Raw genomic sequence first — 72089 nt, 5'->3', positions numbered from 1 at the left:
ATATGATGAATAGCATGCTATTCCTCCCTCCCTTCTATATCTGGCTAACAGGGACCAGTAATCAGAGATGCCTGCCTTTCAGATATTCTGCACTCTAAGCTACTGTGGGGAAATGCCCATTTCCACAATACCAGGGGCTTAAAGTGGTATTTGCTAAGCTTTTAACATGAATGATCTGTGATGGCATCTTTTGTTTGGTTTACAGGGAAGAAATTTTTTTAAGAGTTCCTTACCATCTCCAAACTGGACTACTTGGACTGACAGAGTCACAGTAATAAAAACCCTGAAACAGAAGGAAACAACAGAAACCAAAAGAATAATTCTAGAACAATGCTAGTCTAAATCTGAAAGAAGTTTACAGCCACTATAAATACTAATTGTAATGTGCACAATAATTACAGTCTACAGAACAATATGCCATGCAGCAAAACGAAAGATAAATCAGTCCTAAGAAACAAAAAAATCACTGAATACATGTAAATGCCTCTTTTAGGTACGAGAAACATAATTCTTAAATATTTATCAACAGATGTTAAAAAAGCATGGTTAGATTGTTAGGAGAAAACAGTAAGAACAGTAAACTTCTAACTTTACATGCATATTTCATGTGATGTGTCGTACTACTTTACCTTAAAATCTGCATGCTCTCAGCACTTTGTCCCTACAGATGTACAGCAAATCCACCTGCTGGGAAGCTTTATACTCTACACAACAATAAAGAACTCATAAAGGAGTCAATCAAAGCCTCAGCAAACAAATGAAAGCTAAATGACTGGCTTAATTTATAGAAAGAAACCAGATTATCTCTTCAAACAATCAATACCTTCTTGTTTTCTCCTCCCATTGTGTCAGCTTTCAGGCACACTTCTTTTGGATTTGTATGTAAATGCAGCACCTTTTCTGTGTCTTTTTTCTTGAGGTTAAGATTTTTACAAATATTTTCTACAGTATTTAAATAAATTTCCTGACTCTGCTTGACCAATGGGAAAGAGGAGAGCAAGTGCGTGGGAGGATTGTTTTAAATTATAGTTTCTTCATATTCACATTCTCCCTATTAGCTCTTTTGGAAAATTTCTTCATACTGCCCCTTCCACAGCATCTCAACCTGTACAAACTCAACAGAGACAAATGCAAAGTTCTGAATTTAGGCCTAAATAGATAAATCATATCCATAGGTATAGGATGAGGGATAGCTGACTTGCCAGTAATACATTGCCAGTAATACATTTGTAGTCAATCGCAAGATGAACATATGCTGGTATGGAAAACAAGAGCTATAGGAAAGGTTTCTGAAACTACGTGTGAAGGACGTGATAGCACTTTTCAAATACCTGAAGGGCCATAACTCAGAGGAAGGCAAAGACTTGTTCTCTCCTGTCCCAGAGGCAGGGCCAGTGCCAGGCATGACTGGGCCCTTGGGCCCTTGGGCACTAGTCTGCCCCAGTCCCACAGCACCCTAGCCCAACCCCACATAAGGCTGCGTGGGGCTAATAAGCCTGCCTGAGCATCCCACTTAGTTCTCCTGTCCCTCTGAATGATGTGCATGTTGCGTGCACATGTCTGCCATCAACCAAGATGGCGGTAAGGGTGTCCGCCCCTTAGGAAAGCCCCCATCACCATCTTAGGTGATGGCAGGCATGCACGCACAGCGCACACGTAATATACAGGGACAGGAGAGGTAGGTGGGGCATGTGTGTGGTTTATTGAAGCCTGCACTGACTATATTGGAGATATACCTGGGAGCTACTTCTCCATGGCAGTGTCAGGAGCTGATGCTGCCACAGATAATGGAACAGGAGGGCTACCCTCCTACCTTAAGGAAGGGCCCTTCGGGGTCCCCTCTGGGCTGCAGGGCCCTCAGCCAGGGACCAACCTGGCCGCTCTCTGGCACCGGCTCTGCCCAGAGGAAACATTTTGACTGTAAGAGCTGTTTGACAGTGGAATCAATTGCCTAGGGAAGTAAACTCTCCCACCCTAGGAAGCTGCCTTCTACTGAGTCAGACCACTGGTTCATCTAGCTCAGTATTGTCTACACTGAGGGGTAGTGGGTCTCCAGGGTTTCAGAGAGGGGTCATTCCCAGTCTTATTTGGAGATGCCCGGGACTGAACTTGAAACCTTCTGAATGCAAGGCAGTGAGCTACACCTTGGAGGTCTTCAAGCAAAGGAGGAACAGCTATCTTTTAGGGATGTGCTAGCTCTGGATTTCTTGCATCAAGCAGGTGGTTGGACTAAGTCACACACAACTATGATTCTCTGATGTGTCCTCATGGGAAGTTTCTTTTACTGGTACTTCAGCACAACAGTGGTATATAGAGAGCAATACACCCACCCAAAAGAAGGCTGGTTCCATGTTGCAGGAAATTTGGGGCAACATTCTCTCAATAGATTGTGCCACCTGATTCCATGGTTCCCTTTTTTCTCCCTGTGAGCTCGAGCACCCACCTTGGAGTCACCATAGGGAGGCTGCTTAAATGGAAACATTTAATGTAAACAGCTTAGAAGTTTTTATGATTAAGGGTATGCAAATTTAGTTAAATAAAATGAATAAAAACAGGGATAACCCCAGATCTGGCTGGAACATTGAGATGTTTATCATGTGGAATGCCATCATCATGTTGTCATGCCCCTGAACCATGTTTCAAGTGAGCTTCCCACAAAAGAATTAGGCAATCTACTGTCATTCTGACTAAACAAATAAACTCCACACTATTTTAAAGAACTGTAAGGATAACTATGAAATTGTATGCAAATCCACTGGATATTCTAAAGCTTGGATGGGGAACCTATAGCTCTCCAAAGTTCTTGGACCCCTAACTCCCATTAGCCCCTCCAGTAAGATGATGGGAGTTGTAGTCCGGCAACATCTGGAGGGCCACAGGTTAGCCACAGGTTATATTGCTTTAGAGTGCAATATAAATGTTAAGAAATTTTGCTCATGCTTATCATACCTAAAAAGAACAGGCCTTTCTAATCCCGTTTTCTGCTCCTGAAAAGGCAAGAAAGAAGATTTATGTCTGTGTGGTCTTTACTTTCCTTACTGTTCCTTGCATTTTAATCTCAGTTGCTCATTATAATTATTATTCTTTTAGTTCCAATCCCTTATGGCCAAAATCCAACACTGATCTGGGTATCCTTAATCCTGCCGAAATCATTAAAGGGTCTGTGACTGCATAATGAAATTTGATTAATTGAAACCAATAGCACACAAAAAACTGTGTTGGATTTAGGACTTTATCTTCAGGGTATTAATATTGCATAAACTTTGGGGTTGGGGGAAGGGGAGGGGAATGTAGTGATTAGAGGACTCTGGGGATAGAGAAAAATACATACTACAGAGCAAAGAGGTGCTACCCACTTCCAAAATGCTCTTCTTGAGTAAATGTTTGTGCCTATATCAGTGCTATTTAGGATTTTATATTTGCTCTGGGTGACTCACTTCTGATAAACAAAGGCTCCAATGAAGATAGATTTCCCACTCAAGGTGGATAGAAATGGATGAAAATAAAATTTAAAAGATGGGCTTGGATGCAAAGACAAATTAAATAACTTCATGGAAGGAAAGTTTTCCATCCCCTCCTCAGATATGTGTACCAGAACTGATGGCAGTTCACTTCTGTGTGTGACTGTGATGTGATACAGAACAGTTTGCTTCTTTTAGGTTGCAATCCTATACCCACTTACTTGGGAGTAAACCCCAGTGAACTCTCTGTGTTGATGTCTGAATAGGATCACAGTGTCAACACAGGAAATGGCCCTTGTATGACTGTTTCACCTTATTTCCACTTATTGGTTCAAATGATTTTAAGGGAATTAATTTAAATTTTATTGCGCTCTACTGGAAAAGAGGCCTAATATGTAGAGGCCATCAAAATCTTTGCAAATATAGAGCTAATGGGATGCCTAAAGTGAAATTTGAAATTAGTAATTAATGAGTACTTCTGATGAATTGAAAGAGTTGTTCTATGCATAGATATTGCACCAAATTAATTGTTCTTAACAAAAATGCATGTAGTAATGCTCTTGTTTCCCACCAGAAGCTGTTTGCTGAGATTCATTGGGGCATAGTTCTGTAAGACAAGATTAATTACCTTAGACTAATTGTTTTATAATTGATCCCTAAAAGTACACATTATTGATCATTTGGTTTGGCTTTGTGTTATTTGTGTATAATTATTATCAAACATAAGGAAAAAACCCTAATGGGATCGTTTGTGATTATGTTGTTGATGACTTGAGAAAGAAAGAAAAGAGAGAGAAGAAAGAACCGATTTCTCCTCTTTTCTTTCTCCTCTGAACTAGGAGAAATTTAAATTTAAATAGAGCAAAATGGCAAAAACTGATTCCTTGAGATGCACAATAAAGATTAGCAGCTCATTAAGGACCTAATAGCTCTAAATTGTTCACAAGGATAGGAACATAATTGCCTCTAGAAACTTTTTCCTTTAGCATTGTTGAATTTCTATTGTCAAGTTGCCATTTGCTTGGCAGTTATGAAACCAGCTTGGCCTTTCTGAAGCACAGCTAAAATCTCAAGGCCATTATATCATCACAATCAATCCCTTCATTATTATCTCTTTGCCATCAGGCTGAATGAACAGTTTTATTTAATGCCCTTGATGTTCAAATTAGCTTCTGAGCTCTGAAGTAGGTTCGTTGATGTTTGTTTCTAGAAACTCCCTCCTGCCCTTAACAGGTGCATTCAACATGGGGAGGGATACCTGGCACTGAGATGCAGTGTTTGGAAGGGCTACATCTACTGGATTTTCTCCCTCTCTCATAATCCTAGAATTTGGTTATCCAGTGGAACTGATTGCTCTGCCCTGAATCTGCTGCTAAAGAAAACACTTCTTCATACAACACACAATTTATGGGGAATGTTTGGCCCTCCCAGATGTTGTTGGGCACCAAATCCCATCATTCCTGACTGCTGGCCATGCTGTCTCCACTCCATGTCTACAGGTGTTTGATAGCGCCCTGTGTAAGAAGGTATGGGTTTGCCACCATCACATGCAGTTCTTTCATCAGGGCTGATGAATATTATTATTTCTTCCCATGAACACACTGCCAAATTCGTGATCTTGTGTGGAATTCCACCCCATAGATATATAAGAATGAAAACAGCCAAGGACAGCTCACACATAGTCTCAGTGTGCCTGCTCTACAGAAGGCAAAGTGCAGGTGCAAGGCTTAGGCTCACTTCCCTATCTGTCACAGAAGGGGTCATGAACTGAGGCATCCACATCACTTTCTGTTCAACAGATAGATGGGAATATAGGAAGCTACCTTATACAGAGTCACTCTATTGGTCTATCAGCCTCAGTATAGTCTATAACAGTGGTCTTCATTGTTTTCAGACCTAGAACCCAACTTTAACCTAACATGTATTTGGGAACCCCCTTCTTCTTCTTGTTCCCAGATATTTGTATGGTTGTTGCACTTCTGTTGTTGCAGTCCATCTTAGATTGTATGGCAACAAGCTCAATTAACACAGAAATGAACACGGAACTTCCACAATATTCTGCTAGATTTCCAGAAGTAGCTTTTACTTTGTGTGAAAGGTCAAATAAAATGCAGAAATTATCAGGTAAGGAAACATCAGGAAAATGGAATAAACTGAATGCAGCCTAAATCTGACAATGAGGAATAGGCTTTCCATTGGTCCCAGAGTTCTGAGTCCAGGCTATTTAAGTCCCATAAAGTAGTGTTCTGCATGCTTTCTGTTTTGTTTGCTTGTTTATATATGTATGTATTATCTATCTACAGCTGGTATAGCACAGTGGGGAGGAGAGCCTGGCTGGGAGTCCAGAGTCCCCGCTTGTGTCCCCTGGGTGTCAAGGGCCAGCTAAAGATCACCCCCACAGTGAGTGGCTCAGGGGTTACGTGCCCTGCCACCTCTGCAGACGTGGGCAAGCTGCATAGTCCCAAGGAGCCCAGTTGCCCCCCAGCTGGCAGTTGCAGACAAGGAAGGGGCTGGCTTGTGTAGCTGTGGCAAGCTGAGCAGGCCCTAGCCAGCTGGGGAGGACTAGCCTCAGAGGGAGGCAATGGTAAACCCCCTCTGAATACCGCTTACCATGAAAACCCTATTCATAGGCTCACCTTAAGTCGGGATCAATTTGAAGGCAGTCCATTTCCATGGATAGATAATTTTCATTATCTATCTGCAAATATGCATCTTTCCATTTGTCTGTCTTTCACCAGGCATGACCAGCCATTAGTTGCAGGAAATTTAATGTTTTTCATGGGAGGTTCTCCTTTATTAATTGCCTTGTAAAATAAGTTAGTCATGTGTGACTTGTGCATCATTTGCAATGCGATTAAACAGGATTTTTTGAGAGAGACAGATTATGTCAGAGCATTATTTTGTATTGCCTATCTTATTACTGTACCATCAGAAAGTATAGCCCTAAGTATATAAAAACTTGTAGTTTCACTTTAACAGCATTTAGCTTCTAAAGCAAACTGTAAGACTTAACTAAACTAAACAAATATATTTACATTTTATAAGTGCATGTCATTAAGGACACAATCCTAAACTTGAGATCTGCTGGCTGAGGGACTTTAGGATGTGTCTGAAGCCCTGCTATGCTAGCTGAACACCAGATAAGGATGCTGCAATGACAGATATAACAGTGGAACTTCCAGAGTACACTAGAGGGACACTATGCCAGCAGATCCTTTCTTGCAGGGCAGATATTACAATAGAGCAACCATTATGGGGTGGAGACTTGGACAGAACATGAGTGTTACAAGAGAAGAGCACACTTATGTCACAGTTTATGCTTCTTCAGTCCTCAACCACAGCTCCATCAATGGTGCAACATTGGTGCTCCAGATCTGGCGCAGGAAAGTTTCCTCCCATGGACTTTTCTTCTATTTGCACATCTCTAGGCAAGGACCCCCCCCCAGCTTTTCTTGGGCAAGTGAGAACATTTGGCAATTTGAGAAACTGTTGTGGGCATCACAAAATACCCATTTCACAGAAGAACAACTGGCAATGTAGAATCACCCCCAACAGGAAACTACCTACACCCCTCAAAACAAATAAAACAGACAAAAAAGCAGACAACACCCACAACAACCAACCCCTTCAAAACACTATATCTCACCACAATAGCATAAGACATTGTATTGTTGTTGTTGTTATGTGCCTTCAAGTCGATTATGGCTTATGGCAACCCTATGAATCAGTGACCTCCAATAGCATCTGTCCTGAACCGCCCTGTTCAGATCTTGTAAGTTCAGGTCTGTGGCTTCCTTTATGGAATCAATCCATCTCTTGTTTGGTCTTCCTCTTTTCTACTCCGTTCTGTTTTCCCCAGCATTATTGTCTTTTCTAGTGAAAGACACGGTATAACTCGGTACTTCTTCTTCTTATTATTATTGCACTTGTATACAGCCCCATAGCCGAAGCTCTCTGGGCAGTTTACAGCAATCAAAAACATTAAAACAAATATACAATTTAAAACACATATTTTAAAAACAATTTAAAACACAATTTTAAAATTTAAAACAATATAAAGACAATTTAAAACACATGCTAAAATGCCTGGGAGAAGAGGAAAGTCTTGACCTGGTGCCGAAAAGACAACAGTGTTGGTGCCAGGTGCACCTCATCAGGAAGATCATTCCATAATTCGGGGGCCACCACTGAGAAGACCCTCTCCCTTGTTGCCATCCTCCCAGCTTCCCTTGGAGTAGGCACCCGGACGAGGGTCTTTGATCTTGAACGTAGTGTGCGGGTGGGTTCGTATCGGGAGAGGTGTTCCATCAGGTATTGTGGTCCCAAGCCGTGTAAGGCTTTATAGGTCAAAACCAGCACCTTGAATTGAGCTCGGAAACATACAGGCAGCCAATGCAAGCGGGCCAGAATCGGTTTTATATGTTCGGACAGTCTGGTCCCTGTTACCAATCTGGCCGCTGCATTTTGCACAACTTCAGTTTCCGAACCGTCTTCAAAGGCAGCCCCATGTAGAGTGCATTGCAGTAATCTAATTTGGAGGTTACCAGAGCATGGACAACTGAAGCCAGGTTATCCCTGTCCAGATAGGGACGTAGTACCTTTTCACAGCATACCTCATCACCAATATAAAACCCCCACACAGGGAGACCGTAAGTCAGATGATAGGGCATGCAACTAGATCTCTCTGGTCCCATGCCATGCAGATGTAGAGATTACAGGAGGGAACTAAGGAGAAAGGGCACTTTACACACAAAAGGAAGCACTTTGCACAAAACAGCTTGAGCCTTGCCTCACAATGAACATGGGAACTTGAGTATATTGCTAAGACTTCTCTGCGTAGAACCCTAACCAAGCCAGGACTCCAGACACAAACACCCAACCACACTCCAACAACTGGGTGCCTAGACTGAGCATCCTGCACAGTTAAGAAGCGGGGTGACACCTGCTCTGCTGCAGTAGAACTGCTTTGACTATCTCTAGAAAATGCTCGCATTATTCCTCAGATTGAAAGTATTGATCCTAACAGTTATTTGCAATGGCCACAGTTCAGCCCTAGTGCCAGGTACCAGTTTCATGTAACAACTCTTCACTCTGGATGGGAATGTACAGCGTGGATCAAAGGTGCACCTCTGCCTGGATCAAAAAATGCAGACACTGATGCAGGTTTACTCATTAGCTATGTACACAGAAGGTTGTTTCTGCAGATCTCCTTTGCTGGATCATCTCTCTTGCTGGGATGGGGCATTCTGAGCCTTTTATCAATGCAGTGTTGATTTCAACCTGAATGTAATCACTGCAAATAGGGCCCCATCTACACTACACATTTAAAGCACTCTTATACCACTAACAGTCATGCCTTCCCCCAAAGAATCCTGGACTTTAATTGTGAAGAGTCCTAAGAGACCCCATTCTCCTCACAGAGCCACAGTTTCTAGAGTAGTTTAACAATAAATCCCTCATCTAGATGCAATACAGCGCATCCAGGATAACGGTAAAGTATGCCAAAACATAAATTTGTTTTCTACTCCAGTAATAGTTTTTTAGGATTACATTCTACCAATTGTTTCAATTGTAGCGCTGTGATTGGAAGAGGACTCGCCTAACAACTCTTAGTACCCTTAACAAACTACAGTTCCCAGGATTCTTTGGGGGAAGCCATGCCCATTTAAAGTGGTATAATAATACTGTTTTAAATGTAGAGTGCAGCTGAGGGCTAGGTTAGACAACTCTGAGCATTCAGAGTTTTCCCACTTTTAGTTTCATTCAGTCCAGTTCTCTTCGCTCTCTTGCCTTGCATGTTTGAGGGCCATTACTCCTGAGGTTCGCAGGTCTTTTAAATCTCAAAGGACCTTGTTTTATATAGTGGAAGGCTTTTATTTGAGCTCTCCTGTACTATAGTGTTCTTGAGTTTAATGACGTTAATAAAAAGCGAGTTATGACATTAAAACATGATGTGCTAATTATCATGAAGATCATTTGTGGAATCCATAAACTGTGTATATTAGGATGACTTTTTAGTACCAGAGAGAGAAAGGGGAAGAGGAAAGGGCATTGGGGGAACATGTAAGTAATTTTGGGAATAGGGCGGACTGACAGAAAGAGAATTAATTATACCATACCTTCATTTCTTCAATTAGAACTCTTTTTTGTTTTTCTTTTCGATCACACACTTGAATGCCAAATATATATTATTAAACTTCTAGACCAGAGCTTGGAAAAGTTACTTTTTTGAACTACAACTCCCATCATCCCCAGCCAACATGGCCACTGGATTGGGCTGATGGGAGTTGTAGTTCAAAAAAGTAACTTTTCCAAGCTCTGTTCTAGACACACATCAACAAATTCTCCTTTGTAACAAAACTTCAGTGGCTCCACACTGTCACCAGTGGTATGAATTCTTTAAGGTTGCAACCCTGTACACGCTTTCCTGAAAGTAAGTCCCACTGAACTCTTCTCAATAGACTTACATAGGGGTGTTTTATTTCCAGCAGAAACAAAATATTTTTAAATACCCCATGCTTTCATGTAGTAACAATATTCAATCTATCACACATTTGCAAAATTGCCTTCTATTGCCATAAATTATCTTAAATATCTTCTGGTACAACCCCCCTCCCCCGAGAAACATGGACTGGAATGCCGGCTCTCTATATTCCTTCTAACAGAGGTTCCCACATTGTGGTCCACATGTCTGTAAAAAATTCAATCGCACAGCATGTTACAACTGTTATAACTGTTAACTATAACTGTTATAACAGGCAGGAAAATTATTAAGAGATCTGCCAAGACCCTCAGAGGTCCTCAAGTGGTCTGTGAGGAGAAAAAGTTTTGGAACCACTGCCTTACCTGAAACATGTTGCAGATTTACATATGAAATTCAGAAGAAAATTTATTGCTTTTAGCCCTTTTGTATTAGTTTGGCATTTGTGTTGGTTTGGCAGAGGTGACACTATATGCAAATTCAAAATGGGTGTCAAAACTCAAGATTTTGAGTTGAAATGAAACTCTGATCTTGTTAACTTTTAGTAGGCTTTAAAAAATCTTTTATAATTATTATTTTATTTATTGAAAAATGGGCTGCCTTCAAGTCGATCCCGACTTATGGCGACCCTATGAATAGGGTTTTCATGGTAAGCAGTATTCAGAGGGGGTAAGCGGTATTCTGTGGCTGAGAGGCAGTGACTGGCCCAAGGTCACCCAGTGAGCTTCATGGCTGTGTGGGGATTTGAACCCTGGTCTCCTAGGTTGTAGTCCAACATCTTAACCACTACGCCACACTGGCTCTCATTTTATTTATTGGTAGGTAGTTATTCATATTAGAATATGTGTATCCTGTCCTTTTGAAAGCTAACAACAATAAAAAGAAACAGATATTAAACTAACATGATATGCAGAAAACAGCCATCAAGAATTAATTACTTGATTAAGCAGCAGTAAATAGAAACCAACATCCAGTGGCAAGTCAAAAGCTATTAAGAGCTACTAGGAAAGGAGATCCTTTCAAAGAAACAACCCCAAATGCTTTCTAGAATAACATAGTTTGAGATGATGATGAAAAAATAACAGAAAAACTACAGAGCAAAACTTCCTCAGAAACAGGGTGGCTATGTGTCCTATTTTACAGAGACCAGTCCTCTGAAGAGCTGTCAGACAACAGTCTGTTGAAAGGTGCCCTCTGTTTGAAGGGCAGCCCCACTGAAGTTTACAGGTGCCTTGACATCACTCAGCAACAGTTATGCTGAGCAAGCACACCTGACATCTGGTCAGTTTTCCCCATTATAGGAGATGTACTGTTTTTCTATACAAGTTGTTGTAATTATTTATGAATCTGCACCCATACATCTAGCTTATCATATGCAAATTTTATGCAGATCAGTATCCTCTTTTGTCTTTGTGTGTATGTTGTGATGCATTTCCTCTTTTTTGAGGGTGTGTGTGAATGTTTAAGTGGTAACCTCAGCCAAGCAGAAGTTCTAAAGCTTCAGTGTCATTGTTGAGAATGTACTATTCTGGGTAATCCTACAACATATGAGACCTTCAAGAAAGATCTTATTTGCAGATGAGTTGATGATGTGAAATATTATGAATGAAATATTAAAACATCTCATTCACGGCCCAATTGCTAAGGACACTCCTTGATCATAACATAATAAGGGCCCTGCTGTATCAGGCCAGACCTATCTAGTCTAGCATCCTGTTTCTCACAGTGGCTAATCAGTTGCCTATAAGAAGCCCACAAGCAAGACATAATGGCAGTAGCCCTCTCCTGCTGTTGCTCTTCAGCAACTGGTATTCATTGTATACAAATCTGGTTATCTAGGGATGAACAAGGACATAGGTTCAGTGTGTACCTTCCTTTTCCTGAATCTTTCTGATCCAACTTTTCTAATTGTTATTATGCAACAGGTTTCATTCACATTGCTTAGTGGTGAGACAGTGCCATCTTAGAGGTACATCGAAGTGTTGATCAATGTTCAATATTATGCAAACCTTCTCATTGACTTAGAGCCCCATTCAAATTATTTTTTGCATTCAGTAATTTTTATAAGCCACACTGTTGTCTGTTTGTGGAGAAAGCTAGATCAGCATTTCCAATTCCATTATTAGCCTCTGTTTTAAAAGGGTTTTAAAAACTTTTTCATCAGTATTTCTCCTACAGTGCAATTTGGCATTTAGATCTCCTCCTGTAGTAAATATTTGATCACTGTTTTCTGTTTTTCAAGTACAATGGATGAGATCCAGTGTCATACCAGTTGATGTGACAGGACTGTTTATTTACTTATAAAGATATTTATATACCACTGAGAGCCAGTGTGGTGTAGTGGTTAAGTTGTTGGACTACAACCTGGGAGACCAGGGTTCGAATCCCCACACAGCCATGAAGCTCACTGGGTGACCTTGGGCCAGTCACTGCCTCTCAGCCTCATGAAAACCCTATTCACAGGGTCACCATAAGTCAGAATCAACTTGAAGGCAGTACATTTACATTTACATATAATGCTACTTCATGTAAAAAAAACATCAAAGCAGTTTACAACAAATAAAAACCATACAGTAAAAATCCATTTTAAAATACAGTAAAAACAATGGTCAACTACTTCAAAAAGACATCTTATTGATTGCCTGGATAAGCCTGGCAGAACAGAAAGTTTTTCAGCTGGCGTTTAAAAATTAAAACAGAATGTGCCTGCTGAATTTCTATTGGCAGAGCTCTCTAGAGAACACCAAAGGCTTGATTTCATTTTGATGTTAAATGAGCCTCACCAACTTGGAGGGTGACCAGCGCTGCTCCTGCAGATGATCTCAGTGATCAAGGTGGGATATGTGGGGACCTAAGTTGTTCAGAACTTTGTAAATTAATAGAAGGCCCTCAAACCTGTCTCGGTAGTAGATAGGCAGCCTGTGCAGATTTAACAGTGCTGCACATGTAGTTGGCCATGGGTCCCCACCAGCAGTCTGGCCTCCGCATTTTGCACCAGTTGAAACTTCTGGACCAGATCCAAGGGCAGCCCTATATAGAGCGCATTGCAGTAAACCAGGCTTGAGTTTACCAATGCATAGACTGCAGTGGTCCGGCTATCCCTGTCCAGGAATGGCCGTAGCTAATGAACCTGACAAAGCTGGTAAAAGGCACTCCTAGCCACAGAGGATACTTGGGCCTTTAGTGACAAAGATGAGTCCAGGAGTATCCTTATGCTATGGACCTGCTCCTTCAGCGGGAGTGCGACCCCATCCAGAACAGGTAACTTGCTGATCTCCTGGGCATAGAAATCACCTACCCTCCATCTTCCCAGGATCCAAGCACAGTTTATTTGCCCTCATCTAGTCCACTATAGCATTCAGACACTGATGCAGAGCATTCACAGCCTCTCCTGATTCAGATTTTATGGAGAAATAGAACTATGTGTCATCAGCATACTGCTAACACCTTGCTCCAAAACTCCTTATGACCGCACCCAATGGCTCCATATAGATGTTAAATAGCACTGAGGAGAGATAAGAACCCTACGGAACCGCATAGCACAAGTGCCAGGGGGCTGAGAAACACTCACCCAGTGTTACTTTCTGGACATGGCCTTGAAGGTAAGAGCGGAACCACTGTAATATGGTGCCTCTGAGTTGGTCCAGGAGGATACTATGGTCAATGGTATGAAAGGCCGCTGAGAGATTGTGGAGACTTCCCTTTCCTCTACTCCCCCATCTGCTCTGGAGAGTCCCCCGATCCTCTGGCATAGATTTTGGTGCACATACATGCAGGGAGGAGGGGAGGAGAGAAGGAAGCCCTGCTTATATGCACAAGTTGGCTGACACCATTGGATGCCACCCGATAAGTGTCTGGAAGGAACCAGCTCATGGAATGGTCTATCACCCTAATTAAATATTAAGGTCTCAGAAAGAGGGTGTCATAAAGGGTTCTTCATTAGAACTCACCAATGTCAATCAAAAGAAGCAGGGCAAGTACTTATGCTGAATTGATTGGATGTGTAAGTGAGCTAATTGGAAGTATTGTGTATTTATTATTTATTAATTAGTTGTCTAGATCACCCTTCCAACCAAACTATCCCTGGGCAATGTACAATAAAATATAAAAACACAAAATGCATACCATAATAAGACTTAACAATAACCAAATTAATTTAAAAGATATCTATAAAATTCAGAAACATTAAAACACACCAAAACCTTCTGCTGCTGTTAGGTATTAAAACAACATAACCTTATAAAACAAGCTCAATTTATAAAACACCTGAGTAAACAAAAACACCTTCAACTGATGTCTAAACTTGTAAAATTAAGAGGACAAAGTATCCTCAAGAGAAGGGCATTCCAGAGTCAGGGTGCCAACACAGAGAAGGCCCTGTCCCATGTCCCCATACTGTCAATCCTCAGAGGGACCACAAGCAGAGCCCCGCCCCCTGACTGATCTTGCTGGCTTCTGAAGGATGTGGGATGAATCAGCATAAAATTCAAAACAAAACACGCTCATTGAGATGCAAATTCAAAATTGCAAGGCTGCTTACAATCAAGCAGACTCTAAACTTACAGTTTTATTTATAGCACTGGAGGCTGGTCCATTAAAGCAAATGGGACACTGCCCAACCAGCCTCAGTCTGCCCTCAGATAGCCTCTACCTCTGTACAACCAGCCTAGGGGGTGGCCCTGGCTGCCAGCTTCCTCATCCTTAGTTTCAGTTTTGCCCTTGTAAAACTAGTAGGTGGCTGGGTACAGAATTAGAATTAGTTGGCTCTTCCTGTCATTGGTTCTGGCTCTGGCTCCAGTTATCATTGGCTCTGGCTCCACATACTGTTGGCCTCCTGTGTTCTGCCCTATCAGTCCAAATGGGCATCAGCTACCATCGGTGATGCTCCCAGAAATGTTTTTGCAGAAGTGGTGCAAAATCAAGGTGATCCAATATTAAATTAAAAGTTAAAATCAAAAGGGATCCCAATGTATTGAAAATTCACAGTACTTGAATGCTACAGTATTGTAGAAGAACTGGAAGCTCACAGTTCTGGGCTCAGGCTCTTCATGCTCAAGATAAACTCTCTCACTCTCTTCTTCCTGCGCATTAACTCTCAGCTCACCTTAGTTTATGTTGGCTTCTTCCACCACAGCAAGCAAGACCATGCAGATGGTTTCTGGGGGCCTATATAATATGCTACATTTCTCACTCTTCATTATCAATTAACCTTGATTACAATTACAGTATTTTTTGACTGATCATCCTCCTCTAGCCAATCGTAGGGGAAGCTCTATCACCCTCTGACCCTCTTCCTTTATTTACAGAGCTTTCTCAGCCTGTTGCCTCAGCCCAGAGCAAGACATGGGTAGTACTGTTCTATAGTTCCTGGTTCTTTCCAAGACTCCTTCTGACTCTTTCATATTGCTGCAGAAGTGAAGAACAGGCATACACCCTTATGCCTTCTGAGGAAGTCCTTGGCACCCTTTAATGTCACTATAGAGGCACACCAGAACTTCTGAAACAGCATGGATTTAACAATGTCCTGGTTTGCACATAACACTAAACCATGGTTTATTAAGCTCTGGCTTATGAAAACTATGGTTTATTAAAACATGGTGTGAACCCTGCCCAGCATGTTAACTGTGGTTTGCTTACTCCCAATCACTAGTGACTAGCAGAGGGGTGCCACCTCCCAGCAGTGGAGTCCCTGCAGGGGCAGTGCCAAAGGAGAGGCAAGGATCCCCCAAACCAGGAGCTCACCCCCTATGTAGTATATTTCACCTACCTAGAAATATGCTTTGCCCCTTCTGTGCCCCCCCTAATTTTTTTCCTGGTGTTTTTTCTGGCACCATTTCTAAGTCACTGGCACTTACCAGAAAGGAGGGGGGAGGGTCGAGGCAGCAGGGACATTGGCACTGTGCAGGCACATTGGCAGGAGTGCCAGATTGGCTCCACCAGTGTGCTCACACAATGCCAATGTCCCCACCAGATCACCCCTCTCCTGCCTGATAAGCTGGAGCAACTCCGCTGCCAGGAAGTCACATGTGTGGTGCCACCCTTCTTTACCAGCCACCACTTCTGTCAGAAAACCAGTCAGAAGCTATGGTTCATTGTTGGCTTATCAACATTGTTTTGTTTTGTTTTGAGAGCAAGTGTGGTGTAGTGGTTACAATATTGAACTAGGACCTGGGAGTCCAGGGTTCAAATCCCCACTCAGCCATGAAGCTTACTGGGTGACGTTGGGCCAATCACAGTCCTTCACAGGGTTGTTGTGAAGATAAAATGGAGAGGGAGGAGAACTAAGTATGCCACTTGGAGCTATTTGGAGGAAAGGTGGGATATAAATGTAATTAATTAATTAATTAAGACCAACAAAGCAATCATAATGCCAAAATACAATTTAAATAACATCCCAGAAGCATATAAAGATCAAATAAGGAACAGGTTTGAGGCTTTAAACTTAGTTGACAGAGAACCAGAAGAACTATGAAATGAAGTCAGAGACGTTATCAGAGAAGAATGCAAAAAGACAATACCTCTAGTTAAAAAGAGAGAAAGACCTCAATGGATGACTGAAGAAACTCTTCAAATGGTTAAAGAGAGAAGGAAAGCAAAAGCAAAAGGAGATAGAAACACAGTCAGAACCCTAAATGCAACAATACAGCAACTAGTACGTAGGGACAAAGAGAACTATTACAATAGTTACTGTATAGAAATAGAAGAGGACAACAAAAAGGGTAGAACAAGAGCCCCTATTCCAAAAGATTAGAGAAATGAAAGGGAAATTTAAACCAAGAGTAGGGATGTTGAATAATCAACAGGGGAACACACTGACTGACCGAGATGAAATAAAAGGAAGCAATACACTGAAGAACTCTATAAAAGAGATGCCAGGATGACAGATTCATTCACGGAGGAACCATATGATGAATAACCAGAAATTTTGGAATGTGAGGTGAAAGCTGCTCTTAAAATACTTGGAAGAAACACATCACCGGGAATAGATGGCATACCAATAGAGTTGCTACAAGCTACTGAGACTGAATCAGTCCAAATTTTGACTAAAACCTGTCAAGAAATATGGAAAACTAAACAATGGCCCACAGACTGGAAGCGTTCCATATACATCCCAATTCCAAAGAAAGGGGATCCCAGGGAATGCAGTAATTACCGAACTATTGCCTTAATATCCCATGCAAGTAAAGTCATGCTCAAGATTCTACAACAAAGACTCTTGCCATATATGGAGCAAGAAATGCCAGACGTCCAAGCTGGATTTAGAAAGGGAAGAGGCACCAGAGATCATATCGCAAACATACGTTGGATAATGGAACGGACCAAGGAATTTCAGAAGGAAATCACCCTGTGCTTTATAGATTACAGCAAAGCCTTTGACTGTGTAGATCATGAAAAACTGTGGAATGCTTTAAAAGAAATGGGGGTGCCACAGCATCTGATTGTCCTGATGTGCAACCTGTACTCTGCACAAGAGGCTACTGTAAGGACAGAATATGGAGAAACTGATTGGTTCCCCATCGGAAAGGGTGTGAGACAGGGGTGTATTTTATCACCCTATTTATTTAATCTGTACGCAGAACATATCATATGGAAAGCAGCATTGGACCAAGATGAAGGAGGTGTGAAAATTGGAGGGAGAAATATCAATAATTTAAGACATGCAGACAATACCATACTACCAGCAGAAACCAGTAATGATTTGAAATGAATGCTGATGAAAGTTAAAGAGGAAAGCACAAAAGCAGGACTACAGGTGAACGTCAAAAAGACTAAAGTAATGACAACAGAAGATTTATGTAACTTTAAAGCTGACAATGAGGACATTGACCTTGTCAAGGATTATCAATACAGTCTTTAACCAAAATGGAGACAATAGTCAAGAAATCAGAAGAAGGCTAGGACTGGGGAGGGCAGCTGTGAGAGAACTAGAAAAGGTCCTCAAATGTAAAGATGTATCACTGAACACTAAAGTCAGGATCATTCAGACCATGGTATTCCCGATCTCTATGTATGGATGTGAAAGTTGGACAGTGAAAAAAGTGGATAAGAGAAAAAACTCATTTGAAATGTGATGTTGGAGAAGAGCTTTGCGGATGTCATGGACTGCAAAAAAGACAAATAATTGGGTGTTAGAACAAATTAAACCAGAACTGTCACTAGAAGCTAAGATGATGAAACTGAGGTTATCATAGTTTGGACACCTAATGGGAAGACATGATTCACTAGAGAAGACAATAATGATTGGAAAAACAGAAGGGAGTAGAAAAAGAGGAAGGCCAAACAAGAGATGGATTGATCCCATAAAGGAAGCCACAGACTTGAACTTACAAGATCTGGACAGGGTGGCTCATGACAGATGCTCTTGGAGGTCACTGATTCATAGGGTCGCCATAAGTCGTAGTTGACTTGGAGGCACATAACAACAACAATTAATTAATTAATTAATTAATTAAACTACAGTTTGGCTTTACATGTGAACCCAGACACTTGACAAACTTCAAAAACATGAGGCAAGAGCAGCTGGAAAACAAAACAAACTTTGGAGAAACAGGCCATGGCTTGTTTGATGGTCTCCTGTACAAATTCATGGTTTGTTAAACCATGGCTTAACTAAACCATGGTTTAGCATTATGTGTGAACTAGGCAGAAGGGCCTTGCTATGGTTGTTAGCCAGCTTACTGTAGTTCATAAATCAAAACCAGTATAAAATAAATTGTCATAGGTAAATGATCCTTTAATATTATTACATCTCAGTCCTTTGTACGTTTGAGCCCCATCTGGCCATTCAGTCCCTGTGAGGGGAGAGTGGGGCAACTCACTTTTTTGACATAATCAACCTTGCCTAAATCCAGTGAGACTTAGTTCTAAAGACTGCATTCTTAGGCCACATGCATGCCACACGTTTATTCCACTTTTGGAATTCCCCCAAAGAATTGTGACAAGTGTCATTTGTGAAGGGTGCTGGGAGTTGTTAGGAGACCCCTATTCCTCTCATAGAGCTACAGTCCACAGAGTTCTGTAAGAATAGGGACTGAATGTTAAACAGTCTGGAGACTGTAGCTCTGTGAGGGGAATAGGGATCTCCTTACAACTCTCAGCACCATTCACAACTGATACTTTCCAGGATTCTTTGGGGGAAGCCATGGTTTAGTATCTATCCCCCCTCCCTTTATCCATGAGATGTAGATATTATGGATTCTTGTGGAGAACTTTATTAATCACACCCAGTCACATTTCTTGCTGAGATTAGGCCTTGCTCAGAACAAACTTCTTAAATTCAAACTTACGATTAACAGAATACAACACATTGCTGTTTAATGTGGAATAATAGTGGAATAAATGTATGGTGTGAACGTGGCCTTAGGTGGGGCTTTAGACCAAGCCAAAGGCCTGGCTTCTTCCATGATAAAAAAAAAGCAGAAAATAGTAGTCAAATGTTTATTAGAGGAGACACCAGTTGTGGTTGGTGCCCATGGTAGGGCGGAAGGCAGGGAGCCCAACAGTAAGTTGAGCTAGAGCCAAAGGCAGCCAGAGCCAGAGCCAGTCACAATTGGAGCCAACTAATTCTGCTTTTGTCACTATCCTCTTCCTTGCTGAGTTCCACAAAGCCAACATGGAGACTGAAGAGGAGGAAGATGATAGGCAGAGCCATCCCCTGGACTGAGTGTAAGTAAGAAGGCAGGGCAGGTGGTGGTGGTTGAGGGCAGACTGAGATTGGGTGCGGCAGTGCCCCATTTGCCCTAATGGACCAGCCTCCACTGGGAGGCAGTCTTACTGCTAAATTGCATTGTAAGGGAAATACTGATGGAGAAGTTTTTAAAAACCCTTTGAAAACAGAGGCTAATAACAGAAACAGTGATGTAGCTCTTTCTGCATATCTCAGGGATTCAATCCCTCATGCGATTTGGAGCTGCCGTCCCTGCCCCTGCCCCCTTCTTCACATCCCCATCGCTCTCTACATGTTGGTGGAAGTGGGCACCCAGCTCTACATGTGTAAGCAGCGATGTAGGTTAGAACCCTGCTTTAAACAGAGAACATTTTTAACAAGAGAGTAAAGGAATGCCTTCTGGGCTGCCCTGGGCTCCTTTGAAGAGGTGGGGGAATAAATACATTACAATACATGTATTTATATTACAATACATGTATTACAATAAATACAATACAAATAAATAATTCTGTTTAACATCAGGCAGAAGGAGCTAGAATGCTGAAAATTATGTACATTAATTATAAAACAAACTTGGAAGTCCATTGTAAAATGGTCTCGCACAAGTACATTAGAATATAAATGAGATTCATGTTTTTCATTTGTGTTGCAGAATTCCAAAACAACTGGATCAGCAAGTGTGAACTTATTTATTTATATTAAATTTCTGTCGTGCCCTTCCTTCCAAAGGGGCCTAGTGCTTCACCTGGAACGACCCTTGGCCTGCTCAGTTGCTCTAGGCACTCCTCTGGAAGTAGAATGAAACAAAAGGTTTCTTTGCAAAGATTATGGAGATTCTTAAGGAGATTCTTAGGCATTCTTTCACCATGCTGAAGCCACTGCTATACTTATCTTTTCTGTAAAGAACTGCAAAAAGGAGTTTTACCTTTTGTTGCGCTCTATAGGGTCAACTCCACAGCCTTGCTGTAGAGCATGCAGATATCATTTACTAGCAGAGATCATGACTGGATCTCAATGACTTGTGAACTCAGTGTGAGTTCAGTTACTGTAAACTATATTCTGTAGTGTGCGTAGGGTAAAGGAGTAACTGCGTCATTCACGGAGTCAAAGTTAACATAATGCCGCAGCCGCCCTAAGCAGGTTGAGTCAGAAGTATGTCCCATTTAGTTTAATGCAATGACAAGTCTGGCCTGCCCACTCCTAAAGGAGCAGACGGAATTGTGGGTAGACAGCAGGTGGCCCGAGATGACAGATGATTGTAATACTAATTCTATCATTAATAACAGAACAAAGGTCAGGCTTTTTGATGGAGCACAAGACCCACCCTATCAGGGGAAAAAAGTTACAGATGCTGCCTCCCCCCCTCTGCTTAAAGGTACAAAGAAATGTATAACTGTGGGCAGTGTGCAGGTGATCAGATTTGTTTGCTGCTGGAACAAACAAATGCATTACAGTTCCACAGTTAGCTGCACTTTCTGTGGGCTGCCAGTTTCAAAACACCCACTTTGCTCTGCAAGTAGTGCACATGCTCAGTGAGATGAAAGAAGAAGCAGACAAGAAGCATGGAGAAAGAAGAGGGTTTATGCCTGTACAAAATAGGCACATTCAGCTGTGGATTGCCCACTGAGTATTCTACCCTCACTGCCAGAGACAGTAAATGTAAAGGTCCAACTTATGGCGACCCTATGAATAGGGATTTCATGAGGCCGAGAGGCAGTGACTGGCCCAAGGTCACCCAGTGAGCTTCATGGCTATGTGGGGATTCGAACCCTGATCTCCCTGGTTGTAGTCCAACACCTTAACCAGTACACCACACCGGCTCTGAATAATACCAGTTGCTAGGAATCACAAGTGGGGGGAGTGCTGTTGCCCTCAGGTCTTGCTTGCTGGCTTACCATAGGCGCTGTAGCTGGTCACTGAGAACAGGATGCTGAACTAGATGGGCCATTGGTCTGATCCAGCAGGCTCTTCTTACGTTCTTACAATGGAAAACAGTGGATGTAAGTATATAACATTCAGAATGATGTGGAAGATGCTGTGTTAGCCCTGATTCTGATTAACATGGACTGAGAAGGAAAAAAAGCCAGAACAGTTCCTGTGAGGGATCCCTTACCTCTTAGTTAGAGAGCTTTACATCCTGAAAGTCTGAACTTTTGGCAGAAGTGAAAGCCGGCAGTGGTTAAATAGCAAATGTAATTAAATGGTCAAGGAATTATTTTATTGTTTAACCATCTATCTACAAGAAATTAATAAAAAATAAAAATGCTTCAAAGGGGCCCATTTTGAAGCAGAGAGAAAAAAAAATCAAAAAGTCTAAGGGCGCAATCCAACTGACCTTTCTGCTGGGCTGGGAGGAGTTGGATGCTGTGGCCCCTCTGGCTGCGCCTGCAGACTCCTGTCACCGCTGGGCTCTGCAGGCCTATGCTGGCAGCAGCCTTCCACTGTGGCTGAGCTGTGGTGCCGCCAGGAGCCTGCCAGCGCTGCTGGGGGTCTGCCAGGGACAGTCAGCCTGGCAGATGGAGAACCAGTGGAAGCCCTGAAAATGCAGTAAAAAAATTGTAATGGCTATCAATGGGGAGCACTTACTCCCCGGGAGGCCGATCAGTGGGGAGCCAGCTTTCACTTTCCTACTCGTGTGCGCAGCTCCCATGGTGAGCTGTGCCGGTGGCTCCTGAGTGGGACGTGGATGCTGCGGAGCTTTCCGCTGGTTCCTCCACTGCTGCCACCCCCCTCTGCTGGCTTCCCACTGTTTGGATTGATCTGTTAGAAATGAAATGAAATAAAAATCTCACAAAGACTAAAACGGCGGCCTTCCTAGTCAATGATCTCACCACGCATTAGCCAGCAAGTTGCAGAATAGAAGCTGTATGAGCTTTTTCCCACATGGCACTAAATGGTATTTGTGAACATATGTGAATACTGTTAATGCTGGATAAGAAGCAAAAGAGAATTATTTCTCCAAACTGAATGTACATTCAGTGTAAGAGCATAGGAGGATTTGCATTCATTTTCTAGATGCAGGAAATCAAGGGGAAGATATTCCTGTATGAAAACGTAAGAACATAAGAACATAAGAAGAGCCTGCTGGATCAGGCCAGTGGCCCATCTAGTCCAGCATCCTGTTCTCACAGTGGCCAACCAGGTGCCTGGGGGAAGCCCGCAAGCAGGACCCGAGTGCAAGAACACTCTCCCCTCCTGAGGCTTCCGGCAACTGGTTTTCAGAAGCATGCTGCCTCTGTGTGTGGGGACACCCTATATTAGAAAAAAGTAAAAAAAAAGTGCTAAAAGATACTTTTTTGCAGCAAGAGCTTTCATAGGCAATGGCTTACTTCATTTGATTTGTTTCTTTCTAATTTCTATCTGGCTATTTCTATTTCTATCTGGCTATTTCTCAGTTTCTTTCCTTCTTTTCAAAAACTCTCTGAAACTGCCATCATATCATATGTATGAAGTGGGCAGAGAAGATACTAGGAATATATGTTTTTATATATATTGTATTTTTTCTTTGTTCTGTGAGCCAGCAGGTTTACCAATGAATTGAATTGAGTAAGGGTTGAGTATAGGACTGTAAACACACTAGTCACCAGATCAAAGCATTTTCATTGGCCACACCTGGAGGGAAAACGGTTGATCTGCTGATCAGTTGCAAAATCGCTTTGAAGCTGAATTTTTTAAAAACATGTCCTTGAGCTGCTCCTGCCAGGTTTTACAGTTAAAAGGGGCAAGGTTCATTTGACTAGTGTCCTGTTCCCCCATTTTCAGAAGAGAGGGGTGGAGATGCACTCTGGAACTGGCAGAACAGTGAGTGTGTTTCTAGCCTAGAACTAGTTAGGAAAGTAACAACTAAAGATAATGGGAATTCAGAGAATACAACCTGACAGCCAAAGGGCTAAACAGAAAAACAATACCTGTGTTGAAACATCAATAGAGTAAATAACCAAATAGGAGTCAATTACTTTTCGTAGTGGAACTATCCATAATCCTCACTGAATCCCTAAGAAACAATGCCAGATTTGCTAAAAAAAAGCCAACTCTGCAGCCTTTTGCTCCAGCATTTTTTTTCTAGCAACCCAGAAGTCAAAGATACTGTCCATCTATCTAATCCTAATACATTGCCACTGATTTCTTTATGTTCCTATTTTTATTATCTGATACATGTCCATGCTGAAATGAGTTAACCTATCACATAAACATACTATCTGCTTTGTTTTCTCTTTATAATATTCTGCACTCTTGGGCTGCAACTGAGCAGCTATAGAGGACTGACGAGCAGGAAAAGTGCTGCTGAGCGGAGATAATGAGGCATAACAAGATACAGGTGACATGCAGCACAGTTGTCACATTTTCCCTGCAGGCAAATGGATGTGCTCCAAAGTTTATGCCAATCAATGGATGCTTCTTTTTGGCTTCCATGGGCATTTGGATCTGGCCGTATATGAAGGGAGCTCTTGAATGAGGCCTGGGGATATTTCAGCTTTAAATCATATAAATTCTGCCTGCAAGGTGCAGACAACGGCAGCTGCTTGATAATTGGGCTGAATGCCGCTCCTAGCATACTCATGACCAACATGCTCCAACTAACTTCAGGCCGATTTTGACGCACACATATGCAGTTAGCACAAGGATAGAGGTTCACTCCATTCCCTGTATAGAATCTTGATTGTCAGTTATATTTATTTATTTTATTTATTTCATTTCATTTTTAAACCGCCCATAGCTAGTAGCTCTCTGGGCGGTGTACAAAACAGAGTTAAAATACCATGTCAATAAAATCCAATTCAAATAACAGGAAAATTTAAAACATTAAGATGAACAATTAACATTAAACATTAAAACATTAAAATGCCTGGGAGTATAGCCAGGTCTTAACCTGGCGCCTAAAAGAAAATACCGTAGGTGCCAGGCGTATTTCCTCTGGTAAGCTGTTCCACAATTTGGGGGCCACCACAGAAAAGGCCCTAGATCTAGTAGTAATCCTCCGGGCATCTTGATGAGTTGGTACCTGGAAGAGGGCCTTAGATACTGAACGAAGTGGATGGGTAGGTTCATAGCAGGAGAGGCGTTCCACAAGGTACTGCGGTCCCACACCGTGTAAGGCTTTATAGGTCAAAACCAGCACCTTGAATCTAGCTCGGAAACAAATAGGGAGCCAGTGCAAATGGGCCAGGACAGGTGTTATATGCACGGACCGATTGGTCCTTGTCAACAGCCTGGCTGCCGCGTTTTGCACTAGCTGTAGTTTCCGAACTGTCTTCAAGGGCAGCCCTACGTAGAGCGCATTACAGTAATCCAGTCTAGAGGTTACCAGAGCGTGAACAACTGAGGCGAAATCGTCACTGTCCAGATAGGGGCGTAGTTGGGCGACTAAGTGAAGATGGTAAAACGCATTCCGTGCCACCGAGGCCACTTGAGCCTCCAGTGACAAGGAAGGGTCAAAAACGACACCCAAACTACGAACCTGTTCCTTCGAGGGGAGTGTAACCCCATCTAGAACAGGTCAAACATCCACCATCTGGGCAGAGAAAGAGTTCGCCAACAGTGTCTCGGTCTTGTCTGGATTGAGTTTCAGTTTATTAGCTCTCATCCAGTCCATTATCGTGGTCAGGCAACGGTTTAGCACATCGACAGCCTCACCTGAAGAAGGTGAAAAGGAGAAGTAGAGCTGCGTGTCATCAGCGTACTGATGGCAGCACACTCCAAAACTCCTGATGACCGCACCCAGAGGCTGCATGTAGATGTTAAAAAGCATGGGGGACAGAACCGATCCCTGAGGGACTCCACAATGGAGAGTCCAGGGTGTCGAGCAATGTTCCCCAAGCACTACCTTCTGGCGACGATCCGCTAAGTAGGAGCAGAGCCACTGCCAAGCAGTGCCCCCAACTCCCAACTCTGCAAGCCTCCCCAGAAGGATACCATGGTCGATGGTATCAAACGCCGCTGAGAGATCAAGGAGAATCAACAGGGTCACACTCCCCCTGTCCCTCTCCTGACAGAGGTCATCATACAGGGCGACCAAGGCTGTTTCAGTGCCAAAACCAGACCTAAAACCGGATTGAAACGGATCCAGATAATCGGTTTCATCCAAAAGCGCCTGGAGCTGGGTGGCAACGACCCGCTCCAAAACCTTGCCCAAAAAAGGGACATTCGCCACCGGTCTATAGTTGTTCAAAACATCTGGGTCCAAAGAAGGTTTCTTTAAAAGAGGTCTCACTACTGCTTCCTTGAGACTGCCAGGGACTACTCCCTCTCTCAAGGAAGCATTTATCACCTCTTTGGCCCAGCCGGTGGTTACAGCCCTGCCAGCCTTAACCAGCCAAGATGGGCAAGGGTCCAGAGCAGACGTAGTCGCCCGCACCATTCCAAGTACCTTGTCCACTTCCTCGAGCTGCACCAACTGAAACTCATCCAATAATAAAGGACAAGGCCACGCTCTGGACACTTCAATGGATTCAACTGTCATAACATCAGAGTCCAAGTCCCGACGGATGCATTCAATCTTATCTTGGAAGTGCTCCGCAAATTCGTTGCAGCGGGCTTCCGATGTTTCCTTAGTATCAGGAGGGCCAGAATGTAAAAGCCCTCGTACCACCTTAAATAGCTCCGCTGGGTGGCAAAGAGATGATCTAATAGTGGCAGAAAAATAAGACTTTTTCGCCGCCCTGACCGCTTTTACATACAACTTAGTGGAAGCACTTACCAAAGAATGATTACATCCGTCAGGAGTTCGCCTCCACCTGCACTCTAGCCTCCTTCTCTCTTGCTTCATCACTCTCAGCTCCGGGGTATACCACGGTGCTGCATGAGTTCTGCACCGAAGGGGGCGCGCGGGAGCGATCATGTCAATGGCCCGAGTCATCTCCGTATTCCACAGATCGACCAGGGCCTCGACAGGCACGCCAGTACTATCAGCCGGAAAACCTCCCAGAGCCCTCTGGAAAACTACAGGATCCATAAGCCTCTGGGAGCGGACCAACTTAATAGGTCCCCCACCTCTGCGGAGGGAAAGGGCTGTTGTGAGTCTAAAACTCAACAAGCGGTGATCTATCCATGACAATGGAGTAGATGAAAAGTACCCCACCCTCAGATCACCATCTCCGTGACCAGTGGCGAAGATCAAATCAAGAGTATGTCCTGATACATGCGTCGGGCCAGTAACAATTTGAGACAGCCCCATGGTTGTCATGGAGGCCATGAAGTCCTGAGCCGCCCCAAACAAGACAGTCTCAGCATGAATGTTGAAATCCCCCAGTACCACAAGTCTAGGGGACCTCAACAATACCTCCGAGACTATCTCTGTCAGCTCAGCTAGGGAAGCCATTGGGCAGCAAGGTGGGCGGTACACCAACAGTATTCCCAGTCTGTCTCCTTGGCCCAGCACAATATGAAGACATTCCAGACCAGTCGCCATCTGGACAGGGTGCTTGGTGAGAGAGAAAGAACTCCTATATGTGTTGTTATATGGACAGGGTGTCTCTGTATGTGGACTGGTAAACTGCTAAGACATTTGTGGTTGGCAATTTTTTAATTAAGTGTGGTCTGCTCCTGTGCTCTGCTGAGTCATGACCAGAGCTTGGAAAAGTTACTTTTTTTAAACTACAACTCCCATCAGCCCCAGCCAGCATGGCCACTGGATTGGGCTGATGGGAGTTGTAGTTCAAAAAAGTAACTTTTCCAAGCTCTGGCTCATGACACATAGGATATGGTTCTAGGGGCTCGGCTTTGTCCTCTTGCTCTGACATCAGAGGCCAGCTGAATCCCTACATTAGTGCAGCAGCTGGGATCCTGGAAGGAGAGAAAAAATAATCATGGAGAGGCCTTGCACACATCTGATATCTAGCTAATCACTCCTACACTTCCTGTTTCTCAGCAAATCTTCATTTCCATTAGAGCGCTGATCCCAGTGTTGGTTTCAGCGCCACTCCCAACCTGCAGAGAGAGAAAATTGGGCTGAAGCACCAACGGAAAGTAGAGGATGCCTGGAACATAAGTTGTAAGTGAGCACTGTATTTACCACTGTAGAACAGAGGGTGGCTACCCTGCAGTTCTCCAGATGTCATATGATTAAAATGTCCATCCTCCCCAACCATTGGTGCTGATGGTGCTGGGGGGCCACAGGTTAGTGACCCTGCTGTACAAAATCTTTACTATTACGTGGTGTGGAAGTTAATGTGAGAATCTTGTCTTAACCATATCCATGCTTTTGAGTGAGTGAGTGAATTTGTTAACTCTTTTCATAAACAGAAGGGGGGGTTGATCATAGATATGTGGTATCTATGTGGTGTACATGTTAATATAATGAGTGGAACTGCCCTTTGATGTCAATTTGTCCTTGTTTATCTTGCTACCACTTTTTAAAAAACGTCAAAAGAAAAGGCTTACAAAAATTGATACAAGTAAATCACAGTGAACAGTATGTTCATGCAGTCCCTGGATGACACTGTCAAGGTACACTTTAGTTGCATTCTTTTTTAAAAAAGAAGTTCTTCTGTGTCAGGCATGTGAAAGTTCATCATATCCTCTTGGACTGCCTGCTATGGCTGGTGTTACAGTACTAGCAAGAAATGACTTTGCTCTGGTTTCAGTAGGTCATTTGTGTTCAAAGCACTGTCAGATTTGATGTATTTTTACAACAAAACAGTCATAAGAAAACCCATTCCTGGTTTGCAGGGCACAGGTCATGAGCAATAGAGTCAAACATAGACTCAATTAAATGTCTAAGAGAGTACTGTCTGCTACGTACTTAAAAGATTAGTTTTGTGGGCTGTTGTCCATACTATTGAAAAGTTATCAGTACAATAAAATGGATTCAGATTGTTTCTGGATATGCCTTTATTACGTGTGTTAATTAGAGTGGTTCCCAAACTTTCCCCCACAGACCACTTGAAAACTGCTGATGGCCTTGGTGGGCCACTTAATGACTTTTCTGCCTGTTATAGCAATTGTAATGCACTGCGCTAGGTGCTGTATGATTTTTTATTGTATTTTTATTGTTTCCTTTGTTTCCTTTGTTTCTTATATTGTATTTTATTACAATTGTATTACAACTTGCATTTCATATAATTTAAATTGTAATACAATAAAGTACAATGTAAGAAAGAAAAGGAGCAATAAAAATACAATTAAAAATCAATTAGAATATTTAATATGGACATGCCATGGACCACATGAAGGAAGTTCGTGGACCACTGATGGTCCATGGACCACGGTATGGGAACCCCTGGTTTATTACATTCATATTTTATGAAGGAGATTGTTTTGAATTTTCTTTCTGTCTGCTCTCCCCAGCTTTCTCACAAGTAAGCACTTTAAATACTGCAGGTTCATGGCCATTAGGCAGCAGAATGAGAGAACAATAGAAGCTAGGAAGGTAAGTATATTTCATTTGAGATCAAATCACAAATGTCTAGTGTTGCATTATTCAAACAACAGTGTAAGTAGAATATTTGTCTAGTAATGTGCCCAAAGTCTAAAGTTACTTAAATAAAGCCTGAGGAGTGTATTAAATTAAAAGGAGTGCTGTGTGGTGTTTAGTACCTATCGGTCAAAATGATTTCCTGGAATAGTGAACACACACACACACACAGAGAGAGAGAGAGAGAGAGATTCGGTTTTGTAGAACGCATTGTAACATCTAAATTTTAAAATATGGATGCAGTTTTTATATGGTACCTTGCAGTACAATTGCTAATCTTAGAAATACAATGAAAATGTTAAGCAGAGCACTGACCCTAAACATCTGCACCAGTGCATCTGCCTGTGGTGTTGGCATGACATTAGTACAGCATTAGCGTAATGCCTTTGTCACGATTCCAGAGGCTGCTGTGGATATCCTCAATGCTCCAGGACAACTTTTAACAGTCACCCAACATTTAATAATCATAATTAAGATGAGATAACTGGTATTCATTCTGATAAATAGCTGCCACAACCCAATTGTTTCTTCTTCTTCTTCTTCTTCTTCTTCTTCTTCTTCTTCTTCTTCTTCTTCTTCTTCTTCTATCAATACACGTGTGGATTTGGATTCCTCTAGATCCAAAAGAAGAGAATGCAAAAGTGGTGTTGGTTCTGTGCACATCTTCCTTACTTAATTTAGGAGCTTTCCAACACTATTTAATCCTCCTCTGTAGAAGGGAGTAACATATTTTGAGCAGATAAAGTTTCTGCAGAACAAGTCATTTTTATAATGTCTCAAGAATAAGAAAAATAATACACCAAGGCATAAGAAAAAGAAACAGAAGATTCTAATTGTGTCCATTACCAATGTTAAATGCCATAGCCAAGGAAAAACAGTTCCTAATTTTACCCAGTCCATTTTACATACTCACAAGGCTTCAGCCTGCACAGCAGATGGGAATGATAGTAGGGGAGACCTGCAGTGTTAGCATGTGGTTGCCTGTTTCACATCAGATCTCCTCTTCTTTTTTTTTTAAAGAAGACTTCACATAGGTTTGATGGTCCTGAAAGAAAGAGATGTTTCTGCACAGACATTGGCATAGATTCAGGTTGCTCCCAGTTTACCTGTTGTTTTTTTTAAAAAAAATTGTTTGCACAAAGATTGTGGGAAGTTAGATGATGTCAGCTGTTTCTTGTGAATTAATTCTGATTTCTTTGTGGGAAGGCTGTGTGCTTTAAGTTGGATTCCTGCACTGAGCAGGGGGTTGGACTCGATGGTCTTATAGGCCAACTCTGCTATTCTTTGATTCTATGTTGCATCAAACAAGCATTATCCCACACTTTCCAGTGCATTCCCATCATTTTTTGGGGGGTGGGGGAAATAGTTTTGTTGCACTTTAGTTGTATTACCTGAACTTGCTGGTATGTGATTAAAGCCCATCTGAAAATAGCAGCTGTCTGGAAGTGCCCTCAGATTTTCCCCATGAGCAGCAGACCACTCATTAGACATTCCTACGGGGAGGGGCAGATTTACGCCAGGTCATCCTTCCCCGTATGCTCCCTGAAAAGTGGTTCCAGTTGGCTGGGGAATGGGATCCTCAAGAACAGTGTGGAAAGTTGTGTGGGAAGCTGCAGAGATAGGGAATCAGGAAACCTCACACCTTTCTTTCTCCAGTGGAAGCCTCTAGCTGGATCTCAGGATGCTTACATACCAGAATGTCAATGCCATGTGGGTCACACAGATCCAATTTTCCCACACAATGCCCTTCAGCATGTTCACAGTTGGGTAACGTGTGATTTTATGTTGGATATTTTCCTTACCATTATTAACTGCAGATTGGGAAGATCTGAATTAACTGGGGAGAAAGTGCATGCAGCCACTTGGATGAGGACAACGTTATGTGGTAGACAAGAAAAGCATGCACACATGGGATGCTTCAAATACATGTTAAACTGCTGTGTGCACACAGTCTCAGTATGTTCTGAGCTTTTCCATGGAAGGGACACTCTGCATCCAACCCACATTCCAAAAAATAAGCCAGCATGATCTTGAGAGCATTGTGCCTTTGAACTTTTGTTACACAATGCTGCTGTCTCACGGTCCTTCAGGATATCTGTTTTAAGTCTTTTATGTTTTGCGAAAGATTTCAAGTTTTGTCTTTACTTTTTTATTTTTTTCCCCTTAAGGACCTTCAGGATGAATTAAAGATTTATATTCCTGTCTTTTCAGCTTGCCTTAGATTTTACTGAGTAATGTTCCTGTTGCTGATTAAGTTTCTTTCTTGGCATTTTAGACTTGAATTTTAGCTCCCTTTTTCTGATTGATCTTAAATTGTATTTATTACTGGGGGAATGTACTATTTTGCTCTCAGTAATTTATAAAAGTGCTGGTCAGATCACCTTTGGAAAAAAGAAAAAAAAGAAATTGAGTTTGGGATTTTGGTACTTTTATAAATTCAGATAATATGACCCTGAGCCCCAAATCTACCATTGTGGAATCTGGTTCTAGAATAATTCATCCAGACATTAAAGGTGAACTACAAGGCAAAAATGAAACCGGAGTTAAACCCAGCAAAAAATATGTTTTGAGTGCCCTCATAAAGAAAGGGAAAGAAAGGCATTAATCAAAGTTCAGTTTCAACTTTCTCATTTAACATGTCTCAATTCTATCTGAATCCAATTCTGGTCTCAGAAAATGTAAAATGAAAAATAGGTCAGGTGACAGCCTGTTCACTGAATGCTGAGTACCTATTATACAAATATATACAAATATATACAAATATATTTCAAGCAGAGCTACATACTATTCTAATGTCTCAAGAGCCCAAGAGCTTGATTTCAACCAAAGCAGCCCAGTCTCTATGCTCTATATAGCAACATAGGAAGCTGTCTTATTCCAAGTCAGACCACTGGTCCATCTAACTCAGTATTGACTGACTGGTGGAGGAGACTGCAGGGAAGGGCCAGTGGCTTATGACACCTCTGGTTCCAGCCAATTAGAGTTGTGCAGTGGTGCTTGTGTTGTGAACATGCAGAACTACTTTTCCCTGGGCTCAGTCCAGGAAAGAATATGGAGCAACTGAACAAAATGCATCAAGTGTGCTCACACTTCAAATTATGTATGTTTGTACTTGTAAACCAGAAGGTTTGGACCCAGTAATCTGGCAACAGGGCCAAGATGCTTTCTCTCTCCATTACCAGAGCAGTTCTTGGGCAGAGAAAGCTACTGGCATGCTCTGCACACAGCCCTCCAGTAATGGCCAGAGTGGGGTACTGCAGCTCATCAGGACCAGGTGATAAAGCAGGAGTGGGATCTCTCCTGCTCTCAGGTCAAACATGGCCCACCAGGGGTTTAAATTTAACCTGCAAGGCTGTTTCCCACTTGCGCAGCCAATGCCTGCAAAAAGCAAGCTTCAGCTCTACCACCCGTTGATGGGCAGGAGAGCTGAAGCCTAATGGGTTGGCTGCACAGGGCGTGCAAAGTGCATTGCCACCCTGGGCTCCTGCTGTGAGGAAGGGTGGGATATACATTAAATAATAATAATAAAAATAAATTGTGCAGGGGTTCCCAAGCAACTGATAGCCAGCTGGGAGCTGGGTGCACAAAGCACTTTGTGCAGGTGTGGGAACTGCTGCACAAGAGATTTTGACAGGTGTGTGGGACAACTCACCTGTTTATTGACATCATGCGATTGACAGGTGGGTTGTCCTGCCCACCTGTGAAAGTTGGCGTGTTGGCCCACCAGGTAACGATCTGACCTGTGAGCCTTCAAGTGCGCTGGAGCTTGCAGATTGACTATAGCAATCTCAAAGGGCTTACCGTTCCTTTTAGGAGGAGTGAACGTTTGTGCACGGGTGCTTCTCAATACCACTGAGCTCACGCAGGTAGGGTGCCCTCCCATCCTTACTTAAGGCTGTGACGGGGGGGTGACTAATGGCTCCAGTGTTGGAGGCAGTATACCTCTGAATACCAGTTGCTGGGGACCACAAGAGGGAAGAGACCTGTTGTATTCAAGTTCTGTTTGCAGATTTCCTATAGGCATCTGGCTGGCCACTGTGAGAACAGGATACTGGACTAGTTGAGTTGTTGACCTGATCCAGCATGCTCTTCTTATGTTCTGATCTGTTGTCTCAAGTTGGATGCTTCAGTTTGAGCATCCAATCAGATGGAGTAGCTGCTGTAGAATCTGCCATGACATGACATGCTTCATGCCTTCCCTGTTCTTGACTGCTGCATTTTGGAACCTGGTGGCTACCTGTTCTTGACTGTATCTGTCCCTTTCAAGTGACTTTTTGCAGACTGGACATAAGGCCCTGATAGCAAACTCAGTGGTATTTTATTTATGGTGTCAAGCTGAAGGAAGCAGCTCCTGTGACCCACCAGTGGAACAGGGATAAGCACACAGAGAACAGGGGTGGGCAGACTTGACTTTGTCTTTTACTAGAACCCTGAGATCTACCAACTGGAGCCAGGTGCCAAAGATAAACAAATTAAACAAATTAATGAATTTGTTTTTAGTACAAAAACTGAGCTGAGCTCATAGTCTTTCCACACTCAAACCCACACTCAAATCACTCACCCCAGCTTTCTTTCAGCAGTATAAGATGTTTTATTTGGAGACGGGGGTCACTTTGATGTTGCCATTGTTAAACAACTGGGAGGCAGAACTCCTGGTTGGTCTACTTCAAATCACCCAGCAGATCTCTGTCTCCCTTCTGCTCATCCCTCTAGGAGAACATATATCCCTGAGAACCAATGAAGTGCTCCACCAAAAGCACGTACTTCCTCTGTTCCCCATCCCTGTGTCTTTCTTTTTTCTCTCTTTCTTCCTTCACTTTGTTTTGCATCTTAGTTGTTGGTGTAGAATTTGGAAAAGACTCTGGTGAAACATGAAAACCACCACACAATCTGTTTTCATATTATTTATTTAGCAAATGCCGTTGGTTATGAAAAGCTATATACACAAGGTGATACTGAATGTCCAATTATATAGAAAAGTATAGTTTAAAAAATCATGAAATAAGTGTTGTATTTCTGTATTCTGTATGATGTTGTTCATATATTTGTTGGTTTTTAAGAGGAGAAAGGGGAATATCACAAAAACTTGAAAGGGGAACTTGGGTGCTTTCCAGATAAACAGGTATTAATTGACCTATATTCATTGGTTCAACGATGAGCCTAGCAAGGGAAACCTATCCTTATTGACTTTTGGAAAGCCACAGCCCCTTAGCATCAGTTTTCTCATCTGCAGAATGAAAATAAAAATGAAACTAACTATATAAGCTAATAACTTCATAAGCAAAGATCTTTCGTATCTGTGCGTTTATACTTCAAACTCAGTGGCGTTGGCGTAACAGCAGCCTGCTTTTAAAAAGCATTTCAGAATTTTGGCTGCTGTTACAACTTGAGTTGGATACTTTACAAGCAAACAGGTTCCATGACATTATGAGACATTCGGCAGGCATCCTCACTTTTGATTTTTAGGTGTCTCTTGAATACTTTTTTTGTGCCATCAGGCCTATGCAACTGTTTATAATGTCATTTTAATGATTGTTTTGTATTGCTTTTAAATGTTTTTTATGTTGATGTACAGCACCCAGATGTTTTGCGAGAGGGTAGTATATAAATACTTTTATAAGTAAATTATACAGCCACAAGAGTGGCTGTATACTATAGCCAGCGTGGATTTTTCACACTCCACTAAGTTAAATTGAAAATACCCTCCATGCCATTCTGATGCTTCCTATAAGCTCATTTCAAAACAAAACCTTACAAAACGTATAGTCCTGAACTCAGAAACGCTGCCTTAACAACCCTCTCAATGTTCATGGCAATACACAAAACAGTCAGAGAGCATTGAGAGTTCAAACTCTAAAAAGAGCGAAAAACACCCAGAGCCCTTTTGTCAGAGTTGTCATAATCAGATTGATATTAATTAAAAATCAGCCATGTTCACAGCGTACCTGTAATCCTATTACAGACATTGCCCCATACTCTGACCCTCATCTTCTGCAGTTTAAAAGTTAAAAAAATGCCTGGCTGATTTTTAATTAATTTAAGAAATTTTGCATTGAACTGAATGATAGTGTTGGGCATGCTCAGTAAGAACCAACTGTCAGTGTTCTAAAAGCCAGAGTCACAGTTGCTTGTCTTGGCTAATCGGGGGCCATACCCACACCAGACTTTAATTTCACGTGAGACAGTCATAGCTTCTCCCAAAGTATCCTGGGAAGTATAGCTTGTGAATGGTGCTGAGAGGAGACTCCTATTCCCCTGAAAGAGCTCCAGTGGCCAGACTGGTTTAACAGTCAGCCACTCTGATTGAAGGTCTGTGAGGGGAACAGGGCATCTCCTAGCAACTCCCAGTATCCTTCACTAACTACACTTTCCAGGATTCTTTTGGAGAAGCCATGACTGTCCAAAGTGAAATAAAGGCCTGTTGTGGATGTGGCCAGGGACAGCTTTGGTTTAAATGTGGATGAGAGGCTACATGTGCCTGATGTAGAATAAAACGGTGGGGGAAATGATGAAAAGCAATGAGACTGTTCACAATGTTTTCCTTTTGGAAAGGAAAGGGGTTTCCCCTCTGCCCAGTGTCCACCCACCCAATCTCCTCCCCCTCCTCCCCTCCCCGGGTCAGTGTTGGACTATGACCTGGGAGACCAGGGTTCGAATCCTCACACAGCCATGAAGCTCACTAGGTGACCTTGGGCCAGTCACTGCCTCTCAGCCTCAGAGGAAGGCAATGGTACAGCCACCTCTGAATACCGTTTACCATGAAAACCCTATTCATAGGGTCACCATAAGTTGGGATCGACTTGAAGACAGTCCATTTCCATTTTCAAACATGATTGCACAGAAATAAATCCCACTGAACTCAAAAAGTATACAAATGATCAAACCCACCCTCCCTTCTCCTCTCTCCTATCCTTTCCCTCTTGCCCCTTCCCTCCCCCTTCCTTTGCCCCTCCATCCCCATCTCCATCCCCTTCCAATCCCCTCCTTCCCCTTCCCCCTCCTCCCTCTCCCCTTCCTCCTCCCCATGGTCAGTTTTACGTATCTTAAGCATGATTGCACGGGAGGAAATATCATTGAACTCTATAAGCATGCAAATGATCAAACCTGCTCTCCCCTTCCCCTTCCTTTGCACCCCTCCAATCCGCTCCTTCCCCTTCCTCCTCTGCCTCCTCCTCCCCCATGGTCAGTTTTACCTATCCTAACCATGATTGCATAGAAATAAATCCCACTGAACTCAATAACTAGAGAGAGGGCTTTTTCGGTGGCGGCCTCCACTCTCTGGAATTCCCTCCCATTTGATCTTCGGCATGCCCCTTCCCTGGATACCTTCCGCCAAGCCTTAAAAACGTAGCTGTTTGGACAGGCCTTTGGGACCGCTGGGATGGGCTAATTACATACTGAATGCCCGTTGTTGTGTACTGCATATGTTGTTATTTTTGTTACTGCTGATTATATTGTATTTTATTGTATTTATTGTATTTTATTGAAATTTGATGTGTACGTCGCTTAGAGTGGCTTCGGCCAGATAGGCGACCTAAAAATTAAATTTACATTTACATAAGCATGCAAATGATGACCTGCCTTTCCCCTCCTTCCCCTCTCTTCTCCCTTCCTCATCCCTTCCCCACTTCTTTCTTCCTCCTCCCCTGCCCACTTCAGCCCTCTCTCCCTAACCCCCTGTCAGTTTTACCTATCCTAAGCATGATTGCATGGGAGTAAATCCCACTAAACTCAATAAATATGCAAATGATCAAACCTGTCCTTCTCTTCCCCTCCCCCTCCTGTCTGCTCCCTTTCCCCTCCTCCCCTCCATATCCCCTGTTGTCAGTTTCACCTATCCTAAGCATGATTGCAGGGGAGTAAATCCCACTGAACTCAATAAGCATGAAATGATCAATCCATTCTCAGCAAACTTGCACAGGATCCCATTTCTTACCTCCCAGATTAAAAAGCAGAGAAATTCACTAATAGGCAAAAAACCTTGCAGTTTAAGAACACACCTACAGCCCACAGATAATTCTATCCAACTTTTAAAAGCAGGAAAATTGGGCAGCTATAGTGAATGCACCAGGGGAGCAGGAGACCTGACCTTCTCTCTGAGATATTGTACTGCCCTACAAATTTGTCAAAATGTAAACACAATTTGGATTGGTCTTTCACAGTCCAATCCACTTCCTGTGTATCTTGGAAGAATTTGGTAACATGTGCCTATTGGTGAATATATGTGTGTGTGTGTGTGTGTGTGTGTGTGTGTGTGTGTGTGTGTGTGTGTGTGTGTGTGTGTATACACACACACAAAATCAGTGAAATTTCAAAATAAATGCAAGTTGGACACTATAGCTTTGCCTCAGTCTGAACACAAACTTTTCTTCTTTTAATTTAAACCAGTGATTCAGTCAAATGCGTAAAAGTACATGATGTTATCTTCAGTTAGGGACTTCTTCATTCTCTTCTTGTTCTTTTATCATTTTTAATCGTTTTTCTAGCCGTTCTGCCCATTCACTTCTGAGTCTAATTAGAAGAAAGATATCTGGTTAGCATATGCACTGCTTAGCAAGGAGAAACTCAATAGAAAATAAATGCCTCATTATGGTATTCCTTGGGGATGCTCCTTGACTACATTCACAGAGGATTCCTTCTCTACTTTTACTGTGGCATGTTTTAAAAAAGGAAATTTTCCTGCACATGTGACATGTCCCCTTCAAAATGTATGCTAAACTTGTTCCAAAATAATGCTAGATTCCTCTGTGTGCAATTCTTGCTTCTCCAGATTGGTTGTGGTCATCCCGGAAAACATGTCATGATTAGGACACAATGTGTCTGCGGGTTGCCACTCTAGGTCAAGATTTTATATTTAAGGTTTAGAAAAGAGCAACCAAAATTATCAAGGGAATGGAGTGACTCCCCTATGAGGAAAGGTTGCGGCATTTGGGGCTTTTTAGTTTAGAGAAAAGCTGAGTAAGAGGTGACATGATAGAAGGAATCCTAGCAAGATGGAAGCGCTGTGGGTTGGTGGTTCCCGAGTTCAGATAATTGGTCAGTTGCCTGCTTTGAAAGGGGCCGTACTCCCTCTGAAAGAACAGGTCCATAGACTGGGGGTGCTTCTGGATCCATCTTTGTCACTAGAGGCCCAGGTGACCTCAGTGGTTACGAGTGCCTTTTACCAGCTTGGCTGATAAGACAGCTGCGGCCGTTTCTGGACCGGGATAGCCTGACCACTGTTCATTACTTGCACAAGTATTAGCAGGTATGCTTATTCACTAGTCTGTGTCTCATTTTTTGTGCCTGGCTCACTGCAAAGGAGGAAGTGACCCTCCAGATGATGCTGGATTACAACTGTCACCTCTCTGACCATTGGCCATGCTGGCTTTGGGGGTGGATGATGGGAGCTAGAGTCCAGCAATATCTAGAGGGCCACGGGTTCACCATCCTTGCTGCAAAGCTACAAGGATTTCTCATGAGTAGGGAACTACACTCCTTAAGTCCACTAGTCATTGCTAGTTGGACTTAATCCTGTGATTCCCATGCACCTCCTTTTAGAAAAATTATAACAAAACTGAGAGGGTTGGCGATTGAGTAGGATAGGATCTGTATTCAATACACTGGACAGTTCTAAGATCTTCAGTTAAGGTACATTTTTAAGAGTTTTGGCAGAGATACAGAAATCAGATGTTGCTTTTAAAAGAAAACACTAGTGCTTAATTAACAGAATTCCTACACTAGCTGCTAAGCCTGGGTTTCAGCAGAGAAGCAGCATGAGAGAGAGAGAAGGCTATGTTTGTGTTGTGTTTCCTGGGCGAGAAATGGGGAGAGAAGGGAATAATCCCCTCATGTATGATTCTGACTGTAGCCAGTTTTTCAGGTACATGCTAACTGTCAATTCCAATCAGTGATTGGAATATTTAACACGTTCTTGAAGTCCTGGATATGAATTCTTTTCCTTCTGATGGCTGATGGTAGTAGTTCTAGGCTTCACTTGTGTATTAAAACAGTTATAAGTGCTTCCATTACAAGGCTTTATGTTATGGGTTATTTGGATCTCATTTTTCTGTGTGTGTGCAATTGGCATGCAAGCGTCAACACACTGTTTTTTCGTCTTACGTTTTTCATATTCCTTAAAACAGATGTGGCCAAAGTCTTTTCTAGTTTCAGGCAAAGAAGTGCTTGGCAACACTGGTCATGTGCAGTTTAACTGCGATAAAAAAAGGCAGATGTTGTGAGGTCTAATACTTTTATTCAGTGGTCGTGGAGGTGGGTAAATAATAAAATGCAGGTCTTGCAATCGTTTTTTTAAAATAACTTTACAGTAAAACATCCAATACAAAAATAATGTACTTACTTTGTCAGTGCACTTCTTTGTTTACGGTCTTTCTCAGCTTCAAAATGTTGAGTTTGTTTCTTAATTGTCTTTTCCCAAAAATCTTTCAGCTCACCAGTCTCAGACGCGAATATTTCAAGGCGAAAATACTGGCTGTTCATTTTTCTGTAAAGGACAAAAAGAAAACCTCCCTCCCACCCACCAAATTAAGTGTTAACTGAATTTTCCATCCTTTCATGAAGTTTGCAGTGTGGCCTACTTTGCAATATAGATTTCAGGAGACTGAATGAGCTTTGCATTCATAAGGCTATTGCAACTGCAGTTCACAATTGTTCACCTAGTAGCATCTATGATTAAAATAACGTTTGTGTCAATATAACTGTTGCTGTGTGACCTTTTAGATCAAAACACAGGATAAAGTTATTGCTTTCACTTTAGCATATTAATGAAGAAACTTTGTGGCATTCATATATTAAGAGAAGTAATGGAAAAGTAAGAGTGACATTTTCAAGGTATTGCAGAGAGATCTATTACTGCCGATAAATAGCAAACAAATTTTCTGTTCCTTGGAACACTGCAATACTTCTTCAAAATCTGAAATGAATAATCCAAATCTGTATCATTTATAAAATAAAGGAATTAAAAAGTGCCCCCATGTTTTACAACTGATTACATTATTAGGGTTCCATATGATTTGACGCAGTTATAATTAAATTATCTGATGGTGTCAGGTATCAAATGTCCAAAAATCCTAGGCTCCAGTTTCCTAATCTGTGTGCCACCTGTGGCTGCTGGTTAAGAGAGGCAACTGCAGAACCAGAAGCTACATCATCTAGAACAAGAGAATATGTTCTCTGACCAATTATTGTACAGATACAAAAAAAAAAAAAAAAGCCAAGGTAGCATATGAGATAAATATGAATCGATTACAAAACAACTTTAAAATGATAATGTTTATAAAAACATTATCAGAGCCCGAAGGCCAATAGATCCACCTCCATAAGCAATGACATTGACAAAGTCAAACTGGATACATGTAGGTGTATAAATCATTTAAAATGATTTATATGAAATAACTATGCAATTGTACAACTGCATGAAACAAATATATTCCAACGCCCATATCTGTACCCAGATGCATTTCAACTAATCAGTCTTCTTCAGTCACATATAAAAATGCAAAAGCCCAACACCAAAATATTATTAGGTTGTTTTCAAATGATGGTGAATCTGCTATCTGAAGAGACGATTCTTTGTGAGGTTTGGCCAGGGCTGCCTGTTAGTAGACTTAATGGTCTACATGTTTCAGTTTGGAAATTTGGAAATAATTTTTTGTTACAGCACATCATCCATTGGATTAAAACGTCTGGATTCATGCTCAAGTAGGTGTTTTGTATTCTCAAACTCCTCTCTCCCCAGACCATTTGAAAATTTCTCGGGGCCTTAGGGAGGGGGGCATTTTTTTTTGTTATTATATAAATAAATCTGTACACATAACTTTTTTCTCTTCAGCATCAACCAAAGTGGGGGAAACAAGGGTTCTAGGCCAGTCTGTGAAGAAGCACCCTCATTAACTGGTAAATCTTATAGGGAAAAATCAATAGACTGCACTAGTGCTGGAAAATTTAAATCATGGGCCCAAGGTCCTGACCTTGTTAACCTGCTTATGAACAGGGCTGGTCCAAGACATTTTGCTGTCTCAAGCAGAGCAGCAAATGCTGCCCCCACCCCAATAAGTCAAACTGCATTGTACGCCAGGCCAGCCAAGTTATTTTGACAAATCAAACAGAAAATCCTGCAAGCACCTCTCCCCCACCCTTACCCCCAGCAGTATACAATAATAATCAATTTAATAACTAACAATTTGCTGCCTTCTCATGACACCCAGAACCACCTGCTTGAGGCAACCACCTTACTCTGCCTAATAGTAGATCCGGCCCTAATTATCCAGCCCTGGTCAAAGTAGTTTCAATCTCCATTGTCAGGGGGGAAATAAACAAGTGTAGGATTAAGAGCAAAGATTCCTGAGTGTTCCACAGACTATCTGAATAGAGCGTGTGGACAACCAGTGGTCCTTGGACCACACTTTGACAACCTCTGTTCAAGAGAATGATTTGGGATGAGTCTGGTGAGTCATGAAGTCAGACATCCTCCAGACTCCAATGACATGTCTTCTCCCTATAACTTCCTGGACCAACTAATTCCCTAGTGTTAATGTTATGAAGTACTCTACTTAATTCCAGAACTTTATGTGAAATATCTGTCTGCCATTCCAGCCTACTGAGAGCCTTTGCAGTTCATCAGAGGATATTGTGGGTTAATCTATTTTGTGGGGTGGGAAGGAAAATGCTATGTTGAAAATCCAGCTTTGGATTTCATGATGTTCTTTTCTCTATTCCTTTTTTATTCTATAATATCTTATGGCTGAGGTGGTGCATACAGACAGTGGGTTGTATTCACCTATGTTTTACTCAGAGCAGACCCACTGAAATCGATAGACCTAAATTAGTCATGCTTATTAATTTTAATGGGCCTACTCTGAGTCGGACGTAATTAAAATCAGTGTTCCATTTTACTCTGCCCAAACACTTTTAGTTGACTGAAACGTTTTATAGGGGTGGGCAGGGACACAGAAAAATCCAATTGACAATTTTATTTTCATTTGATCCAACAAAACTTTGTTTATGATAATGGTGTTTAGGCAGAAATATTGCTGGAATAACAGAAGGATTAGAATTGGCTTGACTAAACTATAGTTTGAAAGTGATAAAGATGATGCCTTGGGACCAATGATCATGAAATTGGGATGGCAGCTGGCCATTCCGTTAGGAGATAAATTGTTGCCAAACGTCCACCAGGGACCATTAAATGGCTGCAGTTGTTTGCACCTATGGCTTCATATGAAGAAAATATTGATTTTTCAGTTAATCATTGCAATATGTAGCTTAATTTCAAATGGGAGTGAGGAAAGTTAACATTTAACAATGATACTGAACTGTAGAATCATGTTCTATTAAAAAGCTATAATTTCTTTTAAAAGGTTAGGTCAATGGGTTTTCCTGCTGTTCTATTGCATGTCCCTCTGGTAGCTATTTCAAAGCAGATTATATTTTATGTCATCCCAAAATTACCTATGGGAGAGACCATGTTGTAATAAAAGAAAAAAAATATTTTAACTGGTTGGTTAGTGGCTCCGCACCCAACGGCAGAAAATGGTCTTGTGTTGTTCTTTTAAATATTTGCTACAGGATGTATTTTCAGTTTGTTCATATGTACATAGGACAGGGTGGCTTACCTGTGGCCCTCCAGATATTGTTGTACTCCAAAGCCCATCAGCCTCACTCAGCATGGCCAGTGGTCTGAGATGATATAAACTGCAGTCCAGCAGCATCTGAAGAGCTACAGGTTAGCCATCCCTGGTATAGACTTCAAATTTTCATAGCCATACTCATATTGCAAATCGTGGAATTTTATCTCTGATGTGGAACCCACCAGAATGGGTTCCAACCAAGGCATACAAGAAAGATGGGATGAAGAGAAAGGTTGAGGATTAACTAATAAGCAGGGCTGGCCTTAGGGGTTGGTGAGCTGGGTGGTTGCCTGAGGGGGGTGCCAAGCTGAGTTCAGTGGCTATGTTTTTTTTTATGTACAGCATTTATGTCTGCAGTAGGGTTGCCAGGTTCTTGGCCTGAGACTGATCCTGTATCTTTAGAGGAGAAAGTCAGCCAAGTGCAGGTTTTCTTGAAACTCTGTAATGGTAAAAACCACAAGGTGGAATTCTCCCTTCCCCCTGCACAACTTTTAAAGATACATAAGACCTCTTGGTTGCCAGGCCCAGCCTCCAAGAGGTCTTCTGTATCTTTAAAAGTTGTGCAGGGAGAAGGGAGAATTCCACCTTGTGGTTTTTCCCGTTACAGAGTTTCAAGAAAACCTGCACTTGGCTGACTTTCTCTTCTCCTAAAGATACAGGATCACTCTCAGGCCATGGACCTGGCAACCCTAGCCTGCAGTGAGCTAGGGCGGCCAAAAAGCAAGTTTCTAAAACTCCCCCCCAAGGTCTACAGTTTGTTTGTGTGCTAACTACAAACATGATCTTCCCTCAATTAACTTTAAAGTATGCTTAGTTTTCAATTTCCACTTTGCACAAGACAGTTATAAATACCCTGCTGTGGTAGGCAGAATAGTGGTCTCAGCCTCACTTGTGCTATAAAACTGGTTGGCATACAAGGCAGTTGCTAGGCTTGGTCACATGGTTACCATAGTTCTATATTCTGGGGCAATGGTAATTTTCAAAGTTAAAAAAAGGCAGGAAGGGAAGAAGAACGAAGAAGCTACAGCCTGGGAGATTGTAGTATATGGTGACACTGTTCCTTTAAGGCTAGTTATACCACTCTGACAGAGGGCCTATTTCTTATAGCTGAGGAGGGATTTCTGGAGCTCAGAAAGGAGAGCTTGCAGCAGGAGCCATTTTCTATGTGTGCTGAATGTAATAAAGAATATAGTCCTGCAACTCCATGAGGACTATAACCCCATGATAGTCATCCTTTGAAAGCCACCCACACCACATGACCGAGACTCCATTGGGATCCTAGAAATGGAGCAGGAGTGCACCAAAATAGCAAATAGGAGGTAGCCTGCTTTGGGCCCTTTTAATAGGTATTGCTGAGGAAAAGCCTGGGAGTAGCAGTGTCTGTTACAATCCTGCATAAGCCAAACACCTTGGTAACACTGCAAAGCTGCAGGACAGCCCAGAGGGTGGGGGCAACTGGGACAATTTCCGCCAGGACCCTACAATACAAAGCCCCCCTTCCTCAGTTCTTGTGTGTGCCATTGGCCCCTGCCACATTTCTCATCAGAATTCTTGGTATTTTATGTAAAGTTTTCAGTGGTATATTAGAGTGTAAGATGACATTGAAACTCAACCTGTAATTGTGACATAATAGGACCTTTCTCAGCCATGATGAAGTAAATATTTTACATAGTCGTGTATGAAACTGAATAGATGCTAATTTCAGACTTAAGCTGGCTGTTAAATGTATCCTTAGGAGGCTGGAAGGGAGGGGCCTGCTTAATATCTAGGCCTGCAACCCAACTGTAAGGCAGTCTAAACCAATCTAGTAAGGTGAATTACTTCTTTATGTTTGGGCAGCAATAGATTGCTAAAGTAAGATTGGTCGCACAGGCTTATGATTGGTCCAGTCCATGTAGCTCCAGTTATAGAGTTTGTTGTAAGAAGAGAAGGAACAGGGAAGGCTTTAAGGAGGGATTTTGTGGCAGAGCAGATGGCCTGTTTTTGTCACAGAAAGAACTCCAGGTCCACTGGGGAAAGACTTCAAGGAGTGAGTGAGTGAATGCCACCTAAGGTTTCCAGGCAAGGTGCCACTGGAGAGTAATTTTCTGTGGTAGTTACCATAAGGAAAGGCGTGGGAGTAGTGTGAGACCAGGCCTTAAGAGAAGAATGCTTCCTGAGTGAGTAGTGGAGAAGGCTAGCAGCAGGCTATAACCAGAAGACCTGTGAGTCTGAGCCCCTGGAACCAGAAGGAAGCTCTGGAACCAGAAGGAAGGGGTTTGGAATTTGGAGGAGGTCCTCAGGAGAAGCACAATCCGATCCCTATTCCCTTAACCCCATGTTAAAAAAAATGAAGCACATAATCATTCTGTGTGATCCCAGGGCAAGGAGGAGCTGCAGGCAAGAATTCTCACATGTACAGCATGCATGCAATAATTCCGACATGTGCCCTCCCGAGCTTTGTACACACATGCATGAGTCCTTGTAGGGGGGAGCAGTAGGGCCCTCAACATCACACTTGCACCAGGCTCCATAAAATCTCTGGGTGGGCCTGCAAAGCTGAGCTGGGGTATGTGTGTGTGAAGAGACTCCTTGCCCAAGGCATCATTTATCCTATGGCCTGCAAATACTTAATGAGGTGGGTTAAGAGTCAGCTAGGTGTGTAAGCGCAGACAAGATGGTGCTACAACTTGATGCTCAGGAAGGAACAATCCTCCTGGGGAAAGGGTTTAATAAAGGTGGACAATGCAAAAGAACAGCCAGAGAAGGCAAGGGAGAGTGGTAATTGCTCAGCTTTGAGTTTTTTGATCATATGAGATTATTCCTTAGGAGCACTCATGTCTCCAACTAATATGAGCTATGTGCAAGGACACAAGAAGGGCAGGATACACATTTTTATATTAAATAAATGCTTAAACTACCATTTTAGGCCTATGCACACTTACCTGGAAATTAGCCATATTTGAGCACATTGGGCCTTGCTTTTGAATAAACATGCATATGAAGATTGTCCTGCTCGTCTTGAATATATCCAAAAAGCAGGGTTTTGAATGTGCCCTTGAATCTTATTCTCCCCCATCACCACTTAAATGTATTTGCTCACTCCATTCCACCAAAATCTGAAATGGGCTGCTTCCTGTTTATTGAGCACTCATCCTGATTTGTTTGCACAATGTTTGCGAGGAGGATAGATGACACCAGCTATTTATTGAACATTCATGCTGATTTGTTTGCGGTGAGGTTAGATGACATTGTGTCAAGCAAATATTATCCTACACTTTCCAGTGCACTTTCCTATCACTTTCCTTACTGCAAAAAGTCAACGTTTTTGAGAAAGCAGGTTTGTTGCACAAGAGCTTTAAATCAACTTTTAAATGTGCAAACTAAATTTGCTTGTATGTGATTGAATTGCACCCCAAAAATAGTGTCAGTCTGAAAGCACCCCTGGTACCCCGGGGGGAATTGTATGTTAGGAAGCAGAAAGAAAGGAGGCAAAAAGAAACAAAAGACACTGATGCTGAGGTGATAGCACATAGTAAAACAATTGCATATGTGCCAGAAGTGGCTTGCCTGGTGGGGCTGAGTCTCTACACCAAGTTTCCGGCAGGTGGATCACTGTTGCTTTCTGGGAGGGGGGGTAAGGTACTGGGGATGTCAATATGGTGCACTGGCAGAGGCAATCCAGCACTGCTATTGGTGCGTTTGCACCATGCTGACCTCTTCCCTCCCCCTCTTCCTCCTGATAAGCAACAGGGACTCACCTGCCGGGAATCTAGTATAATGGCTCCACCCATCTGGTGAGCCACTTCTGATATTTGCTGAGAAATTGTATTCCTAAGGAATATGGTATATGGTAAAACAGTGGCATTTCCTAAGAAATTTGTAAAGAACAGATAATTGAACAGGGCGGCAAGTAAAACAAAATATATCAGCAGTTCAGATTTAATATTATGTTTACACCCTCTTCTATCTCCATCAACCTACCAGCACTTTCTTAATCCCCTTCACCTGCAACCTCTGCTACATCTTTTATCCTAAAGAAAATGGATGCTTGCCCATATGCCTACCCCCCTACCCCCCCTGCTGATCCTCCACACAAATCTCATTAGTCTAACTTTACTTCCCAGTCATAGTATGAAAAACAAAGCTGGGAATGACTAATCCTCACATAAATTAAATTAATTGGGCTGGAAATTCAAAGATTCTTCAAGAACAGAAATAAACTCTTTGAAGTAGCCTGTTGTTTTCAAAGCCACTTTAGGTGAGCCCAGTGGCATCTGTGTGCTAGGCAACTTTTAAAAAAACTTTTTCTCTTTGAATAGCAGCTCCTCCCCCCCGGTGCCATGCTTCATATCACATTGGGACTCCATACAGTTTTTAAAAAAATGGTTTGGGATGTGACATGGCAGACATATTCCTGTTCGAGATGCAAAGGCCCCATCTCTTCTCGAGTGCACAGAAACAGTCATGTAGATCTTTGGAACTTGCCCAAACTATGATCTTGTGCGTAATTGTGTACAATTCCTCACCATTTGAGCCCTGGGCTCCTACTGGAAGGAAAGGCAGGATATAAATCAAATAAATAAATAAATGGAATTATTTGCTTTCTAATAGTTAGGGCCGGCCCTGCCATTAGGCAGAGCGAGGTAGACAGATGCTGAGGATGGCGTAAGATGGTGGAAGATGGAGTGGTGTGTGTGCCTCGTTGCCTGACCTGCACTTCATTAGCTAGCTTATTGTCCTCAGGTGTAGTTGAAGATACTGTGGAGCCACCCTCCTGACATCAGTATCGCTACAGTTTACCTGGACAGGGCTGGGGCGGGCGGCAGGGCAGCGTGGCAAGGACAAGGCTGTGCGAGTAACTGGCAAAGCCAATCTGGCACTTCCACAAGTATGTCCATGCAGTCCTGATTTCACCACTGCTCTATCCTGCTCCAGCTCCATCCAGGTTAGCTGTGTCAGGAGAGTGGCTCCACTGCTCTGTCCAGCGACGCTGGCTGCTACTGCTGTCCCATTGCTAGTGTTGAAGTAAGATTCAGGTGCCAGGCTGTTTAGATTCCATACATTTAAAGCATTTTGAAAGCATACAGCTTCCCCAAAGAATCCTGGAAATGGTGGTTCCTTAAGGGAGATGGGGAATGGTAGCTCTGTGAGCAGTAAACTACAGTTCCCAGGATTCTAGAGGAATCATGTTTAAATTTATGGTATGTACACAATCTATATAGGGAATGAGATTCCAATCTTATCCTTAACCTCAGGCAGCAAAATGTTTTGCATTGGCCCTGCTAATAGTGACCTCCATTGCATGGTTGTTGCAAATCAAGCTCTTTAAACACTCAAAAGTAATGCTGTACTTTTACTATCTGGCTGCTGTGCAGGAATCTGGGTTTGGACAGGAAAGGATTAATGGGGCCAAAAGGACTGCTTAAAGTTCCTCAGTGGTCAGCCAAATCCTTTGTCAAATGCACAAAGAGCACTATTGGAATGTACTGGAACAATGAAAGGACTGGAAGGGTGTGAATGAAATAATGTTTGAACCTGCAGGAAAAGCCTAGCTCATGGATGCTTTCATTAATAGCCAGGAAATAGTTAGATCTCCTTGGAGGGTCCTGAATAGGTAGGTGCCATTCCTCTCCTTTTTCCCACCGGCTAAATCTGTATGTGAAAAAGAACAAAAACTTGCATTACAGAAACAACTTAAGTCTCCAGTGATATCTTCTTCCAGAGGAAACCAAAACCAGGTAAGCACTGCCCTTGAACTTCTCTCAGTGTGAGGAAGTGTGGAGCATGTAATACTATATAAATGTTTGAAGTATTGTTCTCCATCCCCCAGCATGAGGCCTACTTTGCTTCCAATTAAAATCAAACTGAATCCAGAAGCGGATAATCCAACCCAGCAGCCAACCCAATGCCCGAGGGAAGCCTGCAAGCAGGACCTGAGTGCAAAGCGCTTTCCCCTCTTGTGATTCCCAGCAAATGGCATTCAGAGACATACTGCCTCTGTGTCAATGGAGGTGGAAGATAGGCAACATGTCTAGTAGCCACTGATAGCCTTGTCCTCCATGAATTTATCTATTCCTCTTTTTAAGCCATCCAAGTAGGTAGCCCACATATTGTGGGAGCAAATTCCATTATTCGTTTCAGTTGTGGAATTTAGCTATGCACCGTGGTTTAATGGTGGAGTTTAACTATGTACTGTGCAGATCCTCTTTGGATCCATTCCTTTGCACACACAGAATTCTGCATAGGGGAGAGGATTTCTGTGACTGTGCTCACCCTCCCCTTGTGTGCACACCGTTTACAGAAAAAAATTTTTTTTCTTCAGGACAAATAATAGGGTTAATTTTCAGCCTAAATCTGGTATAGGATCCCAATCAACATTAGAAGCACATAGTAGATTGGAGAATCAAGGCTGTTTTTTGGACTTCCGGGAAGGGTGACTTAGCCTGTGCCTGCTTTTGAGACGGGCTCCTGCCTCAAAAGAAGCTTATTCAGATATATCAGTCAGTTTTTTCTTTTTTTTTTGACTGATTAAACTTCTCCCGGGTAGGGAGAAACGAAGAGATTAACCTCAAAGCCTATTTTTGTTGGGACGACCAGATCTCATTAATTTATGGGACGAGGTCCAGCCGACGAAGGTGGGACGGATTTTTAACAGCAAGCTCTATCTGATAAAGCGAACGTTCACCTTATCTTCTAAGAGAGAACGCACTAACAGGCAAGCACCCTTCTTTCTATATTTTTCTTTTACTTGACTTAAATTGTTGCTGTTTAAAAGAGATTTGCCAGATTGATCAGTTTTTGACATCTCACTGGGGAGCCGTAACTTCTCTCTGCTACGCACTAATTAATAGCTTATCTCTGTTTTTGTTGCAAAAAGCTGTCCTGGATTTGCATTCTAAAGATATACACAGAAGAGGGATTTCTATTCCAGATTTTTATTTTGAAAAATATTATACTGTTTTGAGACTACTCTCTTTTTGGTCTATTTTATTTTGACGAATCTGTTTCTTGACGATTGCCATTAATTGTTTCGATCCTGGGAACTGCATTTTGTTTACTTAACTATTGGAGAGATAAGGCTGTCTGCTCTGTTTATACTGTGATGTCACCAAGTTTGGAGTATTAACCCAATTGTTGCTGAAATAAGAAGTGGTTTTCCTATATTTTTCTTTTAAAATGGCAATTAAGAAAGTGGCTGAAAATCTGGAAATAACTATGTTTCAGAAAATAATGGATGAGATTGAGATAATGAAAATTGAATTGAGTAAAATGAAGCAGGAGATTAAAGATATAAGGGTCCCTGTGAGAGAGGTGACCCTGGAAGGGGTCCCTGTGAGAGAGGAGACCCCGGAGATTGGAACAGGGGTCCCTGTGAGAGAGGTGACCCTGGAGACTGGAATAGGGGTCCCTGTGAGAGAGGAGATCCCGGAGATTGGAACCAACGTGGAACAGGAACAAGATTTGGAGTCTATGGACTTTAGAAATAAAATCTATTGTTTGGAACTCAATGTTATCTCTGAAGAAATGAATGAAGATTCTAGAGATAAAGTTATCAATGGCATGGATAATCTTCTGGACTGGAATGATGTGATGGAGCCCAATATAGAGAAAATCTATGGAATTAACTGCAGCCATGTGACAATGGAAAAACTTTTAAGAGATGACCCAGTGTATTTTGAAAAAAAGAACAGAGATATGATTTTACAGCAGTATTTCAGCAACCTATTCAGAATGGATGGCAAGAAAATATTTGGGATAGAGGTAATCCCCATCAGACTCTTACTATATGACTATGGCTTTGACAGCAAGATTATTATGGAATACTGATAATGGAAGATTGGATATTGAAATTACTGGACTTAACAAGACTACTGAAGATGGAAGATGGAAAATGGAACTAATAGAGATAATAGAACAATGGCTACTGAAATTATTGAACCTAACAGATTCTGATGTGATGGATTAATTGAAATGTTTATTTTGACTATGGTTATGACAATAAGATTATCATAATTAGTAATGAGATGGATTAATCGATATGCTTATCTGGAAAAAAAAATTGATAGATATATTTCTTAAAGAATTGAAACCTCTCTTTGACTTTTTGTGGAAAGAATAAAGTAATGTTTATGAGATTTGATGATTAAGTAAGATAACTACTGGAGGAAAGTGATTTTATAATATGACTTAAGAGACAGGATTGTTATATATTATAGACTTATAACTGATTTGATCTTTGACAAATGGGAAGTCAATATTTTACTCTTTATTTTTTATTTTTGTTTTTTTTTTCTTTTTTACTTTTTGTTTAACTATTTTTGATTTTGTTTTTTGTCTTTGAATGTTTTATGATTTTGTCTTGTATGTTTTATGAAAATCTGAATAAAAAATTATTGAAAAAAAAAAAAAGGCTGTTTTTTCTTCAAAATAAGTGGCCAGTTCAAGCAAAAAAAACTTTTTAACAAAAAAAGCATGAACAACATAACATACTGTTTGGTACTAGCTGTAAAAGTTTAGGATTGTGGATAGCAGCTGGAGACATATGAATACACAAGTAATATATCCCATAATTAATTCACTTCTTGTCCATAACTGATTCATCTCTTGTCAGTCGTTTGGCTGTTGATATACCCCACATGGCAAGAGAAATGGTAAGGAGCATCTTAGAAAATTGAAATGTTAACTTTAGGCAGGCAACAAATATTGCCTATATTCAGGATCTCTAAATGTATGACGACGTGTAGACAGTAATGTTTTGTTAAACTATGTGAAATGCTTCAAGTAGTCCTCTTGTAAATCTCTGGGGTTAGGACTGACCTGAGCTGGCCTGTTATGGCTGCATTAGTTCTGACTGAACAGGATTTAATTTAAGCCTGTGGTGACAAGTCTCCTAAAGGACAACCATGAGAAACCTGCTGCCAGGCAATCATTTCTGACATAGCGCTGATTGTAAACAGGCCAAGCAGATGCGTCGGCTGCCAAATGAAAGAAATAACTGGATGAACTTCAGAAAGTGTTTTTACTACACAAGATAACACAGGAAGGCTTATTTTTAGATTTAATCATATTAGAGTGCATTGATTATTTTTAGATTGAATTTGTGAAGGTAGGCCTCATAGGGACAGGAAAACGATTTTACCAAAGAGGGTAAATGGAAATTTGGAAATGCCACTAATGTTGTTATGTGGAAAGCAAAATAGATCAAGCACCAGCATCTTGATTGTGTTGCTTTGCTGCAAGATCAGAGGGAGCAAATAGAATGTAGGCACTGATATCCAACAGCCAGTCCAAACATACAAGTAGGTGGCCGTGGAATAAAGTTTATAGGGCAGAACCACTGCTAGACTGAACATGGAGGGCCACTTGTTTAAAAGTGCACCCATGACAACATATTTGCTCATATATTTGAAGGCAAACACATCAACTGCACCCTTTGTGTAGGCTTCTATAGATTTAGGGATGGGGAAGCTGTAGCCCTCCAAAAGTTACTGGACTCCAAGTCCCATCTGCTCCAGCCAGCATGGCCGACAGTCAGGAATGATGGCAGTTGGAGTCCAGCAACTTCTGGAGGGCCACAAGTTCCCCATCTATGTTGGACAGCTTCCCACGTGCAGGGAGCATTGGATACAGGAGCACTTTCAAACAAATGATGCCTCATGTATACATTCTAGAGGCGGAACAATTTTGTTTTTGTTAGCTAGGCTGCCTATGTATTGTCAAAAAACAGACATCTCCAAAAATAAAGACAAAAGAGAACACAGATTTGCATCATTTTTTTACATTAATTTATATGTATTGATACAAATGTAGGAATGATTACTACAATTTAAATTGATGACCTGTGTACCTAGGCACTCTAACTATTGATAGGTAGGTTCAAATTCTCTGCCCTGGTCCTTTATCTTCAAACCATTGAAGATATTGTGTTTTAAGATCTGTTAACCATTGTATTTTAAGATCTGTTTTTATGATGTTTTAAAGTGTTTTAGTGCTTTGTTTGCCTCCCTGGGCTCCTGCTGGGAGGAAGGGCGGGATATAAATTAAATAAATAAATAATAAATAAACCAGACTTTGACCTGATCCCCGCAGAATGCATTATGTGCTTCAGGCAGCACTAATCTCCTTCTGGTCCAAATGGCTGACAGAGCCGGAGCAGGCCCACTGTGACTGAGCTGTGAATTGTTAACAACTTACTCCCTGGTGCATATGAGCATGCCTCAGAACATGGGGAGGGAGAGGAGTGAAGGCCCATACCTTTCCCTAGAACACCTCCCATACCCCCAATTGTGTGTTACAGCCCATAAACCATTGGCAAAGGGTTAGGTGGCACACCAGCCAAAGTTTAAAATCCTATCTGTAATGTTAAACTGTGCCTTTGTAGATTGTATGATCTTGCCTATGTCTGGTGAATGACTGACTTTTGGCTATGAGTGCTATAGAGCTTAGGTGCTTTCAGATGGAGGTTATGGCAAATGTCAGGCACGCTGAATCAACACAGCTGACATCTGCAAAGCCACAAAGGAACCCTGCATTGATTGTTGCCAGTCCAAACGGACTTATTAATGTCAGTGACCTGCCTTTTGCTATTTAGCTCCTCAGTAAATACTATTCTTGTCTTTGCATGTGTGCTCAACAAGTGCATTTGGCAGCATAAAACTAATGGCTACAATCCAAGATTGTGTTCAGCATGCTTAAACCCAGTTTGTTCAATGGGATTAAGTGTGCCTAAACTCTGCTGGTTTATAACCATTGAATAAATCACTTGAACTCCAAAGACAGCAAAGAAAAGCCATATATTAGGCAGGATTGCCATTTGACTTTAAATCAACCAGCATTCTGTTTTGAAGACAGGAAGCATGAGTGGCTGTGATCTTGGAATTATGTACTTGGATTTTGGGCCAGTCTTTGGGTGGTATTCACTGCTAGTCCTACTCAAACTAGACCCATTGAAGTTAATGGACATGACTAAGTTAGGTTCATTGATTTAAATGAGTTTCCTCTGAGCAGGATTTAATTGAATACAACCCATTATTTCTCAGTCTAACCTACTGTGCAGGGTCGTTATAAGGATAACTTGGGGGAGAGAGCATATATGTTGCTTTGAGCTCCTTGGTGAAAAAGGTGAGATTTTAAATATAATAAATAAAATAAAAGTTGAACTCAATTCCTTATTCAGAGTGAGAGGAAAATATAAAATGTATCTTGTTAAGAGTGACTTGAAACCAGGTATCCTATTTTATTTATTCCTAAATTTTAAACAACAGTTTTCTATTAAAGAAAAGGCACAAAGGGATGATAGCTAAATGAGCTAAAAAGCTCAGGTTGATTTTTCAAACTTCAAAAATAAAATTCTAAAAGTGACCATACCAAACATATAGGAAAGAAGGACAAATGACAAAATAACAAGGTAGGCAGAACAACTGACCAAAAGGCATTGATCCAGTGGAGCCCTAGCACAAATGAAATTTCATCTCATGCCACAGTGTGTGTATGTCTGATTTCTGCCTTTTCCTGAGTCAGATTATCTAGCTAAGTATTGTCCACTACAAAATGGGAAAAGGCCATAGCTCAGTGGTAGAGCATTTGCTTTGCATGCAGGAGGTCCCAGGTTCAATTTCTGGCATCTCTAGGTAAGCCTGGGAGAAAACCCTGTCTGAAATCCTAGAGAACTGCTGTCAGATGAATGGCTGACAAAGGCTGCTGTTGTGTCAAAATCCTTAGGGAATGAGTTAAAGCAGCCTTCACGCATGTGATTGCCTCCAGCACCTGCTGGCTGTGGCTGATGGGAGTTATAGTCCAAAACATCTGGAGAGCACCATGTTGGTGAAGGCTGAGTTAAAGTATTTGAGATAAAATAGTTACACATTTCTAGCAGTAATTCTTTTAAAAATCTTTAGTTTTGTGGTTTTTTAAATTCATTTTTAATAACAATTTAACAAAGAAGGAAAGAAGAAAGATAAATATGGGAGCGGAGTGAAGGGGGGAAATCAGCTCACATGAAACCTTTGATTTTGTAAGACCATGCATTAAATACTCCATAAGAATTTGTATTGCCAATGCAAAACCAAATGGATTCAAGATATGGAATGACTTTGTCTTCCCAGAAGGAAACAGTTGGTTAAAGAGAAACCCATCAAAGATGTTGTCTGCCCATATTTGGAACTATTCTACTGAGTACATGATCATGCATTTATTTAATGAGCATCTAAACATAAGACCAGTTACAATGAACAGCCCATATATAAAGGAGGTGGAAAGGGGGAGCCAAGAGAAAAAGATGTAAGGATTGAAGACTAATCAGGAAGTTTATGTAGCTGAGACTGTGACTGGAGAGAGAGGGGGTTAAAACTGAAAGGCCAGAGAACACTGTTCTGAAAAATTCTGGATTGCTTTCTCAGGAACTGTAAGCAAGATAAACTGTTGCACAGGGAATGAAAACATTTTGAAAATAAATCTGTATGGTAACAACTAGACCCACAACTGCTCTTTGATGGAGGGTTACTCTAACAGCACAATACTGTGCATATTACTCAGAAGTAACTTCCATTGAACTCAGTGGGATTTATTCCAGCTGTGTCTGTACAGAATTACAGTGTAAGCAAATTACTAGAAAGAAGTGCATTCTATGTGCACTGGTATGCATGATCAGGAACACCATACATTCCAAGGACCACAAATTAGAGGGTTTTAAATGCATCACCCAGCATTCTGGTTGTGGAAAGATCTTTGCAGGAGAATTACCAGGAATGTTTTGTCATGCACTCCTGTGATCGGGGTCATTTTGAATGATCATTTCATGCAAAAACTACACAATGTTCCTTCAAAGAACTTAATTCTTTTCTTAGGATATAACCTCACTGTGACATAACATGAGACCTATGCAAGGAAGAAGGAGGGGGGAAATCTTCTGACAGCTGCATTGTGTTCATTGATATGTGTAGCATTACTGTCATTAATCCCTGGATATAATTCAGCATGGGCATGATGGCATGAAGCTGGTGACCACTTTAATAAGGTCATGCTCTGAAGTGTGCTTCATTGATTCTCTTTTTGTCTGGAATTGTCTGTAACAGCGATGACTAGGCTGTGCCACTCTATCCCTCCTTAAAAGCCTGCAGTTTAGGGTTGATTTTGAAAATCTTGTCATGCTGAAAAGATGTGCAGAGCAGCCTTGTGCACATTTATTTGGAAGAAAGTGTTCAATGGAGCTTACTCCCAAGTATGCAGGATTGCAATTTCAATGGGATAACAACAGATATATGACATACTTAATAGTGATCATAGTGGATTCCTCACCCATACTGTTAAGGGGGATTTACAGCTTTCCTTACACATGCACACAGTGGTGTTTGGTGTCTGTTGGACAGTGAGTGGAGCCAGCGCCAATGACAGGCAGAGCCAGCAAATTGTAGTTTTATCCCCATCCTCCTCCTTCCTGTTGAGTTCTACAACACTGAGAATAAGGAAGAGGAGGGAGCTGATAGTCAGGGCTGCTCCCTGGACTAGTTGTAAGTAAGAAGGCAGGCAGGTGGGGGCTGGTTGAGGGCAGACTGAGGTTGGTGAGGCAGTGCCCCATTTGCCCTAATAGAGTGTCCACTGCATGTACATATAAAAACAAACACTGGGCCAGATCTTGCTCTTGGTCTTCCCCCATGCCTTCTGGTATATGTATCTTAAGTGACATGTATCTTTTATGCACACAGGGAGGTGGTGTAGCATAGTGGCTGGCTGTAGAGACTGACCTATAGGTGCTTCCAGAGTGTCACTGTTTTATGGGAGAGATTCAAGGGCATACCAGAAATTTAGGTTTGCACAATTAAAGCAGTCTGTCACCCTAGTGCAACAAATCCACTTACAAACAAATAACTTTTTGCTGTTCGAAAAGTGATGGGGCGTGGGAATATGCTAAAGAGTGTGGGATGAATGAATAACAGGAACACACATAAATATCCTGCAAGCAAATCCGGCTGAACGCACATTGTCATATAACCACCCAGCAGAAAAATCAGAACAAAAGTTCAATAAATATCAGACATACTCTAACCACTGCATATGTTTTGTGCAAACAAATCAGGATGAATGCTCAATAAAGAGGTCATCTGAAGGAGTCCTATGAATCTGGAAGTCTCAGATTTGAATCTTGCCTCTGCTGTGAACTCACTAGATGGCCTTAGGCAAGCCAACCTCTCAGTATGGGGGATAATAACATTGGTTCATCTTACAGGGTTGTTGTAACAATTACAGCTAGATAATACTTGTGAAGTGTTTTGAATGCTTGAAAGTGCTACCCAAGTATTAAGTATTCTTACATGTTTATTTTTCACTTTAATGCCCATGCATCCCCTGCCCCAAGTTCATGAACATTTTGAAAGCAGTTGCAAATTTGCTCTTGGAATTGCAGGGAGAGAAGGGTAAAAGAACTGGATGTTGGTGATGTACTCCAGCGAATTCAAGACTCACCAAACCATTTTTTCAGACCTTGCTCAACAACATTAAAATGACATGTGTTTTCAAGGTAGTGAGGATGTTTTCAAGCCACCTTCACCAAACAGTTATTATACAGCCACAAGAGTGGCTGTATACTATAGCTAGCATGGATTTTTCGCATTCTGCAATGTTAAATGGAAAATACCCCCCCCCTGCCATTCTGATCTTTCTCATAAGTTCATATCAAAACAAAACCATACAAAACGTAGAGTTCTGAACACAGAAACACTTGCTTAACAACCCTGTAAATTTTCATGGCAATACACAAACAGTCAGAGAGAATTGAGAGTTCAAAGTGTAAAAAGAGAGGGGGAAAAAACCCAGACCGCTTTTGGACTTTTTTTTAATTAAATTTTTTAAATTAAAAATCAACCATGTTCATAGAGTACCTGTAATCCTATTAGTGATTTTGCCCCATACTTTGAGCTTCATCTTCTGCAGTTTAAACATTTAAAAAATGCCTAGCTGATTTTTAATTAAAGAAATTTAGCATTGAACTCAATGATAAAGCCGGGCATGCTCAGTAAGAACCAACTGTCAGTGTTCTAAAAGCCAGACTCATAGCTGCTTGGCTTGGTTAATAGGGGCCACACCCACACCAGACTTTGATTTCACTTGAGACAGTCATGGCTTCCCCCAAAGAATCCTGGGAAGTGTAGTTTGTGAAGGTGCTCAGAGGAGACTCCAATTTCCCTGACAGACCTCCAGTGGCCAGAGTGGTTTAACAGTCAGCCACTCTGACTGAAGCTCTGTGAGGGGAACAGGGCATCTCCTAGCAACTCTCAGCACCCTTCACAAACTACACCTCCCAGGATTCTTTGGGGGCAGCTATGATTGTCTCAAATGAAATAAAGGTCTGGTGTGGATGTCGCCAGTGACAGGTTTGGTTTAAATTTGTGCGGGAGGCTACATGTTCCTGCTGTAGAATAAAAAGGTGGGGAAAATGCTGAAAAAGAATGATACGTTCACAATGTTTTCCTTTTGGAAAGGAAAGGGGCTTCCCTCTGTCCTGGGCCCACCCACCCAATGTCCTCCTCCTCCTCCTCCTCCCCCAGATCAGTTCACCTATCCTAAGCATGATTGCACAGGAGTAAATCTTATTTAACTCTGAAAGCATGCAAATGATCAAACCTGTTCTCCCCTCCTATCCCCTTCCTCTTGCCCCTCCTTCCCCTCCCCCACCTCTTTCTCCATGGTCAGTTTTACCTATCTTAAGCATGATTGCACAGGATTAATCCCATTGAGCTCAATAAGCATGCAAATGATCAAATCTGCCCTCCTCCCTCCTTCTCCCATCACCGCCCTTTTTCTCATTCCCTCCCCTTTCCTTTGCCCCTCCTTCCCCATCCTCTTCTAATCCCTCCTCCCCCCATGGTCAGGCTTACCTATCAAGCATGATGGCATGGGAGTAATTCCCATTGAACTCAATAAGTGTGAAAACGATCAGACCTGCCTTTTCCCCAGAGCTTGGAAAAGTTACTTTTTTGAACTACAACTCCCATCAGCCCAATTCAGTGGCCATGCTGGCTGAGGCTGATGGGAGTTGTAGTTCAAAAAAGTAACTTTTCCAAGCTGTGCTTTTCCCTCCTCCCCTCTACTCTCCCTTTCTCCTCCCTTCTTCTCTCCCCTCTTCCTTCTTCCTCCTCCCCTGCCCACTCCCTCCATCTTTTCTTCCCACCCATGGTCAGTTTTACCAATCCTAAGCATGATTGCACAGGAGAAAATCCCAATGAACTCAATAAGCATGCAAATGATTAACCCATTCTCAGGAAACTTGCATGGGATCCAATTTCTTATCTCCTGGATAAAAAAGCAGAGAAATTCACTAATAGGCAAAAAACCTTGCGGTTTAAGAATGCACCTATAGCCAACTTATATTTCTATCAAACTTTAAAAAGCAGGGAAATTGGGCAACTATAGTGAATGCATCAGGGGAGCAGGAGACCTGACCTCCTTTCTGAGATATTGTACTGCCCTACAAATTTGTCAAAATGCAAACACAATTTGGGTTGGTCGTTCAGTTGTGAGAACTGGCAGTTTCATGGCCTCTCAGAGGCCCTAATTCAGGCAAGATTTCCCCCCATAATTCCTTGCCACAGAACCATTTTTGTTAACAACCTTAGAAACCAGGCATTCTTGACAGAGTGCATCAGTTGAATTTAAAACTGCAGTTTGATGTAAAATCAGGCTGATTACAGTATGTTGCTACTTAAGCAAAGAATCTAGCTGTTGGAAAAAACAAACTTGGCCTGCCTAAGATGCATGCTATGCTTAAACCGCTCCACTTAAGGAAAGGTGGGCATGGTCAATTAAAAACATAGAGCACACCTAGAATTTTGCTAAAATATATTTCACCTCCCACTGTTTTATCTTGTGCAAACTGAGACACTCCTCCTCTCCACTGGAAACTATTCTGCAGAATAGTCAGTGCCATTATTCCACAATTGTTTTTGGAGTTTTTTAGTGTTGTGAAGTGTTGCTGTACTTCACATATTCTACAGAAACAGAAACAAAAGAAAATGAGTTACTATAGGAAACTTCACTAAAATTGCAAAGTAAATCAAACATATTTAAAGTGACTATCTGAACTCTATCAACTGTATCTTAATATTGTTGTTTCCATCCTGCTAAAACAAGATCAGCACAGCACATGTCTTGTTTCTGTTCTTTGGGCTGATTGCAGGTGTTGCCACCATTCCCCATATGCTCAGAGGCGCATGTTACCAAATTCTTCCAAGCTACACAGGAAGTGGATTGGACTGTGAAAGACCAACCAAAATTGTGTTTGCAGTTTGACAAATTTGTAGGACAGTACAATATCTCAGAGAGGAGGTCAGGTCTCCTGATCCCAGGTGCATTCACTATAGCTGCCCAATTTCCCTGCTTTTTAAAGTTTGATAGAAATATCTGTTGGCTATAGGTATGTTCTTAAACTGCAAGGTTTTTTTTGCCTATTAGTGAATATCTTTGTCCTTAAGTAGATTTCTTTATTGTTAATTAAGCAGATTGCTTAATTTACAACTGCTTTCAAATTTACAACTGCTTTCAAAATGTTCATGAGCTTGGGGGAGGGAATACAGGGACATTAAAGTGAAAAATGAACATGTAAAATTAATTAAGCAGATTGCTTCCTTTCTATGAGTAAATATGTGTTGGCCAATTGCTCCTTTCCAAGAGTGATTTTACAATCAGGTCAACATAGCAAAATTGTTGCTATTTTTTAAACTCTATTATGAACCTTTTCCATTTTTTTCATTTTCTATAATTAAATTACAGTTTACATCTATGGGCTACTTAAAATGTTATAACAAGGCTAGCCAAGAAAACAGTGTGATGCCATCTGCTAGGTGAGGGTTCTTTCCCACTCTAAACCATTTGCCAACAAAGTCTTTAAACCAAGCTTGCTTACCTCATACTTTTACATTTACATAAAACAATCTGCTTTCTGTGCTTGCAACAATTCCCCCCCCCCGTATATAAGCACATGTCTTTACTTGCTTTTCTGAACTTCCAAACTTGAAACACATTCACTGTTTTAGTATATCGGCAGGAGGAAATGGATAATCCACAACCTGTACGTGGGCATTCATGAAAACATATATAAAGCTCTCAGATGACATTTTTATGTGTTCAGATTTAATGAGCACTCTCTAGATTCAATGACAGCGGTATCAGGATGGTATTCCTGACAGACCCTCTTGTACTGAAGAATAAACAAGTTTTTCATCTGGAGAGGGGGGAAAAAGAACTAAGCCCTAGATCACTTCAGCTCCTAAAATGTTTATGCTAGAGTCTAAAATTTTAAATATTTTTTGTCAGGATGTATCCTTGAAGTTAATTTGAAGTTGTTTTCCAGCCCTGGATTAATCCAGTGATTTATACAATGACATAGGGTTGATTGTCCCTGGTATTTCCTCTTCTGTGGAAGCAGTGCCCCCATTATTGATCATACACACATGGAGAAATAGAAGACAAAAGGAAGTACTTGTTCACACAGTATATAGTTAATATGTGGAATTCATTATCACAAGATGTAGTGGTGGCCACCAACTTGGATGGCTTTAAAAGGGAATTAGACAAATATATGGAGGATAAAGCTATCAGTGGCTTCTAATCATGAAGGCTGTGTGCTATCTTTTGTATATGAGACATTATTTGTTTATTTGTATACCAATCAACATATAAACTACCAGAGTGGTATATATTTCAAGACTTAAATACTGGTTGTTGAGGAACATGAGAGGGAAAATACTATTGTGCTCATGTCCTGCTTGTGGGCTTCTGGTTGGCTACTGCGAGAGTAGGATGTGGGACTAGATTAGCCTTTGGTTTGATGCAGCAGGGCTGCTTCTGTTGTTGTTTCTTATGTTATTGAATATGAACCAGCGGGTTCTTTTTGGTGCTGCTGCTACCTTATGAAATTCCCTTCTTGGCAATGTTTGATGGGCCCACTCAATTTTGGTCAGCAGTTCTAACCAGCACTGTTCTTCAGAAAGTTTATGAAGACAATCTTATTCTAATGAGGATATGGAAATTGATAGTACTTTTGTTACTGGGATGTTTTGTGGGTGCTATCATTTTTATGATGTTTAATACTGTTTTTCTGTTTTTTAAAATACTGGATTTTATTGATGCATTGTTTCACTGATCTTGTATGTTGTAAGGTGCCCTGAAGGCTTTAAGCCATGTTAGCTGTGGATACAGATTCCAAAACGGACAAACAAACACTGAGCAGCACAAAGATATCACAACAACGATTCTGTAATTGGGGAACACACATGTTCAATGATAGCTAGTTGTAAGTTCATATTCCTACAAATGCATGGAGAAATAATGCATGAACCAGGTTATAGACATATACTGGCAGAAGAAAGTTCCACAATCCATTTTTATACGGGAAAAAGTAGTTGAGAAAATGCATATGTGAACCAGACTTCAGAATGTTAACTGATTTCAACAATGTGTTCTGCTGATGCTATGCTTTCAAATATTATGACCTGGCCCTTCTGTTCATTGATTTAGGCTTATACCTTTCCATTTATTTTAGAAGGCAAAAGATTTACAATTAGAAAATGTGGAAGTAAGCCCCACTGAACCTAATAGGACATATTTCTGAGCAGTTAGGCTTTAATCCTAGGGTGAAGTTCTAATGAAGCAAATAGGTCTTTGGTTCATACATGTACGTTCATCATTGGATGACTGCAGTACCAGCTGATGACTTGTGTGCATGAAACAGTCATTAATATGCTTTTCTGTCACCTCATCTCCAGGTTGCTCATGTTCAGCTGCAAGTGAATGAGAGACATTATGTGATGTGCGCACACACATGGATTTGCCTTGACCTTCGAGGAGGTGTGGCTGAAGCTGACCTTTTGGATTCTTTGATAGACAAATAGATAAAATTAAGTAACATCCAGTACTAGAGGATACAAAGATTCCATTAAGGCAGCAGTGTCTCTTTTGCTTAGTGCCATGTCTACAGGGAACAATCCATGAAATACTTGGAAGAAATAAAGTACAAAACTGTATAGATGTTAGTAGTGTGACTTACTCAACTACATGGCACATCAATCTCTATTACATGGAAACATTCTGAGATATATTGTCCATTGGCTGCAGTAAGGGATATAATCCTAAAATATAACTTCTATGCCAACAGTATTAAGCTTGATCAGAATGATGTTAAACTGGGCACTTTTCCATGGCTTTTTCTCTTTTTTTTTTTTTCAATAATTTTTATTCAGATTTTCATAAAACATACAAGACAAAATCATAAAACATTCAAAGACAAAAAACAAAATCAAAAATAGTTAAACAAAAAGAAAAAAAGAAAAAAAAAAAACAAAAATAAAAAATAAAGAGTAAAATATTGACTTCCCATTTGTCAAAGATCAAATCAGTTATAAGTCTATAATATATAACAATCCTGTCTCTTAAGTCATATTATAAAATCACTTTCCTCCAGTAGTTATCTTACTTAATCATCAAATCTCATAAACATTACTTTATTCTTTCCACAAAAAGTCAAAGAGAGGTTTCAATTCTTTAAGAAATATATCTATCAATTTTTTTTTCCAGATAAGCATATCGATTAATCCATCTCATTACTAATTATGATAATCTTATTGTCATAACCATAGTCAAAATAAACATTTCAATTAATCCATCACATCAGAATCTGTTAGGTTCAATAATTTCAGTAGCCATTGTTCTATTATCTCTATTAGTTCCAATTTCCATCTTCCATCTTCAGTAGTCTTGTTAAGTCCAGTAATTTCAATATCCAATCTTCCATTATCAGTATTCCATAATAATCTTGCTGTCAAAGCCATAGTCATATAGTAAGAGTCTAATGGGGATTACCTCTATCCCAAATATTTTCTTGCCATCCATTCTGAATAGGTTGCTGAAATACTGCTGTAAAATCATATCTCTGTTCTTTTTTTCAAAATACACTGGGTCATCTCTTAAAAGTTTTTCCATTGTCACATGGCTGCAGTTAATTCCATAGATTTTCTCTATATTGGGCTCCATCACATCATTCCAGTCCAGAAGATTATCCATGCCATTGATAACTTTATCTCTAGAGTCTTCATTCATTTCTTCAGAGATAACATTGAGTTCCAAACAATAGATTTTATTTCTAAAGTCCATAGACTCCAAATCTTGTTCCTGTTCCACGTTGGTTCCAATCTCCGGGATCTCCTCTCTCACAGGGACCCCTATTCCAGTCTCCAGGGTCACCTCTCTCACAGGGACCCCTGTTCCAATCTCTGGGGTCTCCTCTCTCACAGGGACCCCTTCCAGGGTCACCTCTCTCACAGGGACCCTTATATCTTTAATCTCCTGCTTCATTTTACTCAATTCAATTTTCATTATCTCAATCTCATCCATTATTTTCTGAAACATAGTTATTTCCAGATTTTCAGCCACTTTCTTAATTGCCATTTTAAAAGAAAAATATAGGAAAACCACTTCTTATTTCAGCAACAATTGGGTTAATGCTCCAAACTTGGTGACATCACAGTATAAACAGAGCAGACAGCCTTATCTCTCCAATAGTTAAGTAAACAAAATGCAGTTCCCAGGATCGAAACAATTAATGGCAATCGTCAAGAAACAGATTCGTCAAAATAAAATAGACCAAAAAGAGAGTAGTCTCAAAACAGTATAATATTTTTCAAAATAAAAATCTGGAATAGAAATCCCTCTTCTGTGTGTATCTTTAGAATGCAAATCCAGGACAGCTTTTTGCAACAAAAACAGAGATAAGCTATTAATTAGTGCGTAGCAGAGAGAAGTTACGGCTCCCCAGTGAGATGTCAAAAACTGATCAATCTGGCAAATCTCTTTTAAACAGCAACAATTTAAGTCAAGTAAAAGAAAAATATAGAAAGAAGGGTGCTTGCCTGTTAGTGCGTTCTCTCTTAGAAGATAAGGTGAACGTTCGCTTTTATCAGATAGAGCTTGCTGTTAAAAATCCGTCCCACCTTCGTCGGCTGGACCTCGTCCCATAAATTAATGAGATCTGGTCGTCCCAACAAAAATAGGCTTTGAGGTTAATCTCTTCGTTTCTCCCTACCCGGGAGAAGTTTAATCAGTCAAAAAAAAAAGAAAAAACTGACTGATATATCTGAATAAGCTTCTTTTGAGGCAGGAGCCCGTCTCAAAAGCAGGCACAGGCTAAGTCACCCTTCCCGGAAGTCTTTCCATGGCTTTTTCTCATGTTCTAACATTTATTTATAAGAACTAAAATAATGTATTTGTTCTCATGTGCTTAGCAGCACCTGACCTTTTACTGCATACATCATTGAAATGTAGGATACACAGCAGGGCAAACAAAATGCCTTACTTACCTTTAAGATGGTCTCTGCACGACACCAATAGATCACACCAATGTTACAATAATGGTCCTTGCTTCAGCCCAAGAAGCGTGAGAGCAGCAATGAAATTCATACCTCTGTACTTTTTATTTGAAGTCAGGGTGGGTGGTGGGCAACATAAATCCTTCATCATATGAAGGCTGTTTTGAAATAACTAGTAGATCAAGCTCATTTCCTGAACTTTGCAGCCCCCTGCCTGAGATGACCAGGAAACACAACCCTTTTGAATGCTTCTGACCCTCCTACATTATCAGATGCTACAGAGAGAGCCGGGTGACCTTGAAGGCCACAAGGACAACAAAGAGGGTACTCTAAAGACCTCTCCCCTTGTGGAGGCTGAAGCATTTCACACTACTATAATGGCATATATATACATGGAGGGTGTTTATGATGTGAAAAATTCACACTGTTTCAGGGGGAATTTCAAGCAGTGTGTTGAGCTGCTAATCTAACAAAGTATGCAGAGGGTCATGAGTTCCCTGAGTGCTAAAAAAGAGAGATGAAATCAATCTGTTAATAAGTAACAAATAAAACCAACACATTATTTGTCCAGGAAACCTAATTTATATGCCAAGAACAGCTAAACTTTGTGATCTGGATAAATGATGCTCATTTACTATATTTGCTTTGGAAGCCACCTTGAGGGCTTAAATTTTTTTTTTTATTCTTACAACTATACAAAGTATACAATCTCACAAAAATTCATTAGTTTACTTGCTAAATGCATCAGTTCACAATAAGGAAAAAAGTACAAATGGTTATAGAGCACCTAGAAATTTATCATTTCAAAATGCAAAACAACAACAACCCTTTTTCATAAATCCATTGGTATCAGCATTCCCCTTGATACCTCAAAATGTTCAACAAAACAGCTATATGACATATTTTCAGATTTCAGTGCAATATACGTGGGTGTTAGCTTTCTCCCAATAGGCATACAAATCTTAGCTTCAGTTTGTAAATTAATTATGAATTCTTAATCAAAGTTAACTATCTAATTTTGCAGGGTTCCAAAACACACAGGAAGTCTCTGTGGATGCAAAAGGTCCCTGCTTCAGATTGTTGTTTTCCACGGTAGGGGAGCATAGCTAGTGAGCTCATTCCCTCGTCCTCCTCAAACTTTAACTCTGTAAAGTAATACCTGAAGAGGTCTATGTTTGGAGGGTTATGTTTTAGAGTTATGAGTTTTAGCTTTAAGTTTAAGAGTTACGTTTTCACTCTTTAAGATAATGTGTGGAGAGGTTATTCAAAATACATAGGGTTGTATTCAGTGTAGCACTAAGGTTCCACTAGCACAAGGATTTTTCCTTGCCCAATGGAATGCTCTTCCCCTCTCCTCCCCCACCCTCTAAATATGTTTTAGAGTTTTCCCCAACACTCCAGAACAGATTTGGGTATGGTGCAGGGCATGCATGGGGGGGAGAGGGAGGAAATACCATTGTGCTAGCACTAATCCTTAAACTAGTTCAAGAATGTAGCTGAATGTCACCTATTATAAAAATGGCTTTAGAATAACCTCATAAGAAATGCCTTGTAATTTCATCAATTTTCCCAATATCGTTTCTCCAGAATTGATTAATAATAGGGCAAGGTAAAATATATACACCTTGGGGGCTTTTTAAAGTCAAAAGATGGGATAGAAATGCCCACATAAACAGATAAATAAATAAAATAATACACCTGTGAAATTCCTGGAGTTCTCTGGAGAATCCTTCCCTTTACAAGGGTCTCTCTCTATTCATAAGCCAAATTAGATTGGTGCCTTGTTGCTTCAAGTTTACTACCAGGACTAGGTTCACCCTAAAATACAAAATCAGTAACTGCCATCATCTGTTCAGTAGATTTGACTGAGCTACCAAACATAGTAGGATGATGTGGGGAAAGAACTAACTAGGGTACAATTTTGCAATTCTGCTCACTCCACTTTCCTACAGAATACTTTTCCTATACTTTTTGAGCAGCTTGGTGGAAAGGACAAATGTTGTAACATGAGGTGAGGTAAGTTAGGTTATTTAGAGCAGAAGAGAACAGATCAAGTTAATTTATCAGAAAGCTAGGTTTATTAACAAAGCTAAAACAGCAAGCAAGAAAGCAGAATTGCCATCAGTAAAAGTAGGGATGCATAAACACCTTCATGTTCAACCCTAAAAGGGTTGAGCTTGTTTTAAATATCAGATCTGGACACTTGCAAAAGCTTGAGCCTATTGCGAGCACTTGATGGCGTGTCTATCAACATTGTGGATGAGACTGGAAAATCTGAATTAAGGCTGTGTGTACAGTCCACACAGCGATTTAAAATGGATTAGATGAATCGTGTGTGTACATGTTTTTCATGTTATCCACATGATCGTGTCTTCATTCAACTGGTAACCCGTACTTGTTTTTCACCCATTTAATCCATATTTTCCTGATTTGTAGATAGTGAGGTAAGGGGGGGAATCCAACATAAAATTGCATGTTACTCAGCACATTGTGTGGGTGGTTTTTTTTAAAGGGTGTGTGTCACATTTTGCTGGATACCATCTCCCACCACACCCTTTATTTCCATTGGTGAGGCATTCCTTAATGGGCTGCTGGTGAAGCTGGACACAGCACACATTAGGCAGTATCTAGCTGATGCATCCTCACTACAAGGCTTTCCATTTGTGCAATGGGACTCCCCCCTTCAGCCTCATGCCCACCCCAAATCTGCTCCAGAGGGTTTTTGGGAAGCCCTAGAACAGATTTAGGGCATATGAAGGGTGAGGAGAGGGGGCAAGTCCTATTGCGCAAGCAGAAATCCTTGTACTGATGGGATGCGCTCCTTAGCACTACTTTGGATGCAACACACTTTTAAAAAAAGTTTTAACCCACTGCTTTGTACAAGTCTGGTATATCGGAAAATTGCATCACAAAAAATTTAAAATTGGCAGTGCACTTATGTAAACAAATATTTGTGCACATACCCACAATGGATCTCAGGTTTCTGGAACTCAGAGAGGGTGAGGAAGTCCTAAATGAGGGGAGGGGAGGGGGACAACAGCACACAACTGCAAATAAATCCCTCAAGCACCTCCCACTAGTGTAGATGGGAAACACTGAGATACAGCTCAGTTAAAAGCACTCTGACTGACAACAGAATGAGTATGATAGGATAATATTGCGGATGGAGTAGAACTGCAGTCTGCCTAGTGTGCCTGCACTTTTGGTTCACAATACTGTAAACACATGTTTAGTGCTATTAACATCTGCCTCTACAGAACCCATTAAACATCTGACTATGTAGAATTAGTCTTGGGTGATGCTGGTGTTTTACTTTTATTTGTAGCTATCAAATTCTCCCTTCATGTTCAGAACACGTTTTGATCCTTGTGTGGGCAGATCTGTGATATTTAAATGACAACATATTTTTCATCTCCTACAATCATGAGGATAGTAATGTATTAAACATTTGTGGGATTTGATATTGCACATCAAATGATAGCCCCTGTTCCTTCTGCATAGCTAACATGCGCTGATGCTACTGAAAAATAAAAGGCAAAAGCAACATGCATTAGACAGCTTAGTAAATGGATTTTGTGAAAACAGCAAACAAATCATATCTTTTACTTTAAATACTATACCGTCATACAGTTAATTTATAGTAAGTCCTTGAAGACTTCTGTTATAATGGAGGCTTTACATGTAATGCTCTCCATCTTAAAGTACTTATTTAGAGCCAAAGGTCACATTTTGTAGATTAATCTTTTCTTTCTTTGAAATCTGTTTCTATTCACACTGCCCACAGATGCAAGTTGGACCTACTCCCATCCTGGCTGAAAGACAAAGCTTGGGTACAACAGCTGAAAGAAACCAAAATCTTTGCTGGCTCTTATCTGTGATCATATGACTCTTGCTCATAATCACATCTTGATTCCTATCTCCATCCACTGTTTTTTAAAGGCAAGGTGAATAAGTGACCGTTTCCCACCTTCAAAGACTTTCTATATCCTCTCTTGCTAGCTTTCCAATAAAGTATGGTCTTGAACATTTATTTATGGTCTTGGTTGATGATCAAGATCTGGAGATCAACAGAAGAAATGGTACCCCTACTGATCCCATATAATCTTTGGGCAGTTTTGGATGCTATCATAAAGCATTTGTTCTATAACTCTGTGGCCATTCTGAAGTGTAACAGGTGAGGAAGATCTGTCAGATGATGGTGATAAATTATTCCTCATCTTCCATCTTTTTCTTTTTCCTCTACTTTTTCTGTTTGGTTCCTTATGTCTATATGTGAAGATGCTGTTCAAGGTTATGTAGAAATTTGGAATGTGACAGTGCTATTAGGATGCTGAGAACTAGGGATGGGAGAGAAATTCAATTCAGTTCGCATTTAAAGCTGAATCTCTCAAATATACACTTTTTGAAACGATATGGGAAACAAAATGCAGCTATCTTTCAAAATTCATGCTTATCCGAATTTCGTGCTACACTTCTCCAAACAAGCAATGTTTACAAAAATGCTTATATTAGAGGAAAATGTACATAAACATTAATATATTAACAGTAACTGCCTATCATGTGGCAATAAAGGCAACAAAGAAGGACTACTTTGCTGCCTCTATTGCATCAGCAGAGTGTTGTCCCAGGAGGCTATTCCAAGTGGTCCGAAGCCTGGTCGGTCCAGTTGCTCAAGAACCCTTGGAATGTTCAAAAGCCTCCTGTGACAATTTAGCAAAACACTTTGCTGATAAAATCGAGCACCTAAGAAGCTCGATTCAGCATACCGTGAATGCAGATAGTAGACCGGAGTTGACCAGTCATAATGTGATCCAATGGGATCGGTTTCGGTCTCTTCCTTCTGAGGATGTGGACAAGGTACTGTCAACTGTGAAACCTACCACCTGTCTCTTTGATCCTTGCCCGTCATGGCTCTTGATGAGCTGTAAAGAGAAATTGGGCGATGGGATCAAGGCAGTGGTAAATGCATCCTTGAATGAGGGTGTATTGCCATTAGCCCTCAAGGAGGCAGTTGTAAGACCAATTCTGAAAAAGTCCTCCTTGGATCCCCAAGATTTAAACAACTTTCGCCCAATTTCAAATTTACCATTTCTGGACAAGGTCATTGAGTGAGTGGTGGCCAATCAGTTGTCAGCGCATTTGGATGAAACGGATTATCTAGATCCATACCAATCAGGCTTCAGGACTGGACATGGAACAGAAACAGCCTTGGTCGCTCTGGTGGATGATATGAGGAGGGCATTAGATAGGGGAGAACTCACATTTCTTGTCCTCCTGGATCTCTCAGCGGCTTTCGATACCGTCGACCACGGTATCTTGCTGGATCGTCTGGAGGGATTAGGAATAGGAGGCACAGTATTACACTGGTTCCGTTCCTTTCTCTCTGGTAGACAACAGCAAGTAGCATTGGGAGATGAGGTTTCAGACCCTTGGCCCCTCAACTGCGGTGTGCCACAGGGTTCTATCCTTTCTCCCATGCTATTTAACATTTATGTAAAACCGCTGGGAACCATCATCAGGAGGTTTGGGCTGCAGTGTCACCAATATGCGGATGACACTCAGCTCTACCTCTCATTTAAGTCCTCACCAGAGTCGGCTGTGGAAACCATGTCCAAGTGCCTGAAATCTGTGAGTGGATGGATGGGAAGAAACAGGCTAAAGCTGAATCCTGATAAAACTGAAGTACTGCTCGTGGGAGACAAGGGAAGATTGGGAGACATCGACCTGATATTTAATGGGGTACAATTGCCCCTGAAAAATCAGGTCCGCTGTCTTGGGGTGATTCTTGATTCCGAGCTGTGTATGGAGGCCCAAGTTTCATCGGTGTGCCGAGCAGCTTGGGGTCAACTGCGCCTCGTTCGAAGGCTGCAACCCTATCTTCCTGTTTACCAGCTCCCACTTGTAGTGCACGCTCTGGTCACCTCTCATTTAGACTACTGCAATGCGCTCTACGTGGGGCTACCCTTGAAAACAGTCCGGAAACTACAGCTGGTACAAAATACGGCGGCTCGTTTACTCACGAATAGCCGCCGATACGATCATATTACTCCAATGCTTTACAATCTCCACTGGCTTCCAGTTATTTTCCAGGTTCAATTCAAGGTGTTGGTATTAACCTTTAAAGCCCTATACGGTTTAGGCCCAGTATATCTGACGGAGCGCCTCCACCGTCATAAATTGTGCCGCCCTACGAGATCTGCCACACAGGACCTGCTCTCAGTCCCGCCAACTAAAGTGGCTAGGTTGGTGAAGACTCAGGAGAGAGCTTTCTCTGTGGCGGCCCCCTCGATCTGGAACTCCCTCCCAATAGATCTTCGACATGCCCCTTCCCTAGAAATATTTCACCGGGGCCAGAAGACTTGGCTCTTTAACCAGGCCTTTACAACCTCTGAGACTTCTAGGGTAAATTAGCCTTGTATTGAAATGCTGATAATTTATTATACTGAACTTGTATGTAATGTATTGACTATATCTTATTTATTGTATTTTATCATATTTTACTGTAAGCTGCCTAGAGTGGCCATTGGCCAGATAGGCGGCCTATAAATTAAAGTTTATTATTTATTATTATTATTATATTAGTGAAAATACCATACAAAAATGCATTTTATTAGGAGAAATTGCTTGCAAACATATGTACATTAGTAAAAACTGCATACAAAAATGTGATTATTAGGAGAAATTTGCAGTAAAATGTTGAATTTTCATGAGAATTTAAAAAAATGCAAATTGCTGCAGAAATGGGGAGAACTGAATTTAAGACTGGAAAAATGAGAAACGGAGAGAACTGAAATTGACAGATCCTTCCATCCCTACTGAGATCATCCTCTTCTGTTCTCTTCTGCTCCTAGTCTGTTGCTCTGGGTCAGACCAAACACGACTTCATTCACATCTGTAGCCTGGGCATGATTGTTTTTTTAAAAATAGCCTCTGCAGAAGTCTCCAAACATGATTGGGAGGGTGCTGGGCTGCTGATGGCAATGGCTTTTAAACCTTAGCCGTGGTCCTGGTCAAAATCGAGCCTTTCCATACTGGCTACTTGAAATGGGAGGAATGCTTCTATTTTTTCCCAGTAGCAAATAGCCATCATGGGGTCTCCAAATTTG

At 41.3% G+C, this 72089-nt stretch overlaps 2 protein-coding genes across 6 annotated transcripts in view; both read right to left on the bottom strand.

The window, feature by feature from the left end:
- LOC133377481 (cryptic protein-like) overlaps positions 1-643 on the bottom strand; it is a 6990-nt gene extending 6347 nt beyond the window's left edge. Inside the window, exons 1-2 of the mRNA XM_061611692.1 lie at positions 630-643; positions 234-283 (exon numbers count right to left, since the gene is read on the bottom strand). Coding sequence (XP_061467676.1) covers positions 234-283; positions 630-643 — 64 coding nt within the window. The remainder of the gene's footprint in view (positions 1-233; positions 284-629) is intronic.
- A 36719-nt stretch (positions 644-37362) lies between these two features.
- Positions 37363-65438, bottom strand: LOC133377326 (protein FAM240B-like). 5 transcript variants are annotated; one of them, XM_061611333.1, is made up of 3 exons: positions 64975-65438; positions 39361-39530; positions 37363-37532 (listed from the first exon to the last, which is right to left on the bottom strand). In XM_061611333.1, the coding sequence occupies exons 2-3, from the start codon at positions 39498-39500 to the stop codon at positions 37448-37450; spliced, it is 225 nt and encodes a 74-aa protein (XP_061467317.1). In that variant the 5' UTR covers positions 39501-39530; positions 64975-65438; the 3' UTR covers positions 37363-37447. The 5 variants fall into 5 exon arrangements, with proteins under 5 accessions (XP_061467317.1, XP_061467227.1, XP_061467388.1 ...); XM_061611243.1 differs by having other exon boundaries at positions 39361-39526; XM_061611404.1 differs by having other exon boundaries at positions 39361-39504.
- Between the last annotated feature and the right edge of the window lie 6651 nt (positions 65439-72089).

The sequence above is a fragment of the Rhineura floridana genome, chromosome 1 (assembly GCF_030035675.1).
Source record: "Rhineura floridana isolate rRhiFlo1 chromosome 1, rRhiFlo1.hap2, whole genome shotgun sequence".
NCBI classification, from domain to species: Eukaryota; Metazoa; Chordata; class Lepidosauria; order Squamata; family Rhineuridae; genus Rhineura; species Rhineura floridana.
Note: the sequence above shows the minus strand (reverse complement) of the source record. Positions and strands in the feature narration are given on the sequence as shown.

What these genes read in the sequence shown, in the direction of transcription:
- LOC133377326 (XM_061611333.1), bottom strand. Translation starts at nt 39,500, where the DNA reads ATGAACAGCCAGTATTTTCGCCTTGAAATATTCGCGTCTGAGACTGGT. An exon ending in CAAAGAAGTGCACTGACAAA is followed by an intron (nt 37,533 to 39,360) that starts GTAAGTACATTA and finishes TCTTCTAATTAG; the next exon opens with ACTCAGAAGTGAATGGGCAG.